Genomic DNA, 72,089 nt, shown 5'->3' with positions numbered 1-72,089 from the left:
TTTTTTGCAAAGAACCCTGGGCTTTCTCTTCGCACGTCCCGGGGTTTCTTTCACTTGTCTCCCAGCTCATCCTGATCCAATGTGCTGCCTCAGCGGCTTCGGCTCCCCCATCACAGTCGCGCACACACCGCTGCGACAAACACATGCCTGTCGTCTGCAGCAACAGTGGCGCATCCATCCGGCAGAGAGAGGGCAGGGCTGGCATTTCGCACCTATCAGTGGTCCTCGGAAACCGCCGGCAGCTGTATCCAGTAGCTTCTCTGCTGCTCGGATAAGTCCAACACACGCGCGCATAACGGCATGCGCGACAAGCGGTTATAAAAAGCTAAAACCTCCGTGAAGCACAAAAGGCCGATGCATTCCTGCGCAATATTTGTGGAGGAAGCTTTGCTTTCAGACGCCACTCGGTAGCGAAATAATGAAGGGAGCTCGAAAGAATGGAACCATGCAGCGAGGACGACAGCGTTGCGTAAGATTCGAGAAGGATGACGAAAGAGAACATCAAAAGGAATATCGACATCGCGTTCTTTATTTTTTTTTTTTTCACTTTTCCGAACTGCTCCCGTGTTGTTTTTCCTCCAGTGCCATTTTCCTCCCCCACGTTCCTTCTCCTCTTCCTCGCTTACTCAGTACGGTTTCTCCGTGCGACGGGATCCTTTATCGCTTCCTCAAACTGCAATGCCGCGTTTCCAGCACAAGCTCATTTTGATTGTTTCTTTTTCTCGCCTTTCCTCCCGTTCTTTCCATGCCCTGTCTTTCCCAAACACACTTCCTTATTCGGGACTTCCTCGCTGCTATTCTCCTTTTGTGCACCTTTTCATTTCTGCTGTCTTGCGAAACGAGTCTTTGTGTTCATGGTCGGAGAGCGCGTTGTCGTGCCCCTCTCACCCGCTGCGCGTCTCCATCCCGTCAGAAGAACCCACCCTTTCTGTCCCACTGCAGTTCCCCCTCCTTCGCGTAGAAAGAGAGAAAAGTGGAATATTTTGGCCGAGTAGGCAGAAACCTGGAGATTACGGCTCTGCTCTCGGAACACACTGCACTGCATTTCACTCCCGGAGGAAGCTTTTCGTCCGCTGTCGTAAATGTTCACTGCGTTGCTCTTGTTTTTATTTTCTTACGCTCCCCTTTTTTTCGCTCGTCATTCCAGAGTTCCCTCTTTCGCGATTAAGATTCAGGACTCCAGGCGGTGGGGCTCCTGCGTTGCGATTCTTCGTTCGCCAGCGCGGTGGGCCACTGGCGAGCTTAGGCGCTTAGCTTATTTGTGAGCACATTACTTGCTAGACGTAAGCAAGGAAATAAAGTTGCTGCATGAAGCGGCTGACGTCACAATGTACTTTAAGGAGACATACAACGTGCATGCAGCAAACCTTGTCCTTTAGTCTCAATAGAACTTCTTCGCAGATTTCATACTGCATTTTTTCTTTTCTCTTTCCAGTAACTTCACTCTGCGAAACTGCTTTCGTTGCATGCCTATAAGTGCCAAGCCTGCAACGCAAAGAAAACGTCCCACGCGTCAGATATTGCAGCTGTCACTTGCGGTGAATATTATTGCCGAGTACCTGCTTCATTAAGAAAACAGTGCTAAGGTAATAAACATAAGTTTATAGAGCCTGTTTCAATAAGAAATGGTTTTCTTTTTCAAAAGAAACACCTGATAACTATAGCAACAAGAACACCAAACAATGGTTTCTTTCTCTTACTTTTTTTGTTTCTAGTAAATTGATCTCCAAAGTACAATTGAGACCCTTTGTGGGTAAATATGTTGGTAGAATTCTGATGAAACGTACAGTGAACCTGCTACTCTTCTCAGACACAGAGAGCCCCCTTTGTTGAAATATAATGTGCGACCTTCAGTGACTACAGCATCCCTCGCAGCTTAATCGGGTACAGCTTTAAGATCTAATACCGTATTGACCATATTATCTGGGCTCTAAAAGGCTATGGTGATACGTGACACTCACTTGAAGACAGCAACGATTGTTTGATTGTTCTTCACAGCCGTGGCGGCTGTCGTGCTTCGATGCAAGGATAACATGCGTGCTGATCATTACGAATCGGCATATATCTCTCTATCTCTCTGTTGTAGTGCCCGACGCTGAAATGTTTATCTCGTGGCATTGTTCTTGAGTGCTGCTTGTCAGCTACAAAGCGCAAAACCATGACACCTTCTTAATGTAGGAAATGTATTACCTATCTAAACGAGGAAAAAAAGAGAAAAAGAAAAGAACGCAAGGGAAAACAACAACAATAAAAAAGGGGGTCTACACGAAAGATAACTAGTCAGGCATTTCATTTCCTACTCATGCAAGTTAATCGAAGGGTTGTTCACGCATGCGCTCCCACTACTATTCATATGCCAGGCCTCTGCTGTCAGGCGCGGTTTCTTCATTCTTGTTTCTCTACGATACTGAACATTCGCCTAATTTTGATGTGCATTTACACTCTCGACAATGTAAGGATAGATTACATGGTAGGCATCATATTAACGACCTCCTATGCTCCGTTAATCTTTGCTTAACACAGCGGCCCTTTGCACTGCGCAGAAGCAGCCGCAGCTAAAAGGGCACTTATACGAGGTGTTTTTCTTTTATTTTTTGGATAATACAGATTTTTTAGAAGTATTCTATCACACTCACGCTCCAGTCGTTTTCGCACAGTACTCTGTGCCGAGTCAGAAATATTTTGCTGCAGCTAAAATGACATTGTCAAGACTAATTGACCAAAACTCGCTAATTAATTTTCTAATTATTCAATTGGGGACCGTTTATATTAGAAAGTTGTAGTGCAAGCCAATCTATGGCATACCCCTTTCATTGAAATCACGAGAATTGCACGTATCTATAATCGAATTTTAAGAGCGAAATCGAAACTGATCGCGCCCGGCGCGCAGAAAACGCGCCTCTCTGCTACATCGGACCGGAACTACCCGTGACAAGGAAGTGACGAAATTTCAATGAAGGCGCATCGTGGCCGCATCTTTCCGTGAAAAGCGGCAAGTCATCTCACTTGCGCCAACGGATCGCCATGGCCTTTGCGTGTTTGGTGCATATCTGTTTCTTTCGAGACGCAAGAAAACCGCAACATCAGACTTTTCTTCCTCTGTGAAGCATAAAACGCAGACTCCACTGCGGTGTTTCTAGTTGCAAACAGGCGAAATAGTTTCTCTTTTCTGTTTATGGATTATGAAGGTAACAGATAAGCATCGAAGATCGCACCCAAAGAATACGCTGTCTACTTGTGTATTTGGTATGCCATAAATTGGTATGCCATTTTATGGCATACCAAATTGGCATACTAAATTGGCATACTATGACGTACCAATTTGGCATACCAATATGGCATACTAAAAGATTGGTATGCCATAAATTGGAACTCACTGCAACTTTCTAATATAAACAACTGCCCTCAAGCCAAGAAATAAAAAATTAATCAATGAGTTATTGTTAATTATTCTCGTTAATGTCATTTTAGCTGCGGCAAAGTAGTCCGCCTCGAATAGAGCACGTGTGCGAAAACGACTGGAGCGTTACTGCCATAGAATTTTTATGGAAAATTTCTATTGTCAAAAAACCCTGTAATACTTCACCTATACGGTAATCAGTAAATTTCTTCGTGTGGTTTAAGAAAAAGAAATTAGCTTATTGGGAGCCCTAAACACAACATTGACGCCATACCTACTTGCCAACTTAAATCCTGTGAGGTAAGGAATGGATGTGAGGAATACCTACGACATGCTTGTTCTAAAGCTTTCTGCAGCCGTGTATGGACTCGATAAAATAAATAACTTTAAGCGTTCAGCTACGGTGGCTGAACTGTATTGCGGCGTGAGGCTAACCTACATCTGAAACACGCGTAACCTGCGCGTCAAAGCTGGCGTTCATTTTGTGCGCACATTATTTGGTGAGAGGGCACTTAACGCAAGACAAGGCAATGTTGTTTTTTATAACCTTCGAGTGCGCTGACGAGCAGTTTACGGTTTAGAAGTTTACGGTTTAGAAGTTATGGTTTAGAGAACACTTCCAGCGCACTTGGTTCTCCTGTAACGTTAAAGGGGCACTGACACAAAATTTCGCGGCCGAGATAGATCGATTTCCGTGAACATGCGTATATCATCTGCAAAATATCAACAGCGAATATAGCTTGGAAGGTATTTTAAATGAATTTTGAAGTTTGCGTGATCGATCGACATCCTCGCTCTATTGACACTCTCAAAGGGGACCCTGGGGACCCCCTGCTTCCGTCACGTGACCACGCTGCAACAAGTTATGATGACGTCATAGCCGCCATGTTTTTTCGCCGCGTTTGCTCCAGCAGCCTACTTCTCGGTGGCTGCTCACGAACCGTGCGGAAGGGCGTCACAGTTCTGTGCGCTGACGTGATCGAGCGCCGCACCCGCTAGGTGGTGATAGTTGCACCAGGAGGCTTGTCGTTTTTGAAACCGAAACTGACACTGGTCGGTAATGAGGAACCTGTACTTAATTATCTGTCACGCGATGCAGCAAACGATGTGCCGTGTTATGACTAACAGGCCCCCAGCAACACATTGCAGCAAAAAAAACGCGAGGCCAAAATTTTTGTGTCAGTACTCCTTTAAGCAAATGTCTAGGAATTGGATTAACTCATTCTGAGACAAGCTCTTTGGTCAGTTCTTGTCCTCCTCCATTTAATTCAAATTGTTCGCTCACTCAGACAACCACGGATTCAAGTTTGTTATTATTACAGAAAAAAAATTTCACCATCTCCCGCTAAAGCGAACCATGTGGGGATGCGAAGGAGCGCATGGGTCGACTTAAAGTACCGTTCATCACTGGCATCTTGCCTGATGTTAACGCGCCCTTGCATGTGGAGCACACCATGAATTCACTGTAGTTGCAGTTGCTGCTACTGATCCCGAACTCTTGTTGGAGCACGCCACGCGGGTTCATCGCGAGTCTGCAGAATCTCTTTCCCCGACGCCATCACGTGATTGCTGAGAGAGTGTAAGGGGGAGAGGCCACAGCGTCTTACCCGTGCGTCCTACACAGCCCCTTACACAGGTCCGAACGTGCTAGCGCGTGCCAGCACACGTGGTTTTGTCTGCGTTACGGTAAGCTAGGACAGCGCACGGCAGCCAAGGCCCCTAAAGTGCTCTGCACGTATCATCATCAAGGCGGTCGAAGAACAAGACGAAGAAGACTTCTCCTTGGCGCGAGCGCGAGCTCTGCACGTATCATCATCAAGGCGGTCGAAGAACAAGACGAAGAACACTTCTCCTTGGCGCGAGCGCGCGCTCAATATGTTACAGATGGCTATGGTAGGTTTCAGAAAGCGGACGGTCGTCAATGAAACTACGGACAAAGCCCAGCGCAAAAGCTGCTTCCCATCTAAAAAAAAAAAAAAAAATGCGCAGCTTGCACAAAGTCGCGCAAGGCTGGGTCACAGCAGAGCTGGTGAACTAGAAGAGGACGAAGATGAGGAAGATAACGAAGAGGGCGCGTGCCGGTTCATGAAGATGATAGCTTTTCTATGCCACACGGCAAACAATGCTTGCTATACTGTACTATACATGGCTATGCTTTGGCTCTTTTTTCTTTTCATCTTTTTGTGTATGTTGTTTTATATTTCGTTCAGGCTCTGCTCAGCTCCGCAATCAAAGAACAACTTTGGGCCGTCCAGCGAGCCGAGGAAGCCGCCCGAGCCCAAGGGCTCGTGGCCGATGCCTAGGCCGGGGTTGAGGCCCACCCCAAGTCAAGTTCGCTGGACTTTATAAATAAAGTTATTTCTCTCTCTCTCTCTCTCTCCGTCTGTCTATTTCTTTCTCTGTCTTTATCTCTTTTTCTCTTCCTTTTCTTAGCTTTTTTTATCTTTCTTTCGATGTCCTTGTTTCTCTAGCTATCTCTCTCTCTGTGGAGTCGGTCTCTCACCTTCTATCTTTTTCTCTGTTCAATAGAACTCAAGAGAAGTTAAGATTGTCAAGATAACTTAAGCAAAAGACCTTGAGGCACTCCTGGTCATAGGTCGACGAACTCACTCATGAGTCGACTCACTCAGACTCAGATCGAGCCGTGAGTCTGAGTGAGTCCTGGTGAGTAATGTTTTGGTGAGTTTGAGTCCGAGTGAGTTCGGTTGAGACAAATTTTGGTGAGTCTGAGTCAGAGTGAGCCCTTAGCACAAAATATATTTCTTGAGTGAGTCTGAGTGAGCGCCAAATTTTTTTGCCGACGTATGGTGATAGCTACTTAACTTCAGCATTACTATCAGCCTTATGACGGCTCACGTTGATACTCCCTTCTACTCACAGATACTTCAACGCACTTGCGTTCATACGCCAGCTCAAGATTTATTGACCAGAGGCGTAATATGACCCCCCCCCTACCCCCGCAAAAATGTTTCAGAAGCAGTTCTTGATAAAAAATTCTCGTGTGAGTCGTATCTTTTAATAAAAATGACCTTACTGGATTGCAATCACTGATAACTCGTATGTGAAGGTACGAGATTAAAATGCTTATCGTAGAGCATCGATTACGTGAGATATTGGCGTTCAAGTGCGTTGACATCCTGATCGAAAAAGCTAATTATACGCTAACGGACTCATGAGTGCACTCACACACTCACTCAGACTCAGATCGAGCCGTGAGTCTGAGTGAGCAATATTTAGGTGAGTTTGAGTCCGAGTGAGTCCGGTTGAGAAAAATTTTAGTGAGTCTGAGTCCGAGTCAGTCCGGTTGAGGAAAATTTTGGTGAGTCTGAGTCCGAGTGAGCCCTAAGAGCAAAATATATTTCATGAGTGAGTCTGAGCGAGCTCCACATTTTCTGCCGACCTATGCTCCTGGTAGGACATAACTTGCGGCCATGATTTGGCGGGAAGGATAGAACAGATGCTCCTGACATATCCGGTGGATGGTTGCAGAAAGCCGCACAGAAGCTGAGCTTCAACAGGGCACACTCGATTCCTCAAAAACAACGACATTGTCCTAGCACGGAGCAAACAAATAGCAATTAAAGATGCCAAAGAAGCAGGATGGTTCATAGAGAGTAGGAGAGCACGGAAAAGGGCCCAATTAAGGTACTAGAAATTAAGCTTATAACGACAGAAAATTGTGCTAGTTGGTTCGGATTCATGAAATGGCATGCACACACAGACACAAGAGAACAGTTCAGAGAAACACAAACGCCGATTGACAACTGAAAGAGCGCACTGCGGCGGAAAAGAAAGCAGACAAAAACTTAAATGCGCATGAGCATGCATGCAGTGCTGCTATACCTGTCAGTCCGGGACACGTGGGGGTCTACGCGAGAGATAACTATTCAGGCTTTGATTTCTTCTTTGTGCAAGTTAATCGACGGCTGTCTAATGCCCGCGCTAACACTACTATCGACCAAAATGCCAGGCCTCTACCTTCAGACACGTGTCTTCATTCTTGTGCCTGTACAATAGCGCACATCATCGAATTTTGGCGTGCATTTACAATCTCGACAATTTAAGGATAGATTAGATGGAGAGATTTACCTCAGCCTTAAACAACTCCGCTTTTAAAGCAATATCGCTGCCGTTTGTTGCAATAAACTGCAGCCCTATATACCTTGTCAATTACCACAGCAGCTGGATGAAAGAGCGCACGGTCCAGCGACCGTGCAATGGCTGTGTCAAGAGTGTGCCAAATCCTAGGTCGACTGCTATTTCTGGATGCTGTTCAGAACAGACCAAATGAAGCAAAAACAGTCGACCTCGTCTCCTTGTTTATCGGCTTACAAGACAGATAGGCGGATTCAGTGGCACGCAGCGCCTTTTAACATGATAAAAACGTCGACGGACGACAATAAACTGGCAGTAAAAAAAGAGACCGAACGCCGCTGCTGGCGCATCTCCTCGGTGTATCATATCGTCGAGAGGTATGTAACGCGCGACGCGTAACCTGATAGCTAGTCGAGCTACCGGAGAACCCATTATTCGCTTGCCTTATTCGGCGTTACGTCAGGGTCTCTCCTATAATTAAGGGAGCTCCCTGTCGTCGTCTCATGTCTCGCGTTGGCGTCACGCAGCTCCCACGTTTGATGCACATAAGCAAGCAGGCTGCACGTTTGGAACGCCAGCGCTTGTTTGTTTGCTCGGGAACGCCAGCGTCGCCGTATTCGCAATGCCCATAGACTGTCGCGCCGCCAAGCGGAATTCAGGAGCGTCCTCTCGAGGAGGGTTAGTAGACGATAAAATGGCAGCACTACGCAGTCGCTCCCTTGTTCGGCTGTGCTAACTTCAGTGTTAACGCGTTGGCAAGGAAGGAACACTACGATTTGGCATGATCCCTGCATCAGTGAACAAACCGGGCCCTCCGTGACACGAGAAATCTGATTCGTTCTTGCGAGGCGCGAAGTTTTCGTGAAAATACGTGGCGACTCGCGCTTTCAATGCTAGCCCACAGCGTACGCATACTATCAGCTTCGCGAGGCTTTCTAGAGCCACGTAGGTTAGTTAAATGTTATTGTCTGACATATTTAGTTGAAGCTCACCCTGTTTTACTTGTATATAGCATTGGTCAGTGTTTCTTGTAGTGCATGAATCCCATAACACTGTACGCGGGAGGTCGCGCCGGCTCGCGATGTGCTCTTGTAAAACTGGGCGATCTCAAGTTGTTGATACATTAAAATATGCCTCTATCCTTTGTCAGCAAAGCGCTGTTACTAATCGTGCGAGCGACGTTTCAATCATTTGAGGACGAGTCTGCTCCACGCCTTTTGTGGAGCGAACGCTTTCCACGCCGTCCTTCGCCAGTGTGTTGGTTTCATAGCCAGCGCTGCGCCGCTTGTTTTTGTACGTTTGTTGATAGGTGGCAGCACACTGCAAGCGATTTGCTCGTTGACCGATCTGAGAGCGAAATGTTCTCCGCGCCCAGACGTCTCTGTAATTGTAAACGTGGTGTCGCGGAGTGGTCGAAGTTGTTCGGCGGAGGATATTCTTCAGATTGCTTTCAGCAGTGATGTTGAAAGAAACCATCTTGACGACGAGGATTTTTCATTGGACGTAGAAGAGTGTGAAGGCACCGAGAGTGACAGCGACGATGAACGATCAGCTGCTAACTCACGAGGAACGAGTTGCACTTCACGTCCCCTCGTGCGTTAATGTTCTTTCACGCTCGTAAGTCACTTTGATTGTATTTAATGTATAATATCCTTGAGCGAGATCAAAATAAAAGCATAGTTCCTCTTGTGCATTGCATGTATCAATTATTGTGGATATTATGGAGCGCCGCATGCCGCCAACACGCTCGAGCTCGACCAGAGAAGCGAAATGGTTAGAGCGTTGAAACGTGCAGTCACGGCTACAATCCACGCCTCTCGGCTAACTTCTTCGACGTTGCGAAAAGGATACGCGTGCATTCTTTTCGATATTCGTGTTTCGATCGTGCTGATCGAGCCTGCAACATGCGAGTGAAGTGAATTGCACACGGTTAGAGTTTCAGCATGGCTGTGGCACAAGCGCTACTGAATGCTTGTGTTCCGTTGAAGACGTAACTCCGCGTTCCCGACTGCACAAGTAATGACGACGGCGTATTATGTTTGCAAACCATCACCACGTTAAACGTGCGGTCCCGTGCAGCAGCGATGGCGCTACTTGCTGGCGGCCTACTATTGCGGCAAATCCGTAAGGCAGGCTCGGTACAACATATCTATAAACGTTGGCTCGGTACGTACTACCTCGGAGTGCCGTTCTGCTCATACGTCAATTTTAGTTCATGCAGTTTTATGTAGCACGCACAGGATTTCGCAAAGCATCGTTATGCACGGTAACGGAGCTGAAATATAACATTTCACACCACAGAAAATAATTAGGTGGCCAGTACTTAGCACTTTCCATGGTTTAGGAAAGTAGTTTAGTCTCATATCCAATTCAGCACAGCTCATGACTTCATCCGATGAAAGTGGCACGGGCCGTACGTCTGCACGTACTATCTGTTCCTATGCTAACAAACGGGTTGACCCTCCTCCTGGCGCCATCTTGAAAAGCACAGCGCGCCACCTATAGTTCGTGGGCATTGCGAATAGGGCTAATTCGTCAGTCCTAGCATAGTCCAAAGTATTGAGGGACTATGGTCCTAGTCAGCGAAACGCCAGCATCGGGAGTTACGCACCGATCTACGGAAGAGAAGCGGGGGCGAAACGCCAGCGCCGGTCGTTTAACCACCGCGCTCGGAGTGCCAACGCAGTAGAAAAACAGTACAAATGAGACTATAGAAAAGAAAATACAATGATCGCAAAGCAAATCAGATAATCACAAGAAGAGAACAAAAAAGGATATAAAATATCACACAGCCACCCGAAAGCAACAGAAAAGAGCTGATATGCGCCAGAAAAGAACAGAAAAGGGCAGATAAACACAATAATAATAATTCTTGAGGTTCGACGTCCCAAAACCGCGATATGATTAGTGTAGGGCTTCGGAAGTTCTGACGACCTAGGGTTCTTTAATGTGCACCACTAGCAGTATCGCCTCCATCGAAAATGCGATCGCAACGGCTGGGATTCGATCCCGCGACCTGCGGGTCAGCAGTCGAGCACCATAACCACTAAACCACCGTGGCGGGTCAGACGAACACAAGGTAAACACACGGGAAGCAGAGGCCAATCACTGGTCTGAAGTTCGTACAGCCTTCACTTGGGGTGGAAATGGCTTTCATTTTTTAAACTTATTTTCTGCGTGCTCAAACACAGCGGTTATCAAGATGCACGCATTAATCATGATTCTCTCTGTATATAACTGCACGATCGAAGCAGCAGCATAGTTCCCTAGTAATATTTGTATGAAACGCTGCGCTTGTGGCCGACTCACATGAATACGCTTATGGGCAAGGAACATGCAACTGATGCCTTATATTTGACAAACATATTTTCGCGTGCGTGCTACATGGATCTGATGTCAACTCGGCGAACTTACAGAAAGCTTTCTATCCTCCTCATGTCACAAACTTTCCTTGTGTGTACGTGTCCCACAGGCACGTTTTTCGATATCTATTTTAATGTGAACGCGACTCATTCTGTTTCCGGGAAACTATAGTGTTTGTAGCAGCTTCTGAGCAAGACACAAAAAAAGATATTGTCGGGGCTAGAATTGTTAAAATTAGAACACTAAAGCTTAGCTCAGAGAAACGATCACGCTACACTGTAACTAAGATGAAGTTATTTAATTTCGAGCGAAACCTGAAGCTGTTACGCGAGGGAAGGGGGGACGGCGGGCGCGCCTTCTAATAATCTGAAGGGGGACGCCAAATACGTCCCACACAGTCGGGCTTTTCACGCCATTCTTTCATGCGCAGGGTTATGGCTGCGCATGTTTCTTGACGATAATGGCGACCGAGGAGCCCTGATGTTGGATTGGGGACGCCAATTACGTCCCACACAGTCGGGCTTTTCACGCCATTCTTTCATGCGCAGGGTTATGGCTGCGCATGTTTCTTGGCGATAATGGCGACCGAGGAGCCCTGATGTTGGGTTAAAGAAAAGTGTTTGCTTTCCACCTTTAACCCGGAAAGCAAGCGGACAAATGGACTGTGGGGAGCACGTCATCGCTTCATTTTCACATTCGCATCCATGGCGGAGCTAGTTATCTTTCGGACTCGACCAACTAGGGGAGGGGTAAGATTGCCTCCCCCCTCCCCATAATGGAGAACCCTGCACACGACAGCAGTCTAGACCTACGCCAACGTCGGCTATTGGTTAACCACTTTTTTGTGCGTCGTGTGCATGAGCTCGATAGAAATAAACGAAACGAAATTTTGAACACTCATAAATGCACCACGACGCAGGTATGCGCTGGAACTCGTCTTGTTTTCAATATAATCTAATTGTCGGAGTTTTATGCCCCAAAAACACGTAATGATTATGAGAGCCGTCGTAGTGGAGGGCTCCGGAAATTTTGACCACCTGGGGTTCTTTAACGCGCACCTAAATGTAAGCACACGGGCCTCTAGCATTCCGCCTCCATCGAAATGCGCGCGCAGAGGCCGGGATTCGATCCCGCGACCTTCGGGTCGGCAGTCAAGCACCATAACCACTAGACCACAGCGACGGGTTGCGTCACTCCATTCAGTCACTACCTTTGAATACAGTGTCTCCTGGACAGACCTAGCTTTCTCGGCCAAGTAATCGTGACCTGCCGTGGGTGGCTCATTGCGCTGCTAAACACAAAGACGGGAGTTCTATTCCCAGTCGACGGATATCCGCGTCTGGACATATTAGAATATATTAGAAAGTTGCGAGACTTAGTGCCACAGCAACTAGCTGTGCCAGAGGCAGTGCACAGAAACGTAGGCTCTCTGAACAGCTTTGTATCTTATTGCGCTTTAAGGGCGCCACTCCAAATGAGAATTACAGAATTAATATCAAAATAATTTACATTTCACACTTTTGACTCGATATCTGCTGTGCCCAATGCTGTTCTATATTAGAGTGAGTATTCTGTTTAGTGAACTTTCAGTTAAGTGAACTATTTCCTTGGGTCCCTTGAAGTTCACACAAGTGAGAGTTCACTGTATATAATCAGGTCGAGGTTCTGGCACGTACAGCATCGAAATTTAATGCAGTATATGAACCAATACTTCACGCACTGCGTGGATTAAAGAGAAGGCTTCGCTGCAAGTGTAACGAAAGATGGGAATATTGAGGGGTCGTTTATTTGTTTGTTTGACACAACCTTAATGAAAACCAGGAGATAATGAAGCCAAGGAAAGTATAGATGCCGTTAATTGTGCTGTTTTAAGCGTATTGTAGCAAGTGTGATATATGAAGCGTGGAAACTTGGGCAAGTTGGTTGGTCATAATTGAATAAAGGAACAGCGCAACGGACAAGGACAGCGGAAGGTAACAACACAAAGTGCTGTGATATAGAGTGTGAAGAAAATAAAGTGGACAAAAAGACAATTTGCCGCTGGCACGGACCGAACCCGCAACCTTACACTGGCTGTAAGGGTAAGTATCTTGAAATGAATTTGGGCTTAGCTACTCTGGTCTCCTGTATGTAGTTCTACTATTGCATTGCAGAAACATCCTGTAAAATGTGTGCGAATTCTAGTGGCATGCTCAAGGCAATGGCATCAAAGCAATGCCGACGTGGCAGTGAGATTGGAACTCGAGTAACACACGTGACAGACGCAATGGTGCTCCGGTGAGCATTGCAGTGCCTGTACGGACAGCCAGACTGATACAGGACAAGCACGAGAAGAGGCTGCGGATAGGGACACCAGTCGGGGAGAGATAACGAAGCAGAAGTACAAAAAGAGATCAAGGAGAAGAAGTAAGAACAGCGAAAGACCGTCCAGAGATAAGCGAGGCGCGCCTGCACAGTGTGCGGAAATACGCCGCTCACATCCGCAAACACCGCGCCGAGAGAAAACGGCGCTGTAGATAGCCACGCGCAGCGAGGACGCCAGCTCACGCACTCACGAATAAAAAAAAAGCAAGAAAAAAAAGAAAGAGCTAAAGAGATAAAATAGCAGATCGAGGAGGCATATCGCGAGTTGAGCTTCAGCTTGAGAAGTGCAGTGTACAGCGGCACGCCTTGCTTGTGCGTTGGGAGGGCTTGCTTCTATACTGCTATTGCTGCTACCTCTCCTCACAACTGCGCTTCATTTATTTTTCTCTCTTTCTCAACGGAATCGGGAAGAGGGATGCGATAAAGCCGCAACCTTAGTGTAGTATAAAGTGTGCGCGCCTGCTTTTGCCACGGTGAGCCAGCACGTCAAGTTATGTAACGGAAGAGGGGCTCTGGCTCGCGGGCAGAATCAAGCACGCGGAGCTACAACGGCGAGATCTGGAGAACGCGCGCTCTCGCTCCACGGGTTCCTCTTTTAAGGCGTTTATAACAGACTCCCCCCCCCCCTTTTTTTTTTCTTTAACATTTCTGCACCGTTTGAGGAACACCCGCATTCCACGTGGGAATGTGCATCTATGTATGTATGTATGTATGTATGTATGTATGTATGTATGTATGTATGTATGTATGTATGTATGTATGTATGTATGTATGTATGTATGTATGTATGTATGTATGTATGTATGTATGTATGTATGTATGTATGTATGTATGTATGTATGTATGTATCTGGCATGCGCGCAGTTTCCCGCAACTTTTACAAGAAACACGTAAAGCGAACAGACAACAATACCTAAAAAGAAAAGATGTTTACATGCTCTAATAATTTTAACGTAGTAATGATAAAGAAGGAACTTGAAATGTACAACGACAAGCTTTCTTCTTTCTTTGGCTGGGTCCCGGATTATCCATTTGTATTAGTGCTTGTGTATTCTGTCTACATGAATATCAGAAAAGCCGAAATGTGGTGCTGGCCGAATTGATCAATGTTGAACCCGTCACCACATCTTTTGCGTCTCACGAAAGCGTTTAGGAAAAATAAACTGAAAAGTCAGAATGAATGAAAAAACAAGTCACTGCCTGTGCACGAGGAACTCATGTCTTTCCCATTCTATACACGTGTACTTGGTTCGGCCCTCGAATGCCATTTGTTATTCAGCGGACCTGGAAGATCCCTTTTCAACAGCAGGCAGCACGTAGTCTTGAACTTAGCAGCAGGCAACCGGCCAATGAATCATCGTGCGCTACGTGAAGGTATTCAAGATGCGGTATGTCGAGCCCCTTGCTTCGTAGCTACATCATTAAATGAAGAAACAATAAAGTCGCCGTTACCACATTTTGAGGACACGCACACGTGGCGCCATCTCTCGGCGCCACAGCGCCACAGACGCCGAGATTCCATGCCTCTGATCTTCTACATCTCTTCGATTGGAGCAAGTTGACCCATGACGTCACGCTCTGCATGGTGCGACGTTTCACCTGACTGTACCCACACCTGCGTTCCTTCTCTTCTTCGTCGTGCTGTTTCCGATACACTGCACTGCACGTAAGTGCCACTCGAAACGTTATCACCGAACGAAAGAAGGGAATTTAGGGGTTCGTTTCTTTGCTTGACACACCCCTAGTGAAAACCAACAGACAACGTAGCCAAGGAAGCTGTAGGGAAAGTTATTAGGGTACGTTATTAGGAAGCTTATAGGATGTGATAGTCAGCGTCGCTGTTAGAGCGGCGTAGACTGTAGACCAGTGGGTGGCGTCAGCCTCATCTTTTCCCAAAGGAAGCAAAACAGAGTTATCGCTTGACAAATTTGCTTCAACCCCAAAGTAAGGCAGATTTATTACTGCGTAAGCTTTTATGAGCTCACAACAGCCAATTTCGTTGGCGATGATATCCGCTGCCACCGGTGTCCGTCGCAGCTATCGCGAACAATGATGTAAAAAACGCCAAGATTTGAGCGGGAATGGAAACCAGGCATTCTCCGTTGCAATCTCTACCGCAGAGTACTCGACACTTCTTCCGAAAAAAAAAGAAGACCCTATAGAGGCGGGATACCCGACGTGACCACTATATAGAATAAAGCCGCTATGCAGATATGGCGCGGCACGGTGGGCGTTAGGCCACCGGGCCGCGCCATATCTACACCACCAGTCGCGTCAGGCGTTACACCACGTGAACTGAGTAATGAATGGGAGGTTTAACGGTTCCAACCCATTACAAAGGGCTCAGTCATATTTCATCATCACCCAAGGCATCAACAAGGTGTTCCCATATTGTCCTACAAACGCGTAGTGCACGGTACATTGGGTACTTCGCAAAATGGTGAAGAATTATGGCGTATAGTAAGCACCACGCAACTGTGCTTGCATTAGTCGCCCTATGAAAGTTTACAAGGCCATCTCCAGAAGGCCGCTCATCCAGCTTATACGCTGTGACTGCGCTGCATGTGCGTGCAGGCGCGGAGTTACTTTAACAGTGAAGCTGCTTATGCTCACCGAACTCCCATAGAGCGTTCGCGAAAACTGTCACCATCATGTGGAGCGCTCTCTCATCGTCCTCTTCATCTTCTGCTTCGCTCCCCGAAGACGTGCTTCCGGCGCGCGCTCTGCCGCTGCGCCAATTTGTCCGACGTGGGATGCGATAACTCGGACGGGCGAGAGAGCGAGTACAGAGAGAGAGAGAAAGAGATGAAAAGAAAGAGGAATAGAGAGAAATAATGGCAATAAAGATAAACACATAGAAAGACAGAGAAAGAAATAGAAACAAACAGGCACGAAAAAGAGATAGAAAAAACAGAGGTCAAGAAAAAAGAAAGAAATTTCGGCCACCTGGGGTTCTTTAACGTCCACCTAAGCACACGGGCCTCAAGCAAAGAAAGAAAGAAGGAAAGAAAGAAAGAAAGAAAGAAAAAGAAAGAAAGAAAGGAAGAAAGAGAAAGGAAGAAATATATATAGAGAGAGAAAGAAAGAAAGAAAGAGGAAGTGAGAAATATGGAGAGAGAGACAGAAAAAAAGGAGAAAGAAAAGAGATGGGAACCTGACGTAAAATCACGTAACGTTAGTCATGTGACACGTTCCGCCAAGCCCGTGTCGTTTAAGCGGGCCAGGGACGCGGGTTTTGAGAGGGCAGCTTCTTCCTCAGGTGTCCGAACACTAGCTCCGCTGTTGGTTCCAGCCGCGCACGAACCAGTGCCAGCCGCGCACATCTTTTTCCCTACAAAGCAACACAAAAAAGTCAAAAGAGAACGGACATCTGTTTTCTTGCTATTAGCGGAGCAGCCGTCGCTTCCAGTGACAGCCTTCCGACCGCTTTGTGAAGCGAGTCCCATTCGACACAACAATGAGCGTGGCCTTGGCGCGCTAACGTGGAAGCTCTTAACGCTAAGCGTGCTACACAGAGCGCAGCTTAGGTATATAGGGGGCATAAAAGGCTATTTTATCCCAACCGCGTGTATCGCAGCGCGCGGCAGACGACTGCGATAACGACATCCCTGCCTCGTCGGGCACGGCTTTGCTGCACGACCGTAAAATGTCGAACGGCGCCGCATTGACAACGTCGTTTCACTCCTCCTGGTCGTTAAACGCTTTTACGGCAACGACTTCTTTTTGTTAAAGCTGGTCGGCCTAGTTTGGCTTTCTTTGCAAGCATTTCCGCGCAAGTATGTCTGCCTGGCCGTGAGAATGGTAGCTAACGCTAGACCGTGCAAAAGGCTGTTGGCGGCAAGGCCGACGTCTTCCAGCGTTGTTATCAAAAGCGTTCTGCACAACTGTACGAGCACAGAGAGCCAAACCAATTTTTTCACAGCGAAGATGTATTACTCAACCCTGCAGTGCCGCAGTGGTTGTCGTCGTCGTAGCAGCAGCAGCAGCTGTAGCAGCAGCACCAGCAGCAGCGGCGGCGGCGGTGGCGGCGGCAGTAGTAGTAGTAGTAGTAGTAGTAGTAGGAGGAGGAGGAGGAGGAGGAGGAGGAGGAGGAGGAGCAGGTGGAGGAGGAAGAGGAGGCGTCACGCAGGTCACGTGACCAGAGGGGGGCGGGGGCTGATTGAAGGAACAATTAACACGAGATGATGATGATGATGCTCTAAATTTCAATTCTAGCGGCGTATTCACGACACCACGTGACCTCGCTAGCCAATCAGACTCTCGCTTACAGCTTCGCTGTCCGAAGGTTTTCGCGACGTGGAACTGGCTGAAATTTTTATTGTCTTAATCTCACAATAATTAACGTAACCTAAAAGTATTTGCAGGAACAACAACGAAACCTCGGTGGTGCTTCTAGTACCCACGGAAATGAAAAGAAAATGTACATGTGTGCATGCTACTGAAAGCTGGGGGGGGGGGGGGGGGGGGGAGTCATAGTGTGGTAGCACCCTTCAGAAGAAACACGTCGTGGGTAATAGCTTTTCCAAGGTAAGGGTCTCAACTGCGCAGAAGACGAGGACAGAGAAGAGGCAGCCCTCGTGTGTGTGCTGGGGGAGGGGGGGGGGGGGTTTCACCCACCCTTTATGTATGGTCGTATGTGTGCTTGTACGCATGCTTGTAACATACGCATGCGAAATTGAACAATTTCGGGGGGAGTGTCGGGTTTTAAACCCCGCCTGGCAACGCCAGTGCTGTGTTGTCTTCGAAAAAAAAAAAAAAAACACTCGGTATATTGCTTTTCGATTGCCTTCGCTGTGCGAGCATCGACGGTTCAACAGCAGCTGGCGCGAAATAACAGCGATCTTATTTTATATACGGGGAGCCGGGTTTATTCACTCTTGGTTTGATAACTTGTGTACGACCGCGTTTCCTCCAGGTGCTTCAGTTACGAAAGTCCACTTGCACGCCAAGAGCTCGAGGGTGGCGTGATTTGAGCTGAAACTTCGTGTATGACGTCGGACCACCGCCGTGCCATTTGAATGTAAAGGCAAGGTTCTGCCTGGCGGCGCATAGGTATCGCTATACTTGCCAGTGTCAGTGGTCTGCCCGTGTCACTGAAATGCCATTAACTGAGTAACCTACGCCATGCCGCTTCACAGTTCCCACTATTTTGACGCTTCCGCTCAGGCCACATCAACCCGGGCTGTTGAGGCGCAAACATTCTCCGATTCAGTGCGAAAGTGCTCGCTTGCTTCCTCTTTCTTTCTATTTCTTCATTTCTCTTTCTTTGATTCTCTCTCTTTCTTTCTCTTTTTGCATTTCTATTTCTCTCTTTCTCACTCTTTATATGCTATACTGTACTCCCTCCTCCCCTCGTCCTTAGCTCCTCCTCACCATCACACCTCTCCTCCTCACTCTCACTTTATGCAAGCGTGCCTGGATAGCTGAGTGGTTAAGACGCTCGCCTTCGGATCGTGGGTACGCGGGTTCGATTCCCGCTGCCTTATGAGGAATTTCTTTTCGCCATAACATTCCCTTTCTTTCTGTCTGTCTGTTTTCTTTCTCTCTTCGCCATCCTCCTCTCCCTCACATATCTCGCTTTGTGCTTCCCCCTTGCTATACGCCGGACAAATCGGCGCGCGTGTTAAAGGAGCGAAGTAAAGATTGAGAAGAGGATGAAGAGAGCGCGTGCCGGTTCATGACGATGACAATTTTGACACAATACGCCGAGCAAGAACAGCTTCGCTGTTAAAAAACGAAAAAAAAGACACACACACGCACACACGTTTCTAGGTGACATAGAGCTATGGCTGACGTCACAATACTGTCACAGAATAATCCATAACAGTGCAGCGCAGGACACCTTCCGTAACTGCTCGGCTTTGACACGTCACGTATATCTCGTGTGAAGCGCATCAACTGCTTTCGCTTGGTTATGCCCTATGCGCTAAAGAAATATAGTGATATGTTCTTAATACCTTTCGGCATTTTCAGAAGTTGGTAGTTGTGTTACGTAAATAAAATTGCATCGATTTATTAATGCCATCTGGAACAGCATGAATACAGTGACGAACATGCCAAATCCCTTCTGCGCAAAATGGAGGAAGATTATTGAAAATGACAATTGTTATCCGCACAGCAGCATAGCACCAAGCTATAAAAGAACGTGAGCTTCAACTAAAACACGCCGTCATCGTGATGCCGGCACAGTGTATCCTTCTTCCGAGTACCAGCGGCACACCATATCGTTTGCATGGCGCCCGTTACTATAAAGCATCTGTGGCTATACTCCTCGGGTTTGGCATGGTCATCTTCCTGCTTGCCATTATAATATTGTCCTTGCATAGTTGTCACTCCAGTGATGCTAAATAGCTTGCAAATCTCGCGCACTTTGAGATCTGAAAGAGACTGTGAGATAACTCCAAACAAAATTCTTTAATGTTCAAGACCCCACGTTTTGGAGCTGGCTCGGCTCCTTCTTCAGAGGTGAATGTCGATCTCTCGACCTGCAAGGGGTGGGGGGGGGGGGGGGTGATCTGCATGACTTCTATTTCACTTTGTCTCTTTGATAATGCGGCCAATGAAATGAGCCACGAATTGGTTGTTGTATACTTGAAAAGTTTCGTGCGGCTGATTTATTTTTCTCAGCTGGAAACACATCACCTGGACCATCACGTGTAGACTGTGTTGTCGGGCATGGGCTATCTTTATTTTCAGTAAAAACACTGCGCGAGGTAGCCTCTAAAATAAGGCGACAGGAAATCACAAAGACTCTAACAGGGTTGCAGCGCCAGAGTGCTCACGTGGCTTTCAGCGACACATCAAGCACTCTTCGGAGAAATTTGATGCAGCCATCTCGATCATTTCCTGTAGTACCGGAAAGTCGATATACATTCACGAAGGCTTATAAGCGAAAAAGTTAGGAACTGAGTTGATAAAGCAAATGCTGTCGCATCACGTGGAGCATTTTCCCTCCTAAAAAAAAAAAAAAAGCCAGCTGCGCACATAGAAACTGCTGCATAATAAGCTCGTTATGTACATCACTGCAGTAAAAAAAGCTGCGCCTGACATGTGATCCTTCTAAAGGTATGCGGAAGGTTCGTCCTGTCGTGCCTCAATGTGTACAGTTGGCTGGTATACGATTTATAGCGACCAATAAAAAGTGGGGAGAAAAATATATAAATCATATATGACTCGTCGTTCCGGCAACTAGGTTTTACAACTACAAAACGAGCCTGCGATGGGAGTCACGTGACACCGAAATTATAGTCTAGCTCTCTCTTCGCCTTTCTGGCTCGCATGTCGCTCGGTGTTGCGCAAGCAGGAGGCCCGAGGCACACAAACGCGTCACACAAGTTCACGCACATACACACACACGCACTCGCCCAATGCACACGCTGCGGCACAGACACAAGCCTCTGGCGGTTTCATAAGCTGCGTGAGCGCCTGCGGCCTTGCAGCCTGGCGGCGGTGAAATTGGACCGGATGACGCTATTCGCAGCGTTCGCTCATGCGAGCTTAGTTTTATGGTGTCACGTGTCTTCTTCGTGTCTCTATTTTGTTTCTCTTGACAGCTGCACAGGACGGGCAACTCCCCGCTCTGCGTGGGCTCTTGTGATCAGTGTACGTGTCCCCGAAAAAAAAAAAAGAAGTTGACACAGAGAGGGAAGGTCGCGCTGTCGAAAACGCGAACTATACTCGCGGAAAGTGTACTCGTGTGTGGCATGACAATACTTAAGCCCCAGCGTAAACTGAATGTGAAGAAAATAAAAAGAAAGTTGAGTTGAGAACGTGCTTCCTCCTTGCCGTTGAATTTTTTTGAGGTTTTAAAAACGTCATTGTCCAATGCAATGGGCGTTTGTTCTGTCAGTATGAAAAAGAAATAAAAGCATGAAACTAATTACGCTAGCATATCACTGCGCGGCAGCCAGTGACTCACTGCATGCCATTTAACGGTTATAACATCAGAGGCACACCAGGAAACTTGAAGTCAGGTGGACATGGGTGTTTACTTTAAAAAATTGGAGGACGCAGAGCAGAACGCGATAGCGCAATTGGGCTCCGTGCGCATCACCTTCTCAACTGCTAGCCTGACTTCCGTTCTCTGTGCATGCCTCAACCGTGTAGTAAGAAAACGAACGACTGTGCGCGTAACATTGGCCGTTTCAAACTACCCTAGAATGCCTACTGCAAGTACAGTTGTTAAATGCCCACTACGCGATATTTCTTCCATTGGAAACTGGCCATGTGCCCCCTACGCGGGCGTATGGGGCCACGCGGACCGCCGCAGTTGCACACTTTGTAATGTTTTGCCAGCTGTAAACCACCCACTCGTTGCACAATTCACAAGTTTACGCTTCTGACACGGAATATTACATCGTTAAGGAGACTCCTTCCACTACATGACATTCATATAGTGTTTATTTCCGAAGCAGTTGCAAGAAATAAAGTGGCTCTTTTGTACAACACCTGCTCGCCACGCAGACGGGCTGGTTTCGATTCTCACTCGAACCTAAGATTTTTTATTATTTATTTAATTTGCATCTTTCTCGACTTTTTGGTCACGGACAAGATGATGATTTTTCGTTCACAACCAACGACGTGGACAGCATCGCCGACACCGACACCAAAATTTCTGCGAAACGAGCTCTTTAACGCTGCCGCGTTAAAAAGGAGAGTTCCACTGCACTGCGAGGTCTGGACAACGTAAAAGGACAGTCTTTCTGACGTACTTCTAAAGTAGCCACAATTAATATGTTGCAACGCGGAGCTCTAATGTCTAGTCTTTATTTTCTGGTAACCTGACCAGGGTTGCCGTTGGGTGTATTTGAAAGGGAGCCAGAACTCGACTTAAAAGTAGCCAAAAGTAAGCATGCCATTAAATTTTATCGACAAATAGAACGGAAGCGCTATTGTGAACACAGTCTCTAATGTCGAACAACAAATGTCACTTTCGATAAACAAAACACAAGAGCGCAACTGTCTTTCCCTCTTGCTTGGTCTTCAACCGGCAGGTAAGTTGAAAAAAAATGAATAAGTAATAATCAGTTCAATGCGCCTGCATGTGCTTTATGCGGAATAGAGTCCTTGCGTGAGACCGAGTAATTTGGGAACATTTCCAACCAACAAGTCAGTATAGGAAGACTAACCATTGAAGCTATTTCCCTCTCAAGGCGAAGACCAAAATTGATTAGTAGAGTCATCGCAATACCAGTCCAGATTTGAGCAGTGAAATCTGGTTGAAGATGGATAGTCCAACGTCTTTTGTTGCGGATCTGTGTTTTTGTCAAGTTCACATGAAATCATTAAAAAGCGTTCTTAACTGCCACGCAGGGTCAGCATAGAAGGCGGGCAGTACTTCGTCTGTACAGCACTCGCGGAACTAGAAAAAGAAAGAAAGAAAAAAAAAGGACGCACTAGTGGTACGAAGACTGAGGAAACCCCCTTCTCCTCTCCCCCTCCTCTTCGCCCTCAATTACCTTTCCAACCCTTTTGCTATACAACGCTTTATTTCTCTCTCTTTCTGTGTCTTTCCATCTCTTTCTATTTCTTTCCTTCTTTTTCTGATCTTTCTTTCGTTCTCTTTCTCTCTATCTCGTTCTCGTTCTTTCGCCCATAGCAACGCAGCCATGAGATTCCCACAAAAGCTTCCTTAGCTAGCGTGCCTGGATAGCCGAGTGGTTACGATGCTTGCTATCGGCCCGTGGGTATCCGGGTTCGAATCCCATGCCACCAAGAAATTTTTATTTTGTTTCATTTATTTATTATCCTCCTCCTCTCCTTTCTTCAACGCATTGCTAGGCGCAGACGTGCCAGTTGACGCCAGAGCTAAGAGGTTTTCTGCGAATGGTTTGTTGCCGAACCTTTTGAACATTTTGTCCACGGGAAGTCGAATGCAACCCGTACTGTCTGGAGTTGCAGAAATTTGCTTCGGAATACCCATCAAGTGCCCCGGGTATGGGTGTTAGCAGGCCCGCAGCCAAGGGGAGGGGGCTAGGCCCCCCTCCCGAAATTCGGATGGAGCGGGGTGTTTTATCGAATATAAATAACGAAAATATCTGTTTTTCAAGGCCTTCAGCAAGTGCCACCCCCCCCCCCCCAAAAAAAAAAAAAACTTTTCTGGCTACGGGTCTGGGTATTACATGACGGTGCGAAATATGATGAATAAAGCATTTTTATAAGCCCTAAAACGTTTTAGCAAGTTTTTTCTTTCTGTTTTGTGCATGTTTCTAAAGAATTTCATGTCATAAAAAATTTGGCAATTTCGGAACAATTTTTTGTAGTTTAATCGGCACTTAAGGGGTTAAACAGCTTGGCTGTTCAAAGCTGGCATGATATAAAGTTTACGGTAGTGTAGACGCCCTGGTTGGCCTTGTCTTAGGCGAATGCGTGAGACCATGCGAGTTTTTAATCAGCGGAGCTCTTTAAGCTTGAGCTTGGTCCGTGTCTCATTCACCTCAACTACTCGGGCGGGTATGCGCCACAGGAATTGGGCAAGTCCCGCTACCGAGTACGGCGAGGGAAGGCGAACAAATTACAGGGAAATAGAGGAGCGATTGGGAAGGAGCCTGGGCTGGGAAAGACTAAAACCCAGAAAAACGAGGAGTGCAGATGAAAAGTGGAACCTTGGGCAAGTTGATAGCACATAATGAATGTAATAACAGCGCAACAGACAACGACAAGCGCTGCGTGGGTGTTCTTCGCCAGTCCTTGTCTGTTGCGCTGCTCTTGCGTTCAGGAGTGCTGAGGCAAGGAGCCGAGAGGAGGAGGTAGGCGAGCGTTAAGCGAAAAACTCTGCCCGGCAAAGTGGAGAAGAGGAAGGAAAGGAGCAGGAGAGGACATGGAAAGTGAAGAGGAGGAGGAGACGAAATAAATGAAATAAAATTTCTTGGCGAGGCGGGATTCAAACCCGGGTACCCACGGTTCGAAGGCGAGCGTCGTAACCACTCGGCTATCCAGACACGCTAGCAGAACAAGCACTCATGGGAACCATACGATAGTGCTGCTATGGGCGAGAGACCGAGAAAACAAAGATAGAGAAAGAAAGAATGAAAGACAGAAAGAGAAATAGAGAGAAGAAATAGAGAGAAAGAAAGCATGGCATAGTATAGCAAGGGGGTGAGAACGTGAGGAGGGGGCAAAGGCCGCCAGCTCTGCTGTTTCCAGTCTTCGCCGCCTCATTGCCGGGCAGGGCCGAGTGGCCTGGGATCAATGGGGTGAAGGTTAAAGCACCAAGAGGCTGTCCGAAGCAGGCGAGCGGCCAGCGAGGCGATGGAACCCCGAAGGTATTGAGAACAGACCGAGCGCGAGTCCGTCAGGATGGTGCCTGCGAGGCGGCTATGGCAACCTCCTCAGCTTGCGTTACAGTGTCGGCTCTAAAAGGAGAGGCCATCGACGTACCCGATCGGGAGGGACCCGAGACGTCCATGTCGCCAGGGCGATCGGAGTGTCACGTCTGAAGGGCAGCGGCGCGTGCTAGTCTGCGGCCGAGATGTAGTTCGGGGTTCATGTTGCGGGGTAGTTTCTGACGCCACCCATAGCTTTTGACGCCAGAGTTCCGGTGCCGGTGTCAGAGTATCCGGGTCAGATATCGCGTTGAGGCCTAGCCTGCATAGCAGACGGCTGCAGTAGCCGGGTCTGGAAGACAAGCGGGAGGTGGCGCACCGGGCTCAAGACGTGGCTACGATCCACGCCGTCCCTCGCTGGTGGAAGAACTCTCCCATAAAGTTTTCTCTCCTCTTTTGTACATTTCTGCCTAGTGCATTAGTCATCCAAGCTCACGTACATCAACGAGTAAAGGAGAACGCAAGCAAAAATAGTGACGATTATCAATGTATGAAAAAAGCAATGAAAGTCACACTGCGTGTGACTCTGTGGAACTCTGACTTTTGTTTTCCCCGTCTGCACAACACGAGAAGTCAACAAAACAAAGCGGTCAGCGCCACGTTTGAAAGCACAAAAAATAATAATAATAAAGGAAAGAACTATGAGTAACTCAGTGGAAAAGTGCACTCAGCCTCCGGACAAAAACAAGACACATGAGGCTGTTGACACCAGCAACTTCTGCGGCGGCACCGCGCAGCTACTCCCCCCTCCCCGCCTCGCTTGATACATTTGATACACAATTGCCGCTGACGCTCTCTTCTCGACATGCGAGCAAAACGTCGCCGTCTCGGAACACGAATGCCACAGGGTGTTTCGGTTTGTCTCTCTCTCCTCCTCCGCGTCCTCCTCGCCCGTTGTCCCCGCAGAGCCTGTTAAGTCACCGGCAGATGCGCATTTTCGCGACAGCGACAAGAGAACGAGTATACCATATGCACTCGTGTAAGGACCGCACTTTTCATTTCTCTCAATATTCACGAGGGGCGGCTCTTGCACGGGAGGGGAATATTTGGTCTAACTTTTCCGACTACCAGTACGAAGTGCACCGTAATGTGCCGCATTCCTCTGTGACCACCCACCACCACAAAAGCGAACACTGTCATTTTCATAATTTATTCATGCGTTCATGCACACACCATTAGGTTACTACTCGTTGCCATGCTTCTTATGCTCGCCAGAACCTAAATAGATTAAGTCATCTTCGTGCCACCCATGGCGTTGGAGATCCCTATTTATTGTGGATCACGTAAAATGTTTTGGGAAGTTGGCTGCAATACACTCGTCGTCGGTTGCAATACACTTCGTTAGTTCGAACACATTGGTTGGAATTTTTTTTCTATAATTTTGATTTTCGGCTTGATTCCTCTTATTTATATTTTTCAAATTTTGGGATGCCAAGTTGGAGCATGTGGACATTAGCGTAGCAGAAAAGGGGGGGGAGGAGAAATTGGGGGTGCTCCCCCCAATTTTCAATTTTCTATTTATCATGCGTATATATTGTGAGCACAATATTCACAGCATTCGTCCTTCATCTTCTTCACCTGTATACAATCATCCCCACTGTGAGCGTCTTCTTCGTTCGAAGGGTTGGTCAGGCGACTCTGCTGTATAAACGTCGTCGAGACCACAACTGTGCTGTCGTCTTGCAGAGTGGTGGAACACATACAAACAGAGGCACGAACGTTCATAAAGGTTGATTGAAAACCTCCCCGTAAAATACTTCTGGCTGCGCCCCCGGACGTGGCCTTTACACGGGTGCGGCCCTTACGCCACAGCATACGGTACAACGTTCGAGCAGACATGCCTTCGAGCGTTCGTATTTTGCTTTGTAAAAACTGCTGCAAAGTGTACGTTCAGGAACCATCACAGTCTTTAGAGGCCGCTTGTGGTGACGACTCTCGTTTTAGCAACAAAGGAATCGTGGCTTGGCTGAGAACAACTGCGAGGGAAGGCCCTTAACCATCAGCTTCGCTCCAGCTGGTAAACGAGGCGGGGAAAACCGCAGGATGTTAGCATTACGTGCTTTTATATTTTGCCTCTCTAAATATGTGCACTACCATGAAGGCTACAAGATGCGTGAGGTAACCGAGTGGGTTGGTTTTGCCAGATCGTTTGCTTTGGCCGCGGCTACGTCATTTGCAGTCGTGACTGGGTCGAGTGCTTTCCACTGGCGTCAAGGAGGCGAAGGTGCAAGGCAGGCTGTGATATTGCAGTATTGCTCAGTGAGTGAGTGAGTGAGTGAGTGAGTGAGTGAGTGAGTGAGTGAGTGAGTGAGTGAGTGAGTGAGTGAGTGAGTGAGTGAGTGAGTGAGTGAGTGAGTGAGTGAGTGAGTGAGTGAGTGAGTGAGTGAGTGAGTGAGTGAGTGAGTGAGTGAGTGAGTGAGTCGATCGATCGATCGATTTATCGCTATTATGTAGTATGCTATACACAAATAACTACGACCACTGTCACAAGCGCACATTGTTTCCTGCAGCTTTGTCTTCTCACTGAAGCAAAATAAATACATGCATTGTCGTAGTCTGCTGGTGATGGCCACTTCTCTTTAGATTATTACCATAAAAATGTTTAAAGGTAAATTATTCTGTTATATGTGTAAATATATTTAAGAGTTCTCGCGGCAACGAAGTCTGCGAGCGTCGGGAGCCCACAAGCACGTAACAAGAATACACGATGCAGTCAGCCAAATTTCGTTGCAAATAGCAGTGTCCTCGAAGGAGAGTTGAGGTGGTTTCGTTCCTTTGCAATGTTGAACGTCCTCCAGTTTAATAGCTCGGTAAATGAATAAGTTCGATAACAATTAAGTAAACAGGGCTCATGCCTTAATTACTGCAAGTTACTTCATTTGAATACAAAGCACACTGCCACCGCGAAACCACAAAAGTGGGGCAAAGACCGTTCCTGCGCACATCAATCAGTTGTCACTTGTTTTGCACCCTGGGCTCTGGTCATATCTAGGCTCGATCTCGCGCGCAAGCAAGGTCCTAGCAATCAAAAGCCCTCATTTTTTTCCTAGCTAAGATACTCACTGTCTCATTCTGCAGCCATCACGTAGCTTCCGCAGTTCTGCACGATTTTACGCAACGGTTTCCCGTAGGCAGGCAGCAGTAACGACAGAGCGTCTCGCTAGGCGGCGCTGTTTCGACGCAAGCCACAGCGTCTTCCCGCTTGGCCTTCCGCGCTTGTCTCGTAACTCTCTCTCGCGCAAACATAGCTACAATTTGTTTCCTTCCTCCTCCGCTTCTATTTTCTTTTTATGCCAGCCTACTTACATGCATGCGCGGAGCAAGAAGGCAAACTCCGCGAGGCTGAAGTCGACTGATTTATGAAGCTAGTTAGCGTAAAATCAACACGCGAGGCCCACGCAACGAGGCCCGAGGCACGTCTCCGTATACCAGAACAGCGCTCATTCTATACCGGCCGGAAAAGCGAAACTTCTCCCTTTCACTCTCGCTCGTCTTTTTCTCTGGCTCACATCCCGCGACCTCGAGAAAGGAAACACGCACGCTCGTGTGTGTACTGCTCGCACGGCGGACGCGGAAGTGAAAACCAGTGTTTGTGTGCTTACGGCAGTGCATGCCGAACCAAGCAGTTCTTGCTCGCCGCATGCGGTGCATTGGCGAGAGTCTCGTTCGCACGCTCGCCGACTAGGGGCAAAGGACCCCCCCCCTCAAACACATTTTAACTGCGGAGCAGTTTCAGGGACCTCCTTGTCGTCGTCTCGTGACTCGTGTTGGCGTCACACAGGTTGCACGTTTTATACACATCAGCCGAGCAGGCTGCTCGTCTGGAACGCCTGCGCGCGCTTTCCCGCGAATGCCAGCGTCGTCGAAGGGCTAATTCGCCTGTCCGAGCCAGCGAAGCGACAGCCAAACGCCAGCGCCGGTAGTTAGAAGCACCGCGCCCGGAGCAGCAGACAACAGAAAAACAGTAGACAGGAGACCATAGAACGGAGAATAGATAATCGCAAAGCAAATCAGATAACCACAAGAGAACGACAGAAAAAGGATATGAAGTATCAGATAACACAAAAGAAGGGAAAAGAGAGATAAACACAAGATAAACACGAGATAAACACAAGGGAAGCACAAGGAAAACACAGACGGATCAATGTTCCGCATCATCGTACAGCTTTCAGTTGGGGCGGAACTGGCTTGGATATTTTTTTGCTGTTTGGTATAGAGCCGTGTTGCACACAGCAGCGACAGCGTAGAGCAGAGGTCGTAGTGTAGACGAGCTTAGGACATGCCGAAGAACATCGCGAGGATGAGCTGGCACTAACGTAAAATTCGGGAGAAACGTCGTAAAGAAAGGAGCAAGCATTTTTGAAACCCCTCAGTCTAGTAAAAGAAGCGAAATTGTGCATATCCCTAGCTAGATAGCACACGCGCTCAACTCCCAGTTAACAGCTACCACACTCTGGCGCACATCTATAGCCAAGTATATCAGACCACGAGACGACTTCTATATCCTACACCTTCTACCTCATATATTTGCTGCCTGTGATGCTGACCAGTATTTATATTTTCTGCGAAGCATTTCCTAGAGAACCCAAGGCACTTTGAGCGTTTCCATTTATCTAATCTCTCTATCTAGCCGCCTACGTCTCGGTGCTCTCGTGATTGCCTCCATAACTTGGTGTAGACCAAAACTGGAATGGGAGGGTAAGAGGATTTGACGAATATGACTGTCTGGTCATGACATGAATAACTTGAAAATCCTGTCGCGTACGTCGTCAAACCCTTTCTTCCAGACACGTGTGGCACATAATTTAATACGGGCCGCACTATACTGGTATGTGCCACAGGCGATTGGCAGTTTATATCTAGGAACGGCGAGAAATTTATTTGTAATATGCGAGAGCATTAAGAAAACCGACATCGGCCGCGCTGAACCAAGGAATGCAAAGAATAATAAAATTCGGCAAATCCCACGCGTTGCGTAAATCGGTTTCATGCGAAGCAGTCAGCGAGTACTTCTATGCTGTATCTTATGGCTTTGAGCCAAGCGTTAGGAGGTGGATCGATGTGTTACTGTAAGTGTAGTAGCTGTGTGCACAACGTGGGCTTACCAGGCATGTCGACAACACTGGCGTTTAAAAGATAACTTATGGTGCGAGGTAACGTCAGCCCTCACGTTAGAGTACATACGTTAGTATTATCGAAACTAAGTGCGCTTTACAGTGCGATCATGTGAATATCATACGTAAATTTCGTTAATGTAATCCTCTGGCGTCGAGCAAAGCTTCAATATAGCTTGCTGAATCATAGGAATACAAATGTAATGTTTATTAGCCTGCTACAAAATCGGAGCCAACGCTGGAACCACAGACGTTAACCTGATATGACGCCAGTATCGCAGGACTACATATACAGTGCTTATTGCTTTCTTGTAAAATTAGATAGCTAGCACCACAACCACAATCGACGTTGCACCGACATTACGCCTGCATGAGATGTTTTTCCAGACCAGTTTAGAGACCCGGCGTGGCTCTGTGGTAGAACGCCCGATTGACACGCAAAATGCATGTTGGATTCTTGCTGGGATCCTAATTTTTATTATTTCCATTCCTCGGGTCAACGCTGCCCATGTCGGTTCCTCTTAACGCTCTCGCATTTAATAAATTACCAAGGTCTGTTCTCGCCGTTACTGCGTAGATATAAATTGTCGGTCACCTGTGGCACATACCCGTACACCGCGGCCCGAGGTAAAAGGTATGAGCCACACGTGTCTGGAGGAAAGGGTCTGACGACGCACGCGACAGTATTTTCCCGTTATTTATGTCGTGACCTGATAGTCATACTCGTCAGATCCTCCTACCCTCCCATTTCAATTTTGGTCTACACCAAGTTAAGGAGGCGATCACGAGAGCACCCGGACGTAGATAGATAGATAGATAGATAGATAGATAGATAGATAGATAGATAGATAGATAGATAGATAGATAGATAGATAGATAGATAGATAGATAGATAGATAGATAGATAGATAGATAGATAGATAGATAGATAGATAGATAGATAGATAGATAGATAGATAGATAGATAGATAGAAATGCTCAAAGTGCCAGAGGTTCGCTAAGAAATGCTTCGCATTTAAAAAATTAGGATCCTAGCAGGAGTCGAACCCAAGCATTCTGTGTGTCAGTCAGGTATTCTGTCAAACACTCTTACCACGGTAACGTATAAATATACCGATAAAAGTGAGTAACGGATAAAATAACAGTTACATCGTTCGTATTTTTGATGTTTTCATTATTTCCGTCTCGTTCTATCGGTTACATTGCCGAAATAAACTGCGAATGGATGCGTTTATCGGTTACCTCGAAAGTTTATCCGTTACCCCGGCATGTAACTTATATATTGTAACCCATGTGTAACGCATACACTTTTTTGGTAACTTATAACCGAGATTCCAAGGAGACCTAACTAATGGAGTGGAAGTTCGCAAATTACACATGAGCAAAGTGCAGGCTAAGTTGCCTTCGTGCCCGCATGGTTAGTCTGTCTAATAAGAACGTGCACATTACTAAGTTACAAATTATGCCTCAAGGCGCCTCACTCGAGGAATAAGCAGGATGCCATACCGGAACTAGCCCGCAGGCAAATGTTGTGCGACAATAACGACGCATATTGCAAGACTTACAATAACCGACTTCTCGAGTAACACAAAATCAGCGTTCTTCTCACACATGTGCCTTTGTGTATCCGTATGAGAAGGCGAAAGCCATCTTTTTCTTCTCCGTCAATGTATTCATTCTCCCCCGTCCGCCTGCGAAAGTTTTATGCACCTAATGTGGTTTTGGACTGCCTCCAGGACGGGATACATTGCAAGCTTTCTGCACCTTCCCTGGTTCTGCACCGCCACCATGATCGGCTCACTTTTTACTAAGCGATGACGTAATGACGTCATCACGTACCTTGATATTGTGTGACGTGGTGGGGACGTTATAGTGGGGCAAGGGATGCTCATCGGCGTCCCTGCCGAACGTGGTCTGCATCCTACAAGGACGCTTCGAAGGGAACGTGTGCCTCACAGCCCAAACAACGCAACCCTATTCACTTCGACCGCATCGCAGTTTTCATTGACGTCACTTTGTTAGCCATCTTGGAGCACAACCTGGTTGAAATGCCGTGTAAGACGCGTGGAGTGAGAAACCGTGACATTACATTAATGCCGGAGCCCTCTAGCGTTCACTTGTGTTTCCCTTGACGCAGCTGGCGAACAGAAGAAAGCGGGAGAGCACAAAATAAAACAGGGGCAGAACGACTGTGCGTCGTCCCCTACACTGACACTTTCTAATGAAATAAAAGTCACGGTGGCAGAGAACCTATCTGTGACGTCACATGAAAACTATGTATAGAATTTCCACACACCGCGCCTCACCCCCAAGCAAGCCCGGAACCGGCTGTTCGGCCCATTCGAATTGAGTAACTGTATATACAGTAACTCCGCACTCAGAATGCTTCTATTACACTCAAGCGGGGCTGAGCGTAAGCGACACTCGGCTAAAAATATCTATTATTTAAACAAACTCGGTTACGGCGCGAGTAAGCGTCTGAACAAACTGGAATGACATAAAATGTACAGAAAAAACGTCTGCAATACGTCATTCGTTGCTATATTGTACATCGACACTGGTGGCCCAACGCGCCAATTCTCGCCAGCGCGGTCTTGGTACACCGAAAAGCCACATACTGCCGCTCCATTGCCGAGGAGACTTGTGGATTGATGAAATAGGCAGTGGTCTGAAGCAACAATGATCTCTTTCGCCACGCTTCAATAAAAAATGATAGCTTTCAATGCAGCATAACTCTTGCTAAGAGCGAACTCTGGTCACAAACTTTCGTTTTAATTTACTCACAATGGACGTGGTCTTGTTTAAGTGCGAGTAGCCGGATCCGAAAGTTTGAATCATGCTTCGGGGCAGAAGCAGCGGCCATGTTTCTATGGTATCTCTACATGTATTCTTGTTGCAGCGCTGCGTGTCGGGAAGGCGTTACGTAGATGGCGTCGTGATCGGTGCATGGTGTTGGCCGTGTTTGTTACCTCGCGTCGCCGGCTTCGCGCCAAATTTATACCATTATTCCCGTTGGACACGCTTCCGAACATATCAGCGTTGAACGTGGACTTGTTTGGAATAGCGCGCGGCCGCTGCAAAGAAGTGGGTCCTGACTGTGAACGCTACACTGTGCTCGCTTCAGCTAACGTACGGTGTGACCACTGTGATCATTGCCCCGGATCGCATGGAGGATTAGACGAACTTGGTAAGTGGTTCTTTTTCATTGTTCTGTTTTCTCTGTTTTCAGCATAGATAAACTTTTTTTGTGCGAAAGTGTTCTCACCCGCACCTGTCGAGATTTAACGGCTGCCAGGAAAGAAAAGGAGGCTTCAGCTGTGCCCAATGGGGGAATTCGTCGCGAACGATGCCTGGCAAGGCATTCGCCGGTTCTTTGGCGCTTTATGCGTTTGCTTTGGCCACTCTGGCTTTGTGTTCGTCGTCAGCTTCGGCAGTGCCCTTGTCATGACGTTTGTTGACATTATAACCGCGTTTGGCATTGTTTGCAGTTATTCTCAATGCGTTCTGTTTTTCGAGCTTTTATGACGGCAACAGTGTAATAGTGTCAGCAACACGTGCTCCTTTGCAAGCACTTAGAGAAGCCTACGGTGCACTGTTTGTCTATGACGTTTGTCTTCAACACTGTTTGTTTGTATGTTTGTTTGTTTGACTGTCTTCAACGGCGACGGCGGGGTGCCGGCCTAAGGAGCTTCGCTACTAATAATTTGAGTTTTTTACAGCATCTATGGGAGCACCTACGGCTGGAAATGCTGTCTCTAATGTGCTGGTGAACTCCGGACAGGCCGGTACCTTTAGTAATCGTGAATACGTAAAGCCAGCATTGTTTAAAATAAGTACTTACATATATAAGTAGAATAGCTGTTTTCTGTGTTTTAGTTTTACGGTATCCGCTGTACTAGGCAAGTGTAACGCCTTTCGTGCCGAGTATTCTTTCTAGAGGCTGGTTTCAGTTCCCCGAGCAATTAACGAAAAAGAACCTGTGATGTGACGCTCCGGGCATCGCTAGCAACCTGATTGTTGTAAATTTTAAGCAAGCGCTGAACAGCACCCATTGATTGGCAAATTACAAGAACCTTATGTGTAATTTTTTTAGCTGTGGGCCATGTTTTGATGGGATAATTTGAATCCGCCCCTTCACTGGGCGTAACTGACGGATGCCAGTGGCGCTCTCTGCGCACTTAGTTTCACTTTACAGGCGGGCTTTACAAAAAAAAAAAAGATCTGTGAAATTTAGCAAAAAAATCGAAAATATTTGGTGTAGTTCAAAAGATCCATCGTCGAATTTTCAGACCGCTGTGCCGGCGATATCGAAACTGAGTGCACCGGGTGCGTCGGAAGGGCGGTCCGTGTACTGCGTCACACCGAATCTTCCCTTTACGTAATTTCATGATGGCGCGCCGCGTGAGGACTTCGCCGCGGGAAAGACGGCGTGTCATTTGAGGGGAACGAGCCCAGCAACGGTCCTTCGCACGTGATGTGCGATGCTTGTCGCCTTCTTTGTAATTTTGACTTTGCCTTTCTTTGTAATTTTAGCTTTGACGCTCATCGCTGTCTTTGTCATGTGCGATCCGCGACCCGCAACAACACTGCTTAGCATGACGTGAGCTGTAGCGTTGAGGGGAACGCTGGCAGCGTTATCATGACCACTTTAATATCACAAAGAATGCGACAAGCACTGCACATCACGCGCGATGGACCATCAGTCGGCTTGCTCTCCTGTGATGACACACTGTTTTTCACGCGGCGAGGTCCTCGTGTGGCGCACCATCATTTAGATCACGTCGAGGTAAGTTCCGGCGTGCCGCAGCACCTTCCGGCGCACCCGCTGTGCTCTGCAGTTGCGGCATCGCCGGCACCGCGGTCTGGAAATTAGACGAATTTTTGAATCAAATCTGCAAAAGATGTTCATTAAAAATGAGCCACTATAACAAATGTCAGCTTTAATGGCGACCAATGTCGAATAGTTCTTAGCGAATCAGCTGATAAACTTAATGAACATTAGTGTTCACGTCTGTACAGCTGATTTTTATGACGCCTAACATTAATTTAAGCCTGTTTTCATAGGAGTGATTGTTCTCAATGTCCTAAATTGCTTTGTTGCAGTTGTGCATCGAGGTGGAACTTCGGTTCAATGCTAACATAGCAAGACTCGAGAGCGAACTCAATGATGTGGTAGACGTTTTCTCTGAAAAGAAAGAACGGGTCTGCACACTGGTGGATGTTATGAAGCACATACAAGGCAACGTTGGGCACAGTCTGATAAATGAGGTACGTGGACACCCTCTTCAACACTAATAGTTTGCGGCTTGAGCCCTCTCGTAGATACGCAAAACGGATTCCTTGTGCGTCTGAAAAACCTGTTTAAAATTTTTGTATCTTACACCACAGCACTCCCACTTGTAATATGTTGTAGCACTGAATATATGGTTTGCTAGTGCCAGCATTAATAGCTCGCTGTTCTCATTTTGCCCTTATTGGCACATATCTTCATTTTATTCTGTGGGCAAGCGCATGCATACCATACTCTGCACCACCAACAAACTTTAACTAGAAATTTATGTAGTCTGTAATTTCTTTTTGTAGGCGGAATTGCCTGGTGATGAACTTCAAATATCAGCGCCTCACATTTACTGCACTCCTGACTAAGTCTGCGTTTTTGCTGGCAGCCAAGCCGAAGTCATCTCTGTCTCCACATCTGGATTACCGCGGGCACTTATTTTTTGTCTTTTGGTGTATTATATAAAGAACTTACAGTATCCATTTGCGTATTCCCAGATGCTTGCTCTCGTGCAGACAATTGCATTGCCAGGAGATAGGCCACCAAAAAGTGTGGTTTGTGGACGCCTGAAATGTTTTTTGGCCTTTCTAAAGCAGAAAAATGTAATTTAAGCTGCAGCACCTTTCTCTGCTATCTGTGTTTATGTAGTAATGCAGCTGCATTACTTTATGTAGCTGTATTTGTGACATCTTTTGTGTCTTTCATATTTTGTGTCTTTCATAGCTGTAGGGCTCTGACACTACTCGACGTGTCACCCTGTTTTAGATATTACATCTTGCAAAGAAGAGATGTTTAAATAAAGAATTCCGTACCTTACAGTGCTTTTTGAGAAAATTCAAAAAATCTGTAAAGGAATACCTTGTTTGAAAAATTCAGACAGAGTTAGGAAGTTCACTAATGGAATTGCCTTCAAGTTCATTTGAAATGCCATTGATATCCGAGACATTGCCTGGAGAGCTTTGCAGTGTGATCGAACTCACCTATTCTAATACCAGCCAGCCTAAAATAAATACAAAATATAGCTGCCACAACCGTTTCTCGTCACTGCGTGTAGTCGTGCATGTTTGCGAATGTACGCGTACATGCAAAATTGAAAACTTTTGAGGGTTAGAACCACCAACCCTCCTCCCTCTACCAGCTACGCCGATGTCGAAGGAATACCCGACTGAGCGGCAGTATATATGTGTGAAAAAACTGCAGCTGGTTTATGTGAGTGGGGAAGGCCAGACAGTATTCAAAAGAGTGTGTTGATTTTTCAGGATACTTTAGCTACTTATATGGACATTTTTTTTATAGCACTCTGTTTCACAGCCAGTTTTCAACATTTAGACGATGTCTCATGTCTAGAAATCTTGCCCACAAATTTGGTCAGTAGTGTGATTTGTCGACTTGTCGGTTCTCATGAGAGAATCTGTGTAGAAGATTGAGTAATGGGACTGAAAGTGAAGCCATGTACGGGTAAAGCAGCAGTGCGAGAAAACGTCATCCACTCTTCAATGACTTGTTCAAATGCATCGAAATATAGGCGAAGTGATTTTATCAGGTTCCCAATTTTGGCATCACAATCTTCTGTGAGAACAATTGCCAGACGTGACCATTGTAAACCTCATTACAGTGAACCTAAGGTTGGCTATACCGGGTGTTTCAAGAAATGTGCCGAAAATTCTCAAAAATCGCGAAAATGCGATATTTGCTGGCTGCCTAGAGAATTGCTTGCGCTGTAGCGGCAGGCGTCTTAAGATTGTTAAAGATCATTTGGGACTGCAATTAGAGTTAAATTAACTAACTTTTTAATTAGTGAAGTTAGGTGGTTCTGTCAAAGGGGTGAATTGAAGTTCTTTACGCAAAGAACCCATCCCAGCTTTGAAATATAGAAAAATCTGCCTCTGGTAATTTTTTGTCGTAGTGACATTCAACCAAATTCCACGGCTTTCAAAGGTGGCATTCATTGAATCTGGTTGAATTTCACTACGACACAATAATTACTACAGGCTGCTTTTTCAATATATCAAAGCTGGCATGGGTTCTTCGCATGTAAAACCTCATTTCGCTCCTTTGATACAACCACCTAAATTCACCAGTTAAAGAGTTAATTAGTTTATTTTTAATCACACTCCCAAGTGGGGTCTTTAACAATCTTAAGATGCCTGCCGCTACAGCGCAAGCAATTCTCAAGGCAGCCAGCAAATATCGCATTTTCGGTATTTTTGAGAATTTTCGGCCGATTTCTTGAAACACCGGTGTAAATAGAGTGCAATCAAAACTAAAAGATATCAATAGCTGACGTAACCCTTAAAAACACCTTTTTATAAGTTACATTCTATAAGTTACATTACATTATAAAAAATACAAGGCTACAGCGTAACCTATATAATATCAACAATTATAAGGGTTACAATGTAACTGATATCTGTAACCGTTACAATGTACCTTATATATGTATGAGTTACAATGTATCTTGCTAAGTTATCCGTTACAAAGTATCGGATAAACATGATTTTGTGCACGGATAGTAAGAGTTACAAAGTTAAAGAGCCACGCCATGTCTAGACACTGCTTTTGAAGAACACCCTATATGCAGGCGTAATGTCGACGCAGTGTAAATTGTGGCTGTGGTGCTGGCTATTTAACATTATTACAAAGCAGTAAACACTGCATATGTAGTCCTACGATACAGGAGGCATGTCAGGTTAGCGTCTGTGCTTCCACTGTTGGCTCCGCTTTTATAGCAGTCTAACAAACATTACATTTGTATTCCTATTACTCAGCAAGCTATATTCAAGTGTTGCTCGACCCCGGAGGAATACGCTATCGAAAGTTACGTATGATATTCACATCACAGCACCGTAAAGTGCACTTCGCTTCGATAGTACTGACGTATGTGTTCTAACGTGAGTGCTGACGTTACGTCAGACCATAAGTTGCCCTTTAAACGCCAGTGTTGACGACGTGCATGGGATAGTGATGCAGAACTATCGATGGTACTATCGATACTATCGATAGCCGAGTCCCTGTCGAACTATCGATGGCAAACAATACTATCGATAGTGCTATCGATAGTAAAAAATTCGATGGTACTATCGATAGTACAAAATCAGCATCACAAACTCATTGCAGAATAAACTTGGTTCCCTGTACGCGTGGTACATATGGAGCCGGAGGAGCAGGCTGAAGTTGACATGCTTCTGTTCTTCACCTTAGTGCTTCGCTGACACATGGTCATAAAGTCAAGCTATTCAGCTGCAGCTGGAAGGAAGGCGTTACATGCAGTGGAGCTGCGCGGCTTTAAATTTATATTGCATTTTATGATTTCAAAATAAAAAAAAAATATGAACAAAGTTTGTTAATTCCAAGGTGCAACTGGCTGCTTTTGTATGTGAATTTATTGATTTATTGAAGGACATAGTCCGCTATTTTCACTGCGGAAATAATTTATTTCTTTCGCCAAGAATAGCTCATAAATTAAGCGCGGCTGATAGCAGGCTATCGCAAATATTTTGTCAATATGGCCGGCCCACAACAGCATCATTATTCACACCACTATCGATAGTATTGTCACGTGGTTGTGACGGTGAAGAATGCTGCAACAAGACCAGGAAATACGGAGCTGTTTATTTGGGCGATCTTGTGCCCAGAAAATCAAAACTCAAAATACAAGCGGTACAGGCTGCGCACTGAAAGCAGCGAGAACAGTCGTCGGCTGTCGAGTAATCTGATCATCGGTGGAACGCGTCGTCTTTTATACAGCCATCGAATCTTCCAGCGTTCTCGCTGGTGCTCGCGTAAGCTCTCGAAGTAACTTGACTATCCGCGTTCGGCGCGCAAACTTAATAGATTGATCTCAAACTATTGTGAAGCGTCGCTAACATTCGGCTCGGTCTGTGTCAAACGTTCCTAACAGTCAATGTGGGTGAAACCCGAATACATCAAAACAAATCAATACACACGTGTGGCAGTAATATCGCCAGTAATATTAACCATGGTACTACCGATTGCCCTATCGATAGTTTGTCGATAGTAGTACAATCGATAGTTTCAAAAAAAACTATCGATACTATCGATAGTCAATTAACCGATAGTTCTGCATCACTAGCATGGGAAGCCCACGATGTGCACAAAACTCTAAACTTACAAAAGTACGTCGATCCACCTCGTAACGCTTGGCTCAAAGCCAAAAAATGCGGCATAGAACTACTCGCTCACTGCTTCACACGAAACCGATTCCCACAAGGCGTGGGGCCTGCCGAATTTTTGTTTATTGGCACCGCAAGGATCATAATAGGACTTTATATGAGGAGTATACGGACAGAAAAAAAAAAAACACGGTCATGACGATGAATTACAAAATTAAGTCAAGTTGCAACAGTTACAATGCTAACAACGGTTACAAAAATAAGTGAAGACACCATAGCAGAGCTAAAGCTAGCTGTATCACGGATGAACGCGGTTTGAGTTCGTCTCGCGCAGTTCGGACAAAGAGTGGCTGCCGGAAGTTTCTACAGCGAGGTACCGTCCGTTTCATGGCCGGTCCCCCGCGGTGAGTTGCACCAGGTTATCGAGGAGAAACCAACCACAATGGCGCGGGCTGCCCGAGTTCGGACCATCTGCTCGACGAACAGGATGAGAAAGCAGAATCAGCTGGCTGTCACGAGGTACGGAATGCGAAAGCTGTCATAACAGCTCTAGCTTAGATTTTGGCGAAGAAACGCCAGTCTGATATGAGTAATGTAAAGGAATAAATCTAGCAGACTCGTGCTCTCTTACGGGCTGTAAGAGATTGAGCCACATTTCGTTTTCCTAACCGCTTCGTCCTCTCCTTGGCGCATTTTCTTTCTCTGTTTCCTAAAGTGCACACTGTACTCTTTACATTTTGAGAGCAGAAATGGACGTCCCTACGTTGTTCGTTTCATCATGAGAAAGCGTTGGTAAGCAAGACAATGTTAAGACCTTTAAAAGGACGGTAGGTTAACTATATATATAAACAACAGCGGGCTTTCTCTTAGGTTCTCATACTATTCGTATATATATATATATATATATATATATATATATATATATATATATATATTCAAGGCACGTGGTGTGCGTCTCGCATGCGACAATGACCTAAAAGAGCGCGCAAGTGATCATGTGCGGCACAGCAATATGTCAGGTCACCAGTGAGCTCCATATGACGTCTTCAACCGAAGCTGAGAAGAACTGATAGAGGCAAACAAAAATATCTCATTCATTAAACTGAAAACCCGTGAACGGTCATTCGCCTTTCGATGAATATCACTCTGGCATTGATTTTTTTTATTTAATTTTGTCACTTCGCGCCTATTCCACATGTTTAATGCGAGACAGCGTTTCCACGTGCACAAACAAACTGCACATCGATTTCTACTGCGATTTTTCGGACATATTAATAAGAAACGTAACTATGATAAGCCAGACGATCATAGACAACTTGACCAAGACCTTATTCGATTCGCAGCTTTGATAATCATAGACCTAATGATTGGAAACGAGGACGCACTATTGCGTGTGATGTTGTTTTGCGGGCATGCTTCTTCGTGAATCAAGGCGCGTTGTGTTCCGTTTGAACATTATGCCGTTGTTGCAGCCATAAATCGGAGTAATTACGCACTGCATACAGAACCATTGGCGTGCCATCTAGTTCTGTTTACAATGTTCGAGCGTTGTTGAGGGCGCATAAAGGTATGCCTACCGCCATGGAAGCGACATACAGCTTGAGCGGTGTTCAAAATGTAATTGTTGAAAACTGCGCGAAGTACTATAATCTTGAGGCTTGGAATCGTAACACTCCAAATATCGCTGTATATATATAAATGTGATCAAAGGGGCCCTACAGCACTTTTTCAGTGTGGTCAGAAAACGTTGCCGATCTATTTATCTATTGGTAGTCGAGGTTCGTGAGAACACGCGGGCCAAACATTATAGTGCTGCACGTGGCCTCGAATTCACCATTAATGTTAAAGTCAGCTAGAAATCGTTCCCTCTTCTTTCTACAAATGATGCCATATACCCAAACGACCGCGCCACATACCCAAATTCACGGCCATTTGCTGATTTGAGCATCGTGTGCTGCATAGTTACCGAGATCACCGCGGGAGGCCGCTACGTACCCGCGTGCGTGCTCGCGATCACACTGAAAGTAAGCCACGCGGTCGAAAAAAGAAACATTGCTTAAGGTTGTCACGCGAGCGTGACGTAACTTCTTTCCCCCTTGCTTGCCCACCTCTCCTGTTCAGCTTACAAAGCACTCGTCAGGACGAGAGACGAGAGAAAACAATTATAGCCTGCGGCAAATCTTTAACTGCGCTCGTACTTGATGGATTATAAAAATATTTGCGGCAGGCGATTCGTGAGGCAATCAACTCCTTTAATGAAGCCATTCGATCGTTATTTGGAAAAGTGTTGCAGGGTCCCTTTAGGACAGGTCCTTTGTCGAAGCTGTTGTTAATAAAATAAATTTTACCGTTTAAACAACGCGTCCACTGTGCCATCACTGCTTTTATCTATCTATCTATCTATCTATCTATCTATCTATCTATCTATCTATCTATCTATCTATCTATCTATCTATCTATCTATCTATCTATCTATCTATCTATCTATCTATCTATCTATCTATCTATCTATCTATCTATCTATCTATCTATCTATCTATCTATCTATCTATCTATCTATCTCATAGTTTAATATATTGCAGTATAGTATAGTATAGTATAGTATAGTATCATAGTATCGAGATAGTAGAGCTGTAGCTCTAACGTGAGGGTAGACAAGATCCTCCTTATAGTTTTAGGTATAAGTAATAGCGAGTGTTCCGCCTGCAAGCAGATTGAGACGCAGCAAGATCTAGCCGAGTTTTGCCTTTTGCGAGCGGCAATGCGTCTGAATCCTCTGCTACTGTGTCACTGGTCTTAAACAGCACAGTGCTGGACTGGAGTTGCCTTGCACGCAGTTGTGACGATCGGCGATGCGAAACAAGGTGCGCCTCGTTGTCCGCCGCTAAAAGCGTTCGCGCCATCGAGAGAGGAAACCCCGAAGCGGAAGGAAACGGGCCGCGGATAGGCATCGCCGCCAAGCATCAATCAACCGCGAACCGTTGTGGCGTGTCAACAAACACGTGCGGCTTCCAGCAAAATAACACCACCAGCAAAATAACTCTGAAAGACGAAGAAGAGGAGGGGGATGGCGATAAGGCGGTGGCTCGTACTAGTTTCGAACCGAAGCCCCGCGTTGTTGAGCCATGAAGGAGTCGATAACCCCTTAGAGCAGGCGTCGTCTGTATACGCAGCAGAACGACTCGACGGGAGGTCGGGAGAGGAGGTTGGCTAAAGAAGTGCGAGACGGAAGACGGGGGGTTGAAACTGTGAGCAAAATGTATCACCCGCTTTCAACACGGAACGCCAGCTCCTAGAAAAAGATGGTATCTTGCGAGGAGAAAAAGAAGTGTAGGTGCTGTTGAAAGCTGGCGTTCTCATACAGACTGCTGCGACCGAAGTAGTCCGATTCAACGCAGAAGTGGTGGAGAGGGTGAGGGGAGGAGCTTCAAGGAACGAGACAAAAGCGCGGGGGCCCCCTGGAGAGAAAATGAATGGCTGTGACAAAGAAAAAAAAAGTTTCAGAACAAATTGGGGTCGCGCTCAAATGGGCGGGGCGTTGCCATTTCTTCGCCTTTTCACATGACATCTTGCATCGATCAAACTTTCTTCTCGGATTAAACATGCCCCTGCATATGCGAACAGCTGAGTTGCGCCTTATTGATTGCGAGCCCGTTCTAAGTACACAAAGAGAAACGAAAGCTCCTTGCTGTGTTCCGTATTCTTCTGATGCTATAGCTAAAACATTGCATACGAGACATAGACCCATCAGCAGCGCCAAATGTATCTTTGTTCATCAGTTCTTATGACTTCTTCTGCAAGGAAAACATGATTGTGGTGAATGCGATTCATGTACAGGTGGCACAAGCAACGAACAGCAGATATCATAGTTGTTACGAACGCCTCGCATGTGACAATGAGCTAGAGCAGCACACAGATCAATATGTGCGGTACAGCAATATGTCAGGTTAGCATTCCGAGTTCCATATGACGTCTTCATCGAAGCTGAGAAGAAGTGATACAGGCAGACAAAGATGTCTCATTGATTGAATTGAAAAACCTTAATAATAATATCTGGGGTTTAACGTCCCAAAACCACGATATGATTATAGAGAGACGCCGTAGTGGAGGACTCCAGAAATTTCGACCACCTGGGTTTCTTTAACGTGCACCTAAATCTAAGTACACGGGCCTCAAACATTTTCGCCTCCATCGAAAATGCAGCCGCCGCGGCCGGGATTTGATCCCGCGACCTTCGGGTCAGCAGTCGAGCGCCATAACCACTAGACCACCGTGGCGGGGCGAATTGAAAAACCTTTCGGGCGCTTGTACCCGGATTCGCGTGCTTGAATTGCGAGGTAATCGAACGTGCGCAAGTACCCAGCTGGGAAGGTAATATGCCTTTCAAAGAAAATTACTCTTACACACACACACACACACACACACACACACACACACACACATATATATATATATATATATATATATATATATATATATATATATATATATATATATATATATATATATATATACACAACATCGTCGTTAAACCAGCTGACAAAGGTGGTGCAATTGTTGTGATGGATAACCCTAATTACCTTGGTGAGGCCCACAGACAATTGACAGGCATTTCATCTACGACCCGACCAAAGAGTTCAAGACCAAGATAGAAGAAACCTGAGAAGACCTAGTAAAAGAAAATTTGGCAGAACCCACGCACCGTGGGAGTCGATGTTGTGCGAAGCATGCGGTGGGTAGGTGACTGTGGCGTAACTTTCTTTTACTGAACGAGACATTACTAAAGGATTCGTATAAATTTTATACGCACACATATATATGTTGAAGAGCCGCATATGTGTTATATAACCAGTTGTTTACGGTTGGGTAACGCTGCCAATGGCAACGTGGGTATTACCAACACCAGAAGCGGTAGGCTGATATGTAGTGCTTATACGTGTCCCGCGAAAGCACGCACGTTTCACGAACCCGTGTGCATGTGTGCAAGACGTTCTTGACAGTTCTTGAACAAGGGCATCATCACCGTGACCAGTGAGAACCAGCAGCTGGTCATGACTTGTTATAGGATCCGGTCATGATCGTGGTGACGAGGGGTCCATGTGTAGTGAAGTATGTGGTATAGTAGAGCTGTTGGAATTCGAGGATGCCTCGGTCATTTCGTCGACAAATTGTCTGTCGACAGAGGCGGCGAAATGTCGGAACCTGAAGCCACCCTTCGCGTTGGTGAGGTATAGGCCGTCGAGGCTGGTGGGCTTGGATAGCGCTACATAGACCAACATCAGTGGATGGTGTTTGCCGTATTCGTAGACTACCTGGGCGTATGTGGCCTACGTAGCCTAGTCTACAAAGCAGCTGTCAATCAATCTGGCATCATCCTCGGTCAGCATGAGGCCATCGCCCAGCCTCGTAAGAAATGAAGAGGACACTGCGTCGCTCTGGTGGACGAAGTGCACCTTACGGTGCGGTGATGTGGATATCATATGTACCTTTCGTTAATGTATTCCTCCGGGGTCGAGCAATGCTTCAATATAGCTTGCTGAATCATAAAAATACAAACGTAACGTTTATTAGACATGCTATAAAAGCGGAGCCAACACTGGAACTACAGACGTTACTCTGATATGACGCTTGTATCGTAGGAGTACACATCGTAGGCGTATCATGTAGTGTTTATTGCTTTCTTGTAAAATTAGATAGCCGGCACCACCACCACAATTGACGTTGCACCGTTATTACGCCTGCGTAGGCTGTTTTTCCAAACCAGTTTATAGACCTGACGTGGCTCAGTGGTAGAATACCTGATTGCCACGCAGAACGCTTGGGTTCGATTCCTGCTGGGATCCTAACTTTCATTTCTTGCGTTCGTTGAGTTAACGCTGCCGATGTTGGTTTTCCTTAAACGCTCTAGCATAAAGTTACCAATGTCTGTTCTCGCCGTTCCTGGGTAGATATAAACTGTGAATCACCTGTGGCGCATACCTGTACACCGCGGCCCGTGGTAAACGGGTATGTGCCACACGTGTCTAGTGGAAAGGGTTTGACGACGTAGGCGACAGGATTTTAACGTTATTTATGTCATGACCCGGCAATCATATTCGTCAAATCCTCTTACCCTCCCATGCAAATTTTGGTCTACACCAAGTTAAGGAGGCGATCATGAGAGCACCCAGGCGTAGGCGGCTAGATAGATAGGTAGATAGATACGTAGATGGAAACGCTCAAAGTGCCAGAGGTTCGCTAAGAAATGCTTCGCATTTAAAACAGTATTCCGGCATCCGCACTTAAATCGTTAGTGCCCCTGAGTCCGGTAGCTGGCAGATTGTACCTGCTACCTAAAATGCATAAACAAAACCATCCAGGCCGACCAATAGTTTCAGGAATAGGAACCGTAACGGAAAGCCTGTCCCGCTGCGTAGAGCGCCTCATCAGTTCAATTCCTCCTAAATTTTGTTTCATATACCAAGGACACTAACCACTTTCTGTGTGACATAGGTGATTTGCATGTTCCAAGTGATGCTCTTCTGGTCACACGAGACGTGGCGTCGCTGTAAACAAACATTCCCCATACTGACGGGATTCAGTCTGCACTCCATGCTTGTAACGACTCGGTAGATGACAAACCCATCGACGGTTCCACCTTAGGCAGTACTTTAGCACAAATCCTCGAACATAACTTTGAATTCGACGGCGAACATTAGGTACAAACCAGCGGCACCTCGATTGGTACGGAAATAGATCCCAATTATGCGAACATCTTCATGGGCATGCTAGAAAATGATTTCCTCGCCACTCGTGATCTTAAACCGCTTTATTACAAACGCTTCATCGACGACATTTTCTTAATTTGGCACCACGGTGAAGCCTCATTACCTTCTTTCATTACTGTCTCCAACAACGCATAACCACCAATTTCCTTTTCCCGCTCTTATTCACCATTCAGCATAAACTTCCTTGACGTCACTGTATCTTTGTGCAATGGTTATAAACTAATGACGAATATTTACCGAAAGCCCACTGACCGACAGCAATATCTCCATTTTAAAAGCAGCTATGTCAAACATTGCAAAACAAGTATCCCATATAGCCAAGCTATCCGTTTCAAAGGAATTCGTTTGGAGGACAGTGAATTCACTCGCAACTGTGACCAGCTCCGTAAAGCACTAACCGAACAACAATATCCTTCACGAATAATTGACGACGCTCTCAAGCAGGTCGATTGTCTCGAGCGTAAAGATCGCATCAGTAATCATGACTTACGTCAACCTCACAAACTAACCTCATCCTACGCATTCTGCGCCTATTCCTAACGCATCGCACATTCTGAGTAAGCACTACAACCTATTGCCAGAGAACGATCGGCTTAAGAACATTTTCACGGAATCACCAAGTGTGGTTTATCGCCGATCAAGGAACCTGTGCAATATCGTAACTTCATTCAAGACTAAAATCATTGCTCCTGCTGGTTGTCATCCCTGTAACAAACCACGATGTGAACTTTGTGCGCACATGACCACTGTGACGACTGCTAAAAGCACGGCATCTAATTTTTCCGTTAAGATTAACGGTGACTTCAGCTGCGACAGCACTAACATCATCTACTTACTTGAATGCTCAGTGTGTCACATGCAATACATCGGTCAGATCGAAACATCATTTTCTGTCCGTTTTAACAAACACAGAGCACACGTTAACACTTCGCCACATCTTCCATGGTTTAAACATGTTCAGGTGCCAGGTCATTCATTTGACAAAATCATGATGATACTATTAGAATCAGGCTTCATATCGCACCATAATCGCGAAGTTCAGGTTCTTTTTTTCAATCCATAAATTCAACACTGTATCGTCCGGTATTAACGAGAGCGTAAGAAAAGTGTCGTGTCTTTCTGGGATGCCTTGATGTTAGCATTTTTGCTATAGTTTTAAAGAAACATGCCAAACGTTCATTAGGTCACAATCGCTACCATTTTGTTCCCTCGTGCGCAATCATCGTCACTACTGCTGTCAACGGCTCACCGTTAGAAATGTCTTTTCTTGCCGCTGATCCAGCCTGCTGTATTACATTCGCATTCGTTTCTTTTGTAGTTATTTTGCTGTGCACCGTGAGCTTTTATAGGACTACAAAGTATGACCCACGAGTCAGAAACTCTCGACAGAATCTGTCTCCTTTCCCCCTTTCTATATCTTTCTCGATGGGCGCATCAAGGGGCCAGTAAACATACTCCAACTGTTTTTTTTTTACACCTCCCAAACAATCTCGCATTCGTTCAGAAGGGCGCGGCGATCACATCTTGCAAATATTGCAGCGCTGCGCGCCACGCAGACGCCACATTTTCAAAACGCAATTCCCGTGCCTCTCTCCTTCGCCTTACCAGTCATCTTCTCCCGCGAAGTGACGTAATTTTGCCCATAAGCAGTTTTACGTAGTGCTGACCTCGTCGATTGGTCCTCTGCACTATGAAACGGCGCCTTGGCTCTTTCGGTGATGCGGTTCTGGCCGCATAGTTGTCACGCCTGTCGTGTTTTTATTTACCACGTCAGTGCTTCGCACCGCGTTTCCTCACCGCGCCGCCTGTGAGCAATTGCCCCAACCAACATTGGCTGCGCGCCTATGACACAATCGCTGACGTCGAGTTACGTTGCCGATGTGGTCGTAGTTACTATGACGGGCTACACCTACTCCTCTGAGCGATGGAGAAGGGTGGAGGAGACGAGCGAGAAACAGAAACCAGCCAAAATGATTGTTCGATCCCCTGTAACGTCCTCATTAATGCACTCATTCCCAAAATTTTTGCGGCAGCATGTTCACATCTGAGAAGTGCGCAGTTATCTCTTCAACACAAGTTTTGGACGACGGGGTTGTTTACTCGCCCTGTAAGACGGTGTCCTTGAGTCGCGCAATATGAATTTCACGTTTCCTCGAGATGGGATTCATATCGCTGTCATGTTGGAACAGCGATGGCGTTCGGTGACACTGCGTGCTTCCCTTTGCGTAAAAGATCCCGTTAAGCGCGAATTCCTGTCACCGAGCAACTCTCGCGCGTGACCGTAAAGAGTGCGCATACGCCCTGCGCCCAGTGGTTCTCGCACCGATTTTTGACAAGCGCATATTCAAGTTGGCGACGTGCACTACGTACGTCAGGGGCCTTCTGTATTTCGCTGCGCTCAACCATCTCCGCTGCTTCGGCCTGACTTTGCCTACGTCATGTAACGGCTGATGGTTTGCTACTGGCGTGTGTAATTTCAAGGCTGATCAAAGGTTTTCTAAGTGGCATATGATGTAGCTACAACTTAATGAAGCCAACAGAAAACGAAGCCAAGGAAAGCACAGGGGACACTGTAGTTTTTAGCTGCAGTGTAGATTTATGACATAAATCGGAAAGGAATTAGAGTGCACGAAAAAGCAACTTGCTGCCGGCAGAGACCGAACCGACAACAGAAAACGATCTCGGGGTCCCTTCCCCTTTCCTTCTTTCATAACGAGGGTCTCGTCCCTGCAGACTTGATGATTAGGTAGCATGCAAGGGATTATCGGGCAGTTGCGAGTTGCTAAAATAAAGAAAAAAAAACAGATCACGTGCTATGCGACGTCAGCTGGCAAAAAAGAGTGTTCCATACTTGCCGCCATCGCTACGAGTCGTGCTGGCTAACACTCCCTAGACTACACGCACAGGAATACCCGATAAAGTGGACAGGGGAAAGACCGTCGCCCTAGTACAATTGGTAGAGCATCAGACGCATTATTCTTAGGTTGCAGGTTCGGTACCTACAAGCAGCAAGTTGTTTTTTCTACCACATTAATTCATTTCCACTTATGTCATAAATACTACAGTACAGTTAAAAACTGCATATAATGTCCCCTATACTTTCCTTGGTTGTTAGCTTCATTAGATTGTGTCTAACAAACCAAACGAGCCCTTGATTCATTCCCATTTCCTTTTTATACGATTTAGATAAGCACATCGTGAAATTTGCGTGTGTATGCGTCTCATATATAGTTCCATGTTGCTTTAGGACTTTCATAGGAGCGCAAAGCTAAGGAACTGCTGGGACGCTTCTGTCTAAGATTGACGGGGCTGTCTGATAGCTGCTGACAAATTTACAGTTTCTATGTGCGCACATGACTGTATGCATAATTTATCATCTTGATATTCTCACCCATTTCTTCTGTCCAGAGCAGCCGTTCCTACAGCTTGCCTGTTAAGCATTTTCACTTCCAGATTACCTCTCTAAACACAATCAATCAATCAATCAATCAATCAATCAATCAATCAATCAATCAATCAATCAATCAATCAATCAATCAATCAATCAATCAATCAATCAATTATACTTTCTTAAAAGACCTTGCGCTGTAATGAAACAAAAAATGCCGCAGTGGCTTAGCTCGGCTATGCCAGGATAACGTGGCGTTACCAAAGGTTCAGCTAATTATTCTTAGCTTTCCTGATTGTCTAGGATTAGCTTGATTATCATGCTTACTGCTGCTCCAATGACACACACAGCGTATACGTATTATGTGGCACATGTATTATTATTTTGCCAGGCAACTACTTCGGGATCCGATCAGTTAAGCTTCTCCGCTCTTCTGCGCCGTTGAGCGGCATTTGCGCTCTCCTTCTTCATGCTATACCACACTGGCATACGCCAGTCAGATGCGCTATTAAGCGGCTCCAGCGCAGTGTCAGACGGCGACTGCACAGCGAAGACGAATAGCTGCGCGCACACCGGCGCCAATACGTCTGCCAAGGCTACGACGTCACTCCTCTGGAAAGCGCAGACCGGCGGCGGCGAGTCGCGCGCGGCGGCGGCGGAGTGCGCGGGAGCTGCCGGCTCTAAAGCCTGCTCCGGTGCGGGACATGACTGATCCTCGCGCATGCGCAGCACGGCTCTTGAGGATCCACGCGAAACTGGCTCGGCTAGGCCAGTGTAGCTAACGCTACAAAATCTACAATCGTCCGTCGTTTTCATCGTATTGCCACTGAACAACGTAGCTGACTCACTGACTCATATTTTTGTTAGCAATTTCGCGATATAACTAAAAAAAAAGAAGCAAAATCTTGCATCGTCCTGCAGCTGATCGTACTGCCACTGAGAGATATTAGTATGCATGCATCATTGGTGCCATTGGCTCCGCTCCCACACCATCGCTTATTCTTCCCCTGACACGGCATTTCGCAACATCGCAACTGCTAGGGCGTTTATTGCGGAACTCTAGAGTTGGTAAGAGCTAAAACCAGGAGTCCGATTGGCTCCTTACTGTCAGGACGCGGTGACCCAGGTGTCGTCAGTGTTTCTCAGAACGCGAAACGTCGTCTCTGAAAAAGCGAAGAAGGGGAAGCAAAGGCGCGCACAAACGCGTCCACGAATTTTCTTCCGGTCTTCATTTGCCCCCCGGTCGCATGTGCGAGAAACATCGGCCGCCCGTCAGGCCTCCCCCGTGCAACAAGCAGCCTCAAAGCATCCAGGAAAGACACGACGCCGCCGAGCCACTTTCTCGGAAGTCACGTGCATTCCGGCGGGGAGTTTCGCTCGAGAACCTTCTGTTTCGTCATACGCTTTGTAGCCTAGCTTCCTACGCCGTCTCTCTTCCCTCCCTCTTGCTCGAACCCACCCCCCTGCCAGCCGTGTTTCTATTTGCGCGGGAACATGATCGTGTGTCATTATCGGAGGCCTTCCAGGACGGGGACCTCTCTTGCGTAGACGAGCGCACCGTGGTACTCGCACTTCCTCGAGCCAAATGGAAACCTACGGCGCAGTCTCAGAACGGGCACCGAACGAACCGTAAACATTTAAGAAGGAAGCCTTCTCTCATAATACATCTTTTCCGCAGGTGCCTCTAAAGACTTCGCATTCCTGGCAGACGGCAAGAAAGCCCAGCGCTGCAAGTTCGAGCATATCCGCCGTGTCTTGAGTCATTTGGCCACGTTTTTAAAAATCTTTTTATATTTTGACCCAAAATTTATTCTTTTGTGTCTGCTTTGGGAGGACAGTTTGAAAGGACACTTCAAGTATGTGGAGTAAAAGAGTTAAACTAATATTAGTATATTTACAAATATTACCCGAAATACGCCCATCACGCCAGAAGTCATAACTACCCATAAAAACATACAAAAAGAAAATGGCTTCGCAGCATTATGTCTGAATAGACAGGCTGCGCAATGATCTATGCGCTACCGTCAATATTAGGTATATTACAGGCCAAAAACCAAAAATTGTGTCGCTTCAAAAGGTCGCATTTCAGTTGAAACAATATAACACCAAAACTTATTCACCATTTTCAATTATCCTAGTTCATTGCACAGATGAATGTTTGAGCAAGAAGCGTGGAAAGGCTCATTGAAAAATATTGATTTGTTATGAGCTTTCGCGCAGCAAAACAGACTGAAAATTAGGTTTTGAGAAAAACAAGAACGAAAATTTCCAAACATGCTATTTCCACTTAGTGGGTGGTCACAAAAAGGACCATAACATTTGAACAGAACCAAATAGAGACGTAATTTTTTCTGCACCACAATTCTGAATTTATATGCATTTTTAAATTGTAAAAAATAAAAATTCACTTTTCCTGAAATAAAAACGTCATTTTAAAGGGTAGCGACATACCTTAAGGCCTTAAGGTACTGCTGGCAAACACTTTCCTGGAAAATACGCTCCGCGGCCAAATGCAGAGACCATTAGCGAAGCCAGATTCACACACCCCCTCCTAATGTTTACATTAGTTATGTAGACATTAGGGGGGGGGGGGAGTGATGGCAATCTGCCTTTACCGTATGTGCGCTGCCTGTATACGTCGCATGATGAGAGAAGGTGCCCGATCAGGATTGTTGACTGATGCGCACTGACGGTGCATGCTTATATATGTTGTTTATTTTATTTTGTAACAAAGCAATAATAAGTAGCGCTATGTATGATTCAGTCCTTTCGCTGTACGTGTTTTTAGCGCTTCGCCTGCCTGGAAATGCTACAGTACCGACTAGCTCGAATGCAGGATTCTCTCTAAACACGCCACGAAAGTAGGCGTCAGTGTAGAATTCCCCGGTTGAGACCATGTTTCGCTCATTTTACGCAGCCAAGTACCTCGAAATAACCGCTTACAGTTTTTAGACATCCAATTAGAAGTACATAGTGACCATGTGTGTTGGAAGTATAGCCCTCGTTCAGCAAAACCGCTCCTAAATTTTAATTCAGGCCATTCGAAAGTTATTAAGAATGGTATTGCTTTTTCATGTTTGCGCTCTGCACTGTTTAGGTCTTGTTTTCACCAGATGGGCGCCAGCGTCTCGGAACAGGTGACGAGGCTAACAGACGCCGGTTTTCCGGACACTATCATCCGGCAAACTGTTCACAAATTCACCAAGCGAGTTAAGAAAAACGTATACAATATCACAGCTAATTTAGGTCCAGAGGAAATCTTCAGCAGTAATTCCGTACATACACAAACTATCCCACAACTTGAAGAATGTGGCCAGCCGTTTTGGAGTAAGTGTATTTTCGTCGCTTAATAAGTTGACTAAGGTTTGTGGGATTGTTGAACGAAAACTATAAGAACCGCGTGTCAGGAGTCGTTAAAGATGGCTGCGGGGTCAAACACGTGACTCCTTTTGTACAGTGTGGGAAGGGTATCGTGTATCTTTTGCCGTTTTAATGTGGTCATGTATACATAGGCCAAACGAGTAGATGCATTAACGTTAGATTGATGGAACACAGGCGTTCGTTGCAAGGGAATGTATACTCACATGTGTCCCAGCATGTTGCGCAGTTCCATTGCGCAGCCATCTTTTATGAGGCTGAAGTACTATCGACACACCGAGATCAAACTACACGATACATAATTGAAGCTTATAATATCAGAAAAAGGGGAGAACAGTGCATTAGTGTGCCTTCTATTGCCTGCATGATAGCGAGGTTAGGTTTCTAGATAGCACGATATCTTAACTTCTCTGGCGTTGGAGAGTACACGTGGTCTGCGTGAGGCTCTTTATTGTTCAGGATGTCAGCTGACTTGCCGTTTCTTTGGTTTTGTGTGTCACATGGGTGTAGGGTTGAAGTGCCCCCCTTTTTTCGTTCTTGTCTTCTAATAAAATATTCAGTTGCGAGTCAGCGCTGTGGTTTGTCTCCTCTTCTCTCGTGTCCTCGTCGTCGTTGCACTAAGTTAAACATGCTCAAGTACACAACCACTGCTGTAAATTAAATGCCTCCCACTCTGTCTAAACTTGCACGCGGTAGGAAACGCGCGACTGTCAGAATAAGCTTTTCAGGACTTGTTATCGTGGCTGTCTCCGGGCTCTTGTCTTTCACTTGTGGCATTCAAAACGTAAATTTTCAAGAAAAGTTGGCACAATAAGAAGCTCCTCTATAACCTTTATATAGTTGTCATGATTCATTACAGTAGCGTCATCGGTAGAAGAGGCGGTCGTCACTATGCATTCTAAGGAGAGTGCAGTGACACTCGTCAACAACGCAACGTTACGTACAAATACTCGTATTCTATCAGTCAAATACGTACCATCTTAGCGGCCGGTGTGGCGCTGCTAAGATAGAGGGAGCGGGTTCGAATTCTAGCCGGGGCGTAAATATGGGGGCGAAGTGCAGGAACGATCGTATAGTTAGATTCATACTGCGGCTGCATTTTCGATGGAGGCGAAAATGTTTCAGACCCGTGTACTTAGATTTAGGTGCACGTTAAGGAACACCAGGTGATCGAAATTTCCGGAGCCCTCCACTACGGCGTCCCTCATAATCATATCATGGTTTTCGTACGTTAAACCCGAGATATTATTATGCTTAGATTCATGTGCATCTTAAAAAATCTCAGGTGGTCAAAATTGTACCGTAGTCCCCCGTTACGATGTACCTCGTAATCATATCGTCGTTTTGGCACTTAAAACATGAAAATTTATGTTTTTAATATCTCAAGTGCACAAAGCTAAGGAAATAAGTTTAGGCGAGGTGTGTTTGCGTCCACTGCCGCACAGCAGCAATCCTTTCGAACCGTGGTGCACACGTACTTTCTTATCTCGTAAAGGAAATCATAAAGAGGTAGGATAATCTTTACACCTCGCGTTTCCGTACAAGGGTTAGATAGAAGCGGCATTATCGCTGCCTTTTTTTCAGCTTGGCTGCGCAGACGGAAAGACGAGAACAGGTCGTCGCTCTCATACAAACGTGATGTAATATTGGCTCCTGGTCCCGACAGCCAAACAACTTCAATGTTTACTAATAGATAACCCACTTCGCTTCAAGCGTGCGCGATTTCAGGAAAAGAAAAAAATAACACGAAAACTCACAGGGCCCCTCATGCATTTGGCTAAAGCGATTCGAATGAGAAAACCATCGTCTTATTCTGTTTCTCCTCAGTCGTTGTATTGATCCTCCCCCGGCCACTTCCAAAAGACTTCTGCGCTTAAAGGGGTATTCAGACGGGGGAGGAATGCTCGGGGGGTAAAGGCGGGGCCTAGTGACGTCAGCTCGCGAGGAGAATTCTCCACAAATGCCCCCCACTCACACGGACGAGGCAAACGGAGAGGGGAGACCAGTGTTACTTGACTACTCTGGTGGCTTGCACCACACGTTTGACGAGCTGCAGACTGGACACCCACTGCCGCTCTCTGCAGGAGCAAGTGCAACAATGTGGCCAAACAAGAGCCCGAAATTCTGCCACATCCCCCACCGCAGGGGGATCGTTTGTCCTTTCGGGGAAAACGTCCCCGTCTCCTCCGAGGAGGCGCGGGGGGGTCACGCCCACTCGCTAATCCGTGACGTCGCGGTCACGTGATACGCAATCCCCCCGTCTCCCCTGAGCATTCCTACCCCGTCTGAATACCCCTTAAAGTGCTTAAGCACTTCCTCCAGGATCGGAGGCATTGCGAGTTTTCTGCACTTCAGGTGGTTTTGCTCGGCCCACCTTTGACTAAGCGACGATGTCATGTGATCGGCGCCACTATGACGTCACACGATTACCACACACATTTCGGCGATCTGTGACGTCATGATGACGTCATCACGTAATGATTTCTTGCATTTTTTGCAGATGCCGCGCGACGCCGACGGACAATTTTTGCGTATTGTGAGGCATCTAAGGCTTTCACCTTACTATCACTGCACAGTAAAGGAAGAAACGCTACCTGAATAACCTGAGTGCACAAAAGTTCTGGCAGAACGTACTCACCGTGGGTGGGAATCGATGATATGCGAAGACGTCAGCGAGGAGATGGCTGTGCTCTTTTATTCGAACCGTGCGACTTCGAGCCACACGTTACGGGGCCGATTAATGTTACTCTGTAACTCGAGTTGCGGCGTGCGTGAAGCGTGCTTACCAGATATATTGATTACACTGTTACGCTTAAAGGTTAGTGCGTAGTCCGACGCTTAGGCGTGTGCACGGGAAGGCGGTGGGGGCCGGCTGGGGGTGCCCCCCCCCTAGTCACTTAGGAAGGGGGAGGGGGCAAAGTCTGTGCCATACTTTAACTTAATGTGGAGGGGGGGGGGGGCGCTGCGATGAGCTTTCGCCCCCCACCCCCTATGAATAGGAACACCACGCACGCCTATGGTCTGACGTGACGTCGGTACTCGCGATAAAGCGCAGGCGTTCTATATATCGGACGCTCCGGCACACTGACGTCATAAGCACCATTCATTTTCCCCTTCCTACACTGTCGAGCAACGCGGGGCTTTAAGCTGCAGAGTCATAGTAGCGCACATGGTGTTTTACTGAACATTCACATGAACTTTCAACGCGTGTGTGAAGGCTCAAGCCTTTACAAACGCGTTATGCTCGCATGGGCTTCTAATCTGGCACACGAGGTGTTCAGCTGACCTTCCAGGTCCTCGCTGTACAGCGCTACACCTCCCGCTGCTCCGGTACGGCGTTGTTATTTATGGACAGCCCCATGCGGCGTAGCGTGTTCTGTAATCCTAAAGAGAGCAATAACGGAACTACCGGTTGCCATCACACGCCGGTTGACCTGAGCAGAAACGTCACGTATGGCAACCACCGGGGAATTTTGATTGAAACTGAAGGTTCTGCACTGCGTTGCAAAAGCACCGCTATCTTGCATTCCAGCAGTTGGCCCGTGTTGCTGGGAGGCCAGTAACCTGCGTCGTGCAACTTCGTGATCCTCACTATTCTGCCAGCATCCCTATACTGCCAGACCCAGAGTCGACTGCGACGTGCATCTCTAGCAATGACGTCATTAGTGAGGTTTCTTCTCAGGTCACGTGACTCTGCCGCATGTCATGGCGACCGGAATTTCCGCTATTTCGTTCTTTTAGAAATGGAAACACGCGGTGGTGTAACAAGAAAGAATACATGCTGCAAAGCGCAACAGGGCGAGCGCTTCCTCTTTAACTCTCTTTAAGGCGAAAGACTCAGATGCCCCATCAAGCGTTAAATTGGCCGTCGGCGTCAGCGCCACCACTAGTGATGCAAAAAATCATCACCATCACGTGATGACATCTAAATCGCCGAAATTTTCCATATGACGTCATCATGACTCAAAGATCAACAAAACTTGGGACTTCATTATATGACATCGTCGTTTGGGCAAAGGTGGGCTGATCACGGAGGCAGTGCAAAACACCAGGTGAGATGCAGAAAAATTGCAATGTCAACGATCCTGGGGGCAGTGCAAAACCACGTTTGGTGCAGAAAGCTTTCCGAGGGGAGGGGGGGGGGGGGAGTATCAATACATCCACCTAGAAGAAAAAGATGGGTTTCGCCTTCGATTCGTGTTAAGCGAACGCATGCGGGACGCTGTGAGTTTTTTTTTTTTTTCCGTGATGCTGTTGACATATTTTTTAATATGCCCAGCGTACCACGTGAGAGAAGTTTCACTCACACCAGCCACTCGCCGAATCTGTCACCCTTGTGAGGTTTCACATTTTGTTCGGGCCACGAAGTTGGTGCGTATACTCCGCTCCCGACTTTTCCGGACTGCGACGAAGCGCTCGCAGCTGGTCCCTGTTTACGCAACGAGTCGTTGACTCTCTACCCGCCCGCGCCAATCGTCGCGCGGATCGCCAGGGTCTTTCCCCCTCCCCTGCTTCCGCGTCTGTTCCTATATTTACGGCGCGGCGATATAACGCTTGGCGCTCGCATCTCGCGACGACGACCGTAAGCACGCCCTAAGAGTGCGTGCGCGATACAAGTTAAGCACGAAACGTTGCCAGATGGTTGGCTTTGCGGAGAGAGAGATGATGCGGGAGCAGAGCCCGAGGAATGTACGCAGATTTATTGGAGCGATTTGCAACGAATGTCTCGAATGAGTATGGACCTAGATAAGAGGAGTAGAACGGGGGGGGGGGGGGGGCAGTTTTTGATCGACACAACCGTATGAATCCAAAAGATGATGGGGCCAAGAGAAGTACGGGAGACGGCGGTTGTAGGTTTTTAATTTAAGTGCAGTAATCACGAGGCAGCTGCAAATGAGGGCAGACGAAAAAAGCAACTTGAAAATGAGGGCCGAACCCGCAACGTTCGTATTACGCGTGCGATATTCACTGCCAGTGTGGTTGCCGCCGTTCCGCCGTCAGCTTTCTTGAATATTCCTGCACGTGTAACACTGGCAGTTTTTCTGCAGGACTGAAGGGGTCAGGACGATCGAGAGTTGTAAGACTCACTCACTCACTCACTCACTCACTCACTCACTCACTCACTCACTCACTCACTCACTCACTCACTCACTCACTCACTCACTCACTCACTCACTCACTCACTCACTCACTCACTCACTCACTCACTCACTCACTCACTCACTCACTCACTCACTCACTCACTCACTCACTCACTCACTCACTCACTCACTCACTCACTCACTCACTCACTCACTCACACAGTGAATCGACCAATGTTTGACCCCTTCCGTTATTAGACAAACTATGTACGCCCTGGGGCCGGAGATACCGACGCGCAGAAAGAGGACGCGGGAGCGGGAGCATTGTCATCTTGTTATCGCTCCACGTATCCCTCATCAGTGCTATCGCGTGGAAAAAATGGCACACAAAGCTCGCTACTGTACTTGCGAAAATTCGTCCTCGGATACACCAGGAATGCGCTTTGCAAGAATTAATGGTGCGCTACATAAGCTATATTCGCCGAGCTAGTACAAAACCTTGACAGCATGTGCTTGATCCCCCCCCACGCACACACGCACACACGCACACACACACACACACACACACGCACGCACGCACGCACACACAGTTTGGCAAAGAATGAACAACGTTTACTAGAGGTTGGTAGCTTTTATAGCCTTTTGGCTCGTGACGTCACTGCAGCTACTACCGATTGACACGAAGCGTGGGCGGTGAATCTTTCATAGATCAGCGCATTTGATTGATTGATTGATTGATTGATTGATTGATTGATTGATTGATTGATTGATTGATTGATTGATTGATTGATTGATTGATTGATTGATTGATTGATTGATTGAGTGAGTGAGTGAGTGAGTGAGGAAACCCACCGAGAAAGTATTCAAGCCAGTGGTTGCCTGATTTGTCAGATAGGGTACAGACACGATATTTTTATTCTCGTTGGCCTCGTGTGGTCTGCACTGTCATAACTAAGAGGGTAATTAGGTTTGATATGCCGCGTGGTTATTGCCGTTTTAGCAGACCTTCCAACAATGAGCTCATAGCAACCGATCTCTTCATGAACAAGGGACCTGCTCGCTTTCGAGCTGTTTCGAGACGTCGTGAAGAAGACTGATGCAGAATCGGAACATAACTGGACGTGACAGGAACAGGCAGCGCCCACCGCGACAAGTTAAAAGAAAGGCATTTTTATCGAAGTAGACGGGACTTCTCCGGCTCTAAGCAGACACAGTGGCAGATCCTCTGCCGGAGGGAGCAAGCCATGGAGCCGAGACAAATGGGTCCACTGCTCATTAGCGCCAGCCTACCATCGACACTGACAGACGAGTCATTTTTTCGAAAGGAGAGCTATAGAGGCGCCTACATTATACGGGGACGTTTCACGTAACACGGAAAGTTGTACAGCGCAAAGAAGAGAAAAAAGGACAGAATGTCGCAGACAAGTGCGAGTGACGACATATTGTTGCCGAGAGTCGTGTTTCGCTATTCGAGGCATATTCTGCGGAGCGATAGCAGAGTTACATAGTCTGCAGAAATGGAATAATTATTTGGATGTTATTCGACAAGTGGATTCAATAACAAATTTTACGTTGTGCATTTTTTAGCTCCTGAACACAGAGCAGCCTATATGGAAAAGAGACTGAGACGATACAGAAGGAAAGGCGGATAGAGGGACGAAAAGAGTGTGCGGCGTATCTATTCTTCGGATAATCCACGCCATTGCGATCCACTACTCATCGTGTGATTTGATATGCGATCGGTGATGTATTTTTATATGTTACGACGAATATTGTGAAAGGCGGTAACTACTGAGCGTCACCTAAGATGACGTCAGTCAGGTTTGTTGCTGAATAGCACATGCTTATTGCTTCAAGCGGGGTTATGCGAATATTCGAAATCTTCTAATATAAAATTCAGTAGTGTTCCATTCTATTCGGTCTTGATTTCGAATGGCTTTAGAGTAGTTCCAAGATGCCAAATGGATCAGGGCTCTGAAATTCACCTCAGCTAGCGGGCCGCAGTCACTAAGCTTAGTCTCCCGACAGGGTTGCCAATGGTGGCTACTTTTCGCCAAATTGGCGAAATTGAGAGGACCGCGGCGACCTAAAATTATGAATGGCGACATGGCGAATTTTTGGCGATTTTCAGCTTAGGTCTCCACTGAGTTATGCATCCTAAGCTCACTGTCTTCCCAACGAATGAGTGGCAACATTCTCTGTATTTTTCTTGGTTTTAGACGTACCACTAGAACGTGCACAGGCGTCATTCGGTATGTCAGTCCTGCAAGTAGTGTGTATCTCCTCAATTCAACTAGATGCAGGAGGTACTGGAACGTGCCCCAGCGAAATTCTAGCAAAATGCAAGTCAGAGGACTGTCTTGCTTACCGCGAGGCGGCGGCGTTTGACTATAAGTTTATGGCTTTCGGTGCTTTCAGCTTCTCTAAAGTTTCGCTTCTCAAGGGGCTAGACGACGGGTTGGCCACGTGTTCCGACCATTTGTTCCACCAAAGTTTCAACTGTTCTGAATAGCTTGGCGACTTATTCACCGTTGCCGTACCCCAAATTCAGCTCGTAAAGACTGTTTTGGAATAGCGAAGAGAGGTGGATACGCGGCTATTTGCGCAATAAAAAAATTATTTATTGAGGCATTTTCCACCGTTCACGGTGAGCGTGTGCAATGAAAACAATTGCTATATAACATTTTACACTGCCTACCTGTTCATTAACAACGCATCGGATTGACGCGTGTAGATATAAGTGACTATAAAAAAATTGTCGGTGGCGTCCGGCATCATATTAGTTCACACTGAAAAGGTGTAAGACTCAGCAATAATCTGTTCCTGTAAGAGTTCTGTCGTGTTACCTTTAATAAACCTTTTAATCCTTTTAATTCATATAAGGGTACGTAAAGCTGTCTACAAACAACGCTTTCACGGTTCTCGTCCAAGGTTTACTACACTTTTAGCTCTGAAACGAGCGGACAGGAATGGAAGGTTATTATGAGCGTTTCATTCATTCACCCTTCGCTTACGTCAATGTAGTTATGGGTCTTGGATGGTACTGTATTCTACGGTGCTATACGTGAGTGGAAACTTTTATTACAAGGTATGCCGCACATATCTAGAATGGCGACTTTTTTGGCGATATTTGTAAAAAAATGGTGACATTTGGCGACTTTTGCTGGTCGTTTGGCGACATTTACTCGAAATTCAGTGGCAACCTTTCTCCCGATGGGCAGGTTAGAGCGGGTGGCGGGGGAGGGTGGGGGGAGGGAGAGGGTTCGTGTTTGAACAAAATATCAGCTAAGCTTGCCATTTCACAGAAGGTCTTTCTCATATCTCATAAAACGCTATGCCCGCGCAGAGCGCGCAGCACAGTCACAGCGAAAGCTGAGCGGCCTTTCTAGAGCCAGTTATAAACTCTATCGGGGAAATTAATACGAATACACATTCAAGGTATCCAGTACGCAACAAATCATAATCTTTGTGAAGTAGGGAAGCAACCACTAGGATATTATTCGTCTTTCTACGGATAAGCGAGGTAACCCCCAACACATCCGTAAGGCATTATGTGCCCATCGTTGATGCTTGATGTGGCTGATGACGATGAAGAATTATGGTTGACAGTTTTGTAGTGGGTGGGAAGCTTTAAACCACACACTCGTTGCTCAATCAGCATTGTATGACGCCTGGGTGTTATTTTAATCTTCTTTCACGCTACATTACACAGGTCAACGCGATTCCTTGGCCGACATGACGCCTGTATAGGGTCCTTTTGCAAACCAGTTTCAAGCACCTGCGATGCTCTGTGGTAGAATACTCGACTGCCACGCAGAGGGCCTGGGTTCAAATTCCATCCGATTCTGGATATTTCTTATTTATTTCGTTTTTTCTTATTTCGCGCCATAGTGGTTACGGACGCCGGCGGCGGCGGTGGTGGACAGCTGCCCCACTGCCGTCGTGATCTCATAACAGCTTTCGCTGTGATACAGGTGACTTCTGAAGATGATTCGACGTCACGTTTCGAGAAACACATCGATACTGATCATCCACAATGACTGAAATCTGGACGCCGATTCTAAAATATAGTTTTTCTTTCACGGTTATGTTTTAACACATGGTGGCCTGGATGGGACACGTCATGAAAAAAAAAAAATCCTTGAGACCACTCACGTTTGCGCAGCTCATGAACGTACGTATTAAGAAAAAAAAATGGAACGATGACAGTCATGTGCGGGTCGGGCCGCTAGCAGTGGCGTAGCCAAGGGGGTGCACACCGGGCCCGTGCCCCCCCCCCCCCGAAATTTTTTTTTCTCCCGTGGGATACAGCCCACAAAATGACACTCGACCACACTTACCTGCCTGGATCCCATGACGGATCAAGGGGGTAGACCCCCCCCCCCCCCCGAAAAAAATTTCTGCCTGCGCCACTGGCCGCTAGAGAAAAGTCCGTGGGCCTGACCTAGAAAAACACCAAAGGCAGGCGGCCCGCCCCGGTGGTTGAAGATGTTAGAGGGTCTCCTTGAGAGTCTCGGGTGGTGTGGTCGAGTGTGGTCCAGGTCACATACGATCACTGCCGCCACTATGGAAATGCTTGGGTGTAAACGAGTGATGCCAAAAATCATCATCCCGTGATGACGTCACCATATGACGCCCTTACGACGTCACAGATTGTCAAAACTTGTAACGTCACCAAGACATCAGGTAAAGTGACGTCACATGATGGCGTCCTCATATCGTCGCTTGGTCAAAGGTAGTGCAGAACAACGTTAGGTGCCGAAAGGTTTCGGAAGGGCGCCGGGGAGGATCAATACATCGACAGAGAAGAAAAAGAAGAAAGAAGATGGCGGCTTTCGCCTTCGTGTCGTTTTAGGCGAAAAACCCCGTGAGTTTTTTTTCTTTGCGAGGCACCAAGTAAAAGAGACAACAGACAAAACCTAATTTGAATTGGCTTCGAACAAACGAGCAAACAAAAAAATGGGGACTTTCCGAATGCTACCCTACACTGAAGAACGTGATGGGGGAGTTTGAAAGGGCTTCGCCTTTACTTCTTGGTCTTACATGCTTCTTTGCACATGCTGTTCTATCCATTAATGCCTTGCTCTCTGTTTGTAACTTCGTTCGATTGCCTGGTTTTCTGCCTGTCCTACCTGTTCGCATCTACGAAACTTTCTCAACGTTCCGTGCCCTCCTTTGAAGTCCCTTCACTCGATTCTTTTGCTGCACAGTTGAAGTGCTCAGCGTGAGTTGAGGCAGCTTTCAGTCTCTCTCTTTGCATTCCAGACCTCGAGCACTTGTTACTTTTAGCAATAAATTTATTTGCTAAAAGAGAAGTGGCTTATTTTTCTCTTCCAGGTGTAGGCGGCGAACTTTACCGCGAGTGCTGCCATTACCGAGAGCGCCGGAAAAAAGAGAGAGAGAGAGAGATGTACGTTTCGTTAGCCTCGTAATTGGCTCGCTCGGTTCACGACAATTTGATTTAGAGCTCGCAGGTGCAGCGTTTCAGAGTCAGTGCAAGGACGAAGCAAGGGAGAAAAAAAAAAGAGTGCGGGAGAGGGGGCCAAAGGCGAGTGTTGGCGAAAATGCGGAGGCGTTTTACAGCGCCGTCTACGTCACTGCAAACGAAAGTCTCTCTGCTTTTTGGTGGGCGTGAATGCTCCGGGATTCGAGGCGTCTGCTTCGCGGGCGACACAAGGCGGTACTGCGTCTTGTTCGTCGTCGTCGTTGTCGTCAACGCATTATTATCAACGTATTTATGTCACTGCAGAGGAGCTATTCTCCAACTGTTCATTCAGCGGACTGCCCGTTTCGACTGCCGTTGATTGGCCGGAGCTCGACGAGCAGCAGCCCCCTTTTTCCGGTTCTTCTTCCGCAATGCCATTTAACGTCGCGGAGCTTCCAAAACTCTAGATACACGTGAGAGGAACGGAATGCACTGAACTGACGGGGGCAGTTGGGCGAGTTGGTGTATATTCATAGTCAATGAAAGCGCGAAAATCACAACACAGAAGGAACGCGCGTCGTCCTGTTCCCTTCTTTCCTTCTGTGTTGTGTTTTTTGGCGCTTTCTTTAACTATGAACAGAATGCGCTTCAATGCGGCGAACGCAGCCTCCTGAGATCCGCTCTTGGCCGCGCGAATCTCGTACGCCGTGCGCTAACTCTAACTCAGTGATCGCGTTAGCCCTCGAATTAGGCTCAAAGCGGCCTCCCGTTTGAAGCACCTGCGTGATTACGTCATGGCTTGACGCTTTTTGCAGCAGCAGAACGTGCTCTGACGATCTCAGGACGAAGTGTAGATGGACGGTTCCAAAATCACTCCCCTGCAGGTGGCCTGGTACGTTGTGTTGATCACTAATTTTATCCCAACGGCCGTGTCTTTTCATTCGGATCACAAAAACTTCCACGCTGTGTGCTTCTTTATATCTCCTCTTCGAAGGAAGGAACACGCCCGAGGTGCACAGATACGTCTTGTGCACCTCCGTTATTGATCAGCAAAGCTTCAGCAAAGCATCAGCAAAGCTTCCGTTATTGACTTAATTTTCCCTGCAGTGAATGCACGGATGTTCTAGTTATGCGTTCTATAAGTGGAAGTTCGCGTGCTGCAAACGCGTCGTGCCTGCTTAGGCATCCATGGCAGGGCATGCCTCTTCTGTTCCTTCTTTCACGGCCGTGTATAATCTACGTTTCTAGGAACACATGGAAGCCTTTCGATGACCTATTTTGCCATGTTCTCACGACTTATTTCAGCAATAATAACAGCAACCCTACATCATCATCGTCAACAACGACAGCGAGAACGACCCTTCGCCTTCATAGAGCACGCAGGTCAGCGTGGCAGCGACGGCCACGGCGTCCAAAGCGCCGCAAGTTGTGAAGCCGTTGTCGTGATTTCGCGTTCTACAGCGACCTCCCGGCTGACTATCAATCGCTCGGCGTCTATTGTTCGTCTTTTACGGCCTACACAGGGACGTCCGCGCATGAATACCAACCGGCAGAGGAAACAGCGGGCGGACGATAAAAACGCCGCCGCCTCCAACGTGCCACCGGCAAGCAATGCCGCCCGAGCCGTTGTCGATGCGGGCACAACTCCCTCTTCTCTCTTTTTTTTCGACTTTTTATTTCGAGCCCCACATTTTACGATGACGCAGCTGCTTTGCCACCACAGCGACACTTCCTCACTCATTTTCTCTTCTCTATATTTTTTTTCTGTTATTCGGTCAGGGCAAACGCACGCTTCTACCCTCCTGAGGGCTTTTTCTCCGTTTGTTTTTTTTCTCTCTCCCCCGATTCTCTCTTGCCCTGTGTGCGCTTTTATGTATATTTCTATATTTTCTTTGCGTGGCTACTGAAAAAGCGTTGAATCCGGAAGGGCCTTGGAAGTACAGGATGGAAGGAAGGCTGTTCTTGATGCAGCGATGTTTGGCATTCGACGGGGGGGAGGTGAGTTCGGACGGGGAACGGCGGTGCGAGTTTAGTTGAGCAGTTGAAGGAGTGGAAGCGTCGCCTGTAAGCGCGATCCCCGAGTTACAGTTTACGAAGTGGGCAGTAAAATAAGTTAACGCGGTTGGCACACGTCACGAACAGTTGCGAGCTGTATCGCAGCTGGCCAAAAGGAAGGAAGGAAAACAGGATTATATGAACACGAGAACAGAGGGTGGTGCTGCCAGGCGAAGATCATTAAATGAATAAAAAAAGGTTTAAGGAAATAAACAGTAAGCAAGGAAGAGCACCAGTTGACACAGGATGATGAATGCGGACGCGTTTGATACGAAGACAAAATTCTCAAGTGTAACGACGCGTTGCACAGATAAACAGAGACGAACGACACATGAAGACAAAACGTACAAGGAACTTGAAAACAAAAGTGTACTTGTACTACAAGAATAAAGTAACAGACAGGTTGCATTACAGTGTGTTTCACGTAACGAAAACCAAATATTTTTAATAATAATAGCAGCTGGGGATTTACGTCACAAAACCATGACATGATTATCACGGGCGCCGTTGTGGAGGGCTCCGGAAATTTCGTCCATCTGGTATTCCTTAACATGCACCCAAGTCTAAGTACACGGGCCTCTAGCATTTCACCTTCAATGTCCTTCATCGAAATACGGCTGCCGTGGCCGGAATTCGATCGGTCCCGCGACCTTCGGCTCAGCAGTCGAGCACCATAACTTGTAACAAGACTGAAACTTGGGCTGGTTGGTTGTATTTCATGATACATGGACCGGCAACGCAACGACACGCAGACAGAGAAAAGAAGGAACACGAACACACAGCGCTGAAAATACAGCGCAGAAACACAGTTTCCGCATGTGGGAAACATAGGGTGGTTGTTCTTATAAATTGTCGTTCCTTAAAAAAAGAAATTATTCGTGAGTCGGCGCTGTGTTTTTGTGTACCTTCTTTTCTCTGTGTGGTTGCGCTGCTGGTCCATCCTGGAGCACCATAACCACTAGACTACCATGGCCAATACCAAATAGATAAAAAAAGGGGGTTAACAGCGACTGAACGAAGCCAATGACGTATGCTTTGCCGTCATGTGGCGCTTGTTAGGGTACTTCTTATATTGCGCCTAATTAGTCAATTAACTAAGATCAGTTACGCCAAATTTTTAATGTTTAACTCGTGCAAGAGCGCGAGAAAGCGAAAACACGACCACTGAAAAGGAGCGTGAAGAGTTCATTTCTTGCCTTCTTTAAAAGGACACTAAGGAGAAAAACGATTTTTCTCATATTAGTACAGAACTCCTTCACGATTACAGAATGACCGCGATTTCCGCGAGAAGACGCTTGGTAAGTGCGGAAAGGCGTAAAAAGAAAATGCGGGTGGCCACGCCGCATTGAAGTTCCAGTATCAAACCACGTGACGTCTAGGCTTTGATGGCATCTACTAGGTCTTTCGTAGTTCTTAATCAGTAAAAATGAAGTACATTGTCCTCTAAGGGGGCCATACACTTAAAATGCCAAGTTTCAGGAAATTTTGTTGAAGCGATGTCGGGCCAAAATACGAAAAATGCACTTTGAAATCCGTGACGTCACGTGGGGAAACTTGAGCGTGAAATTTAAAAAGAGATCTCTGACCTTGATTTTCTTTTCTTTTAAAAAGCCTATGAAATTTAAATTAATGACATTACAGATCTCAGAGCGCAATTTATTGTTTCACTTTAGTGTCTCTTTAAGGCTCATGTTAAGAGACTGGGCGTGCAAACACGGACACAAAAGACACGTCAAGGCAACACCAACGTCGTGTTCGGGTTGTCTATTGCCAGTGTCCGTGTTTGCACACCCAGTTTTTTAACATGAATGCGTGGCGAACAGCTCAGCTCGCTGTTATTCTATGTTCTATTAAGGAGTTTACACAAATACTGGACCTGCATAAGGTGTAGTTAGCTGTTTCTAAAGATCTCTCTTCAATAGGCACTCTGACCAACAGGGACAAATGCACTTTTGCGGCTGTCGTCACAGACTGCACGCTGAAGCCAACGGTCTTCTCAGTGCAGGGTTTCGCACCAACCACAACACGACATGTGCAGCCCCGGTTGTAAGTAAAGCGCACCTTCTCCCTTTCTCCTCATCCTCTTTCTCTTCACACGGCCTGGCAGCTTGTCATTTTTCCTGCGCTTCAGTGTACTGCCCTCTTCCGCCCCTTCTACTATTGTTCGCCACAGGCCTGTTCGCCACATGCTTGGCGTCTACGGAACCCCAACGCGTGCAAGCCGCAGCGGCCATATAGTCTACACACACCCGCACACACGCATACCGGTCCGTCGGAGCAATTGCATAGTCGCTCACCTTGCACCGCGCGCGGGAAACCGGCAATTTTGCGCGCGTTCCACGCAGCAGTTGCCGCTCTCGTGTGAGTTATATCATCGCCGTACGTGCACGGCTTCTCCCCCCTGCGTCTCCCGCCTTCGTGTATACGCTCGCTGTCCCCTATCTCGGACACGGTGCAGTCAAGACCGCTCTCGCCTGCCTTCCTTCTTCATGCATTTCACTTATCTCCCCCTGTTTTGCTTATCTTTGTTTTCGTTCTGCGACGACCTTGTTCGGCCTTCCAGAGTCTTTACCGCTGTTCGCTCGGCGGCTGGCAATTCGAACGAGCCCTGCGGGAGAGATGCTTGTTGGATAAGCGCTGTCGAGATTTGGCGTTGCTCGCTTTGTAGAAGCTCAATTTCTTCCGATTACACTTTGTGACTCTTTATTTCGGCGCTAGCCTATCTACAGAAAACTGTACCAGCGTTTAAGGGAGAGTTTAGAAACGAGTTCTCGCGAGATAAACGTCGGATTAGGTAGCGTGGTTACACCGGGGAGTTAACCTTTTCGCAGGAGTGGAGCTCGGCGGAAAAAAAAGAACCCGGCGCATTAATTTCTCCAGGCAAACTTTTTACTTAATTTCTTTTAAAGCGAACGCCTTAGACGTCTCACAAAACGTAAAAAATTTACCGTCGGCGTCAACACAAATCATGCAAAAAAATAATCATTGCATGATGACGGCATCATGACTTCACAGACCACCAAGATTTGTGACGTCATCCCGACGTCACATAACGTGACGTCACGTGATGACGTGACATCGTCACTTGTTCAACGGGGGCCGATCACGGAGGCAGTGGAAAACCAGGTCAGGTGCAGAAAGCTTTCGCAGAGGGTGGGGGAGTACGTCGAGTGAGAAGAAAAAGACGACGGCTTTCGCCTCGAGTCATGTTAGGCGAATGCATAAGGGGCCCTGTGAGTTTTTTTTAATATTTTTTTGCGCTTTATTACAAACCTACTATACTCCGGTAGAAGTCAAGGAAAAAAGCGGCTTTTCGCCGTCAAAGGACCCTCCTCCAGCCAATGGCGTCGCCGTGTCATCGTGACGTCGCGGCCGACCGCTTTGCGCCTACAGGCAGCGCTTGGACCCAAGCTTCTATGAGTGCGTCCGCGCCGTAAAGTACTTCCTGTGGGAGCCTTCATTTTGAGCGAAGATAAAATTTTAGTTCAATATTTATTTCCCCGTTAGAATACAACACGTGAAAGAGTTTATTGGTCAGCTGGAGTAGTGAACTGCGACCACAGCGGCATCGTTTGTGTGAGTGAACGCCTGCATAGAAACTAGCGTAATCGCGCCCCGGCGAGCAATAAACGAGAAAGAAACGAAGCGGTCACCCTTTGAGATATTCTAAACCAAACAGCCATCAGTTTTGCTGGCGCCATAAGCGGCAACCACCCGCTAACGTCTTGTGTTATGCGCAACCGTAATATTAACAACTTACTGGCGTAAGCAATGAGAAATAAGCAAGCAGTTATCGCCACCTGTCGCAGTCACCGGTCTGACAACAGGCGTGCGGAGCAACGTACACCACAGACGCAGGAGGGACAAAACGGTAGAACGCACAACACCTGCTCAAGACAAAACACCCGCGGAGGATGATGACGACCGCTTTGCATCACACAGAGTATTGAAGAGCCGATCAACGGCGCAAATATCGGCAGCTGTTTCCAGGCAGCGCCGGGCGCTTATGCAGCAAACGTAACACCACGGCGATCGTCGTTACCGAGCACTGCACACAACACACAAACAAGCCTTTCGTAGAATCCAAATTGGGATGAACGGCACTGGAGTCAGCTTGCGAGGGCGCTATCTCACAGACGACGCCGATGAATTGTCGGGAACAGCGGAGGCGGCCATTCTGGTTGAGGTCCGTAAGCGCGGATGAACACGCTCTTTGATTCCTCGCGTGAGCGCGGCTCGAAGGCAGTCGGCCACGACCTCACGATGACATGGAGACGCCATTGGCTGGAGGGGGGTCCTTTGACGGTGAAAAGCCGCTGTTTCCTTGAATTGTACCCGAGTATAATGTCTGGTTAATTTTCCAGTTTCCGCACCCATCTCCGCTGGCTTGTCAACAGTCTGTCCAATTAGAGAAGGACATTTTAAATCTCGCCTACCTGCCTTCGGCTAAGCCAGACTCGATGAATTACCTTGCCTCCAGCAGAGCGATCAAGCGAGCTTCGATGTGTTGTTCGAGTTGCCTTACGAAAAAATTGGCCGCGTATCTGCGTGCTTCGCTGCAAATGTCGTCTAAAGACGATAGAAGAGGCGCTGCGTGAGATATGGACGCCATCTGGCAATACGTCGGGAAACATGAGTGCTGTGTTGCGGGCTGGTAGTCCCGTCGCAGCGGCAGGCGAAGACCGGCGGTAACCAACGCGACCGGTGGGGACGCCGGCCAGCCCGAACACGCTGTTTGGCGCGATGCGCCGAAGGAGAAGAAGCGTCCGCACTCAACGAGTACTCTCTACAAACTCTCTTATTTACACGTCGCCTGGGTAAAACAGGAATGCCAGAGCGGCGCCCCCTGTCATTCGTACAATGCAATACTGAACCGAAACACAACATGAGCTTGTGCAGGGGGCACGGAGGAAGACAAGTTTCAGCGCAGTCGCATTTTCAACGCACCTTAAGAAACTAGGGTTGTAACATGGTAGGGCGAGTAGGGCCAGAAGGACCGTCACGACGAAAACCTGCCTCCTCAGTCGTATTCGCCTGGAACGTTGGTGTGGCTTCGCGTTCCCTCCTCCGTTCCTGGCCTTTCCACAAAGCTACTGCCTAAGTACGAAGGCCCCTACCGCGTCCTACGTCAAGCATCCCCAGTTAACTATACTATTGAGCCTGTTCAATCATCTACGGACCGCCGTCGTCGCGGCCGCGAGACTGTTCACGTCGATCGACTGAAGCCGCATTATGACCCACCAGTTGTACCTGTTCCTTAGGTCGCCAGGATGGCTCCTTTTCCGCGGGGGAGTGATTTGTAACATGGTAGGGCGCAGACAAGAACGCCTGCGAAAGAAGAAGACGAAGACGGTTGTTGTTGGCGCTCGCGCTTGCTCGGCTTGGACCGCTGATCGCTTCAGCTGTGGCAATCTTTTAATAAACGCGTTACTGTCTCAACGTTAAACGCATATACCATCAAGGTCTTTAAAATTGCGTATCTATGTATTTTCTATTAAAGGAACACACCACCTAATACTTACCTAATGATGTTACGCCTCAGATATGCGTAATATTTACTTTTTGATCGACAACGTTCACAAGTATGAACAGCCGTACCAGTTCAAGATGGGTGGGCGGTAAGCAAGTGGTTCAACTTTGGCCGGTTGGCTGAATCGGGTGACGTGCCGACAAACAGAAAGACAGACAGACAGACAGAAAGACAGACCAAAATTTCTGCATTTAAGTTCCCCAAGAAAGACTATCGTCTTTAAAAGTACTCCTACGCTAACATAAAGGAGCTGGCAGAGAAGTGCAGTCTGATATTTGAAATATTACCACACGCAGCTGAACAGCACATGCATACATACATTGCACCAAGAATTTCTTAATTTCTCGTTTCAATGAATTATTGATAACTCCAGTAAATTAATGTCAAAAAGAGTGTGCGATTCCTATATACAACTATACAGAGCAGCTGCCAGGCTAAACTTCCCCGCTAACCATACCGAGCCTAAATAAGGCGATTGATGACGTTTAGCAATATATAATAGAAAACGTCGTGCCCTCAAGAAATCTTAGCAATAGGAAGAACACCTCTGCCCCTGAACTATGTCTTGATAGTGTCGTTGACGCAAGAGTCGCTCACACTTGCGCTTAATGCTGGGGAACATATAATCCTCGCATAACTAATGAGGCGTCATAATGTAACAATTAGCGGCGTGCCTTTTGCAAGGCTGGGTATACCACCGTATATAATTTACAATACCTGCACTTTTCGATTCCTCTGTAATCGTCATCATCGTCGTCAGCCTACCTGATGTTCAGTGGAGGACGAAGGACTCTCCCTAAGACCTCCGATCCACCCAGTCCTGCGCGAGCTCGTTCCATTTTAGGCCTCTGAATTTCATAATTTCGTCACTCCAGCCGTCCTCGGCCCCGCTTCTCATCTCTCGGTACCCATTCCGTCGCTTTAGTTGACCGTCTGTCCTTCTGACGACGTGATTCACCCAAGACCATTTTTCTCTCCTAATCTCCTGCAGGCGTTGCGCCCCTTTAGGTGGCAGTTGTCAACCTGTTCCCTCCCTATTTCCTCTGTGTCTTCGTGTTTTCTATGTATTCAAACCAAATAATAATAATAGCTACCCCTGTTTGTTCTGCGATCCATTCTGTCTTATCTGTTATGGTTACGCCTATAATTTTTCTCTGCATCGCACGCTGGGTGGTCTGAACTCTTTCTTCTCGAGTTTCTTTGTTATTCTCTTACTTTCTGCTTCGTATGTTAGTACTAACACTATACAATTGTTGCACTTTCCACTTTAGTGAAAGTCGTGAACTGCCTGTCATGAATTGAGAATGTTTACCGAATGCGCACCAACGTACCCATATTTTTTTTGGTGAATATCCTTTACACTGGCAGGCTCCCCTATTAGTATTTGACCCAGG

The sequence above is a fragment of the Rhipicephalus sanguineus genome, chromosome 11 (assembly GCF_013339695.2).
Source record: "Rhipicephalus sanguineus isolate Rsan-2018 chromosome 11, BIME_Rsan_1.4, whole genome shotgun sequence".
NCBI lineage: Eukaryota > Metazoa > Arthropoda > Arachnida > Ixodida > Ixodidae > Rhipicephalus > Rhipicephalus sanguineus.
The sequence above is the reverse complement of the archived record's forward strand: the minus strand, read 5'-3'. Positions refer to the sequence as shown.